At 52.1% G+C, this 70386-nt stretch overlaps 1 protein-coding gene across 3 annotated transcripts; it reads right to left on the reverse strand.

Moving 5' to 3' along the window:
• Positions 1 to 595: 595 nt before the first annotated feature.
• SIPA1L3 (signal induced proliferation associated 1 like 3) lies at positions 596 to 51692 on the reverse strand. Of its 3 annotated transcripts, none has more exons than XM_053401729.1 (20): positions 49959 to 51692; positions 47407 to 47537; positions 39720 to 39908; positions 37416 to 37590; positions 37106 to 37209; positions 35258 to 35415; positions 33318 to 33894; positions 32094 to 32368; positions 23916 to 24146; positions 23369 to 23530; positions 21754 to 21905; positions 21376 to 21485; positions 20897 to 21285; positions 18646 to 18861; positions 14592 to 14754; positions 12056 to 12251; positions 10539 to 10682; positions 4302 to 4434; positions 3120 to 3201; positions 596 to 1301 (listed from the first exon to the last, which is right to left on the reverse strand). In XM_053401729.1, the coding sequence occupies exons 1-20, from the start codon at positions 51352 to 51354 to the stop codon at positions 1152 to 1154; spliced, it is 5133 nt and encodes a 1710-aa protein (XP_053257704.1). In that variant the 5' UTR covers positions 51355 to 51692; the 3' UTR covers positions 596 to 1151. The 3 variants fall into 3 exon arrangements, with proteins under 3 accessions (XP_053257704.1, XP_053257703.1, XP_053257705.1); XM_053401728.1 differs by having other exon boundaries at positions 18646 to 18864; XM_053401730.1 differs by lacking the exon at positions 23916 to 24146 and having other exon boundaries at positions 18646 to 18864.
• Between the last annotated feature and the right edge of the window lie 18694 nt (positions 51693 to 70386).

The following is a 70386-nucleotide window of genomic DNA, read 5'->3' on the forward strand; positions in this document are numbered from 1 at the left end:
CCCCCCTCAGGCTTCCCTTTCTCAGCCCTGCTGGCCCCCGCCAGGCCTCCAGGACACCCCCCGCCCCAAGCCCAGCCGGAAAAGGGGTCTTGTTCCTCCTGCAATGGACCCCTCCTGCTCAAAAACACCCCCAAAATGGCTCTGCTGGTCCAGACCATGTGCTTTTAACACACAACACCCTGCAAACAAAGAGAAGCCGCAAAGGTCTGCGTTTCACAACCACAACGTACCAACTGCCCACACGCACTTCCTTATTGCCAAAGAGTCACTCAGGCACAGGGGTGCCCGGGGTGTGTGTGTGTGTGTGTGGCGGCAACATAGGTCGGGAAATGCGAGAGGCACTGATTCCCAGGAGGAGCTGGAGGGAAGGGTGGCCCCCAATAATGGCAGGACCGTCTGTTGCCACACATGAAAGGCAAGGCCCCCCCACCGCAGGCCAGTGGGGCAGGGGCACCACTCCTGCCCCGATGCCCAGGACTGTCCAGGTCCCACGGCTCCCAACTTCTGCTGCCGCTGTGCAACTGTTTGTGTGTGTGTGTCTGTGTGTGTGCTGAGTTCTGAGGCATGCACAGAGATCTCCAGAGGGGCGGGTGGGTGAAGTTACAAACAGTACCATTTATACAAATATAGTGTTTTATAAAGAACATATACATTTAAACTTCTTTTTTTTTAACTTCCTGAGCCACTCCCATCCTTGCGTTCTCTAGAAAATAATTTAGTCGTGAGAAAGTGCTCTTTTGAGATTCTCGGTGGTCTCGCTCGAAGGCCCCCCCCCAACACCCCGAGTCTGTCGAGCGCCAAGGTGCCCCCTGGTGGCGAGCCAGGATGGGCTGAGGCGGCGAGGGCAGCGGCGGCCCCCTACCCTGCTCAGGGTGGGTGAGCCCAGGTGCCCATATCACAGTTCTCTTGGCAAACGCCCAAGGAAGCACCTGAGAGTACACCTGTGGCAAGAGGTGCCCTGGGCCCCGGGCCCCACGCCTGGCGCCAGGCTGGGAAGTGGGCACGCAGGAGGGCAGGAGGAGAGGGGGCCCTGCTCCCCAAGGAAGAAGGAGGGAGGCTGGCCTGGGCGTTGTTGGGGTCCCGCGCCAGAGGAGCCACCACCAGCAAGCCCCTCATCTCTCGCTTCCAAGCAGCCCTGCTCTCCGGCAAGCTCACAGCTCCTTCTTCTCCACAGCGCTGGAGAAGATCTCGGCAAACTTCCGCAGCTGCTCGTTGGCCGTCTGGGACTCCTCCTGCAGGCGCTGGTTGTTGTGGCGCAAGTTGGCCACCTCCGCCTGCAGGACCACCTTGTCCTGCTTCTCCTGGGAAAAGAGAGAGGGAGGTGGGAATCGGGGCAGTTGGAAGGGTGTGTGTGCAGCGGATACTCATCCAGTATCCTCTTCTCAACAGGGGCCAAATACCCCCGAGAACTTAGGAATGCAGATAGACTCCCTCTGCAGCTGGAGGCCCCATAATAGCCGAAGAAGAGCCTGGCTGCCGGATCGGGCCAAAGGGGGCCCATCGAGTCCGGCATCCTGTTCTCACAGTGGCCAAAGAGATAAGCATGATGGGAAACCCGCAAGCGTACCTGAAGGAGCGTCTCCACCCCCATCGTTCAGCCCGGACACTGAGGTCCAGCTCCAAGGGCCTTCTGGCGGTTCCCTCATTGTGAGAAGCCAAGTTACAGGGAACCAGGCAGAGGGCCTTCTCAGTGGTGGCACCTGCCCTGTGGAACGCCCTCCCACCAGATGTCAAAGAGAAGAACAACTACCAGACTTTTAGAAGACATCTGAAGGCAGCCCTGTTTAGGGAAGTTTTTAATATTTAATGCTGTATTGTTTTTAACACTCGATTGGGAGCCGCCCAGAGTGGCTGGGGAAACTCAGCCAGATGGGCGGGGTATAAATAATAAATTATTATTATTATTATTAAGCAGAATCGGAGCACAAGAGCAACTCTGCCCTCCTCTTTTAAAGCCACTCCTGCAGCAGGGAGTTCCACAGTGTAACTAAACACGGTGTGAATTAGTATTTCGTTGCGTCCTGGATCTTCTGCACAGAGATCAGAAGCCACAAGAGGCTCCCTCGGACAGTGGAGGCCTCTCCATTGCTGGAGGTTGGACGGCCGTCTGTCGTGGACGCTTTGGCTGCGATGCCTGCATTCCAGGGGGTCAGACTAGATGACCCCTGGGTGCATCCCAACTCTATTCAGTGAAGCAGAAGGCAGGTACGGCGGCTCAGAGGCAAGCCGCACCACCGGATGAGAAGAGAACCCAGGAGTCCAGGCTCCCTTCTTGCCCCTTGTCTGTCAACCTTCTGGGGGTTCTTCTGTCGTCCCTCCCCACTCCAAAGTAAGTATCCCAACCAAACATCCCTTTAACATCACTCTACGTGGGGCTGCCCTTGAGACTGACCCAGAAACTCCAGCGGGTGCAGAATGCCACGGCGAGACTCCTTACGGGGTCCTTGCCGCGGGATCACATTCACCCGGTGCTATACCAGCTGCACTGGCTCCCGGTGGAGTACAGGATCAGGTTCAAGGTGCTGGTTTTAACCTTTAAAGCCCTATACGGCCTAGGACCCTTGTACCTACGGGACTGCCTCTCCTGGTATGTCCCATGGAGGACCTTACGGTCTTCAAACAAAAGCATCTTGGAGGTCCCAGGCCAGAGAGAGGTTAGGCTGGCCTCAACTAGAGCCAGGGCTTTTTTGGCTGTGGCCCCGATCTGGTGGAACGCTCTGTCACAAGAGACCAGGGCCCTGCAGGACTTGACATCTTTCCGCAGGGCCTGCAAGACAGAGCTGTTCTACCAGGCCTTTAGCCAAGGCACAGTCTGACCCCCTCCTTTGGTAATCCTCACAGAACTCTAGCCCAATGGTTGCCGTTAATTTGATTCTGAATTGATTTTAGAATGAATTGATTTTAGAACGCTGTGTTGCTTTTATTGCTGTTAGCTGCTCTGAGCCCGGCTTCAGCTGGGGAGGGCAGGATATAAATAAAATTTTATTATTATTAAATGAGGAGGGCATTTCAGGAGGGGTGGCTTCGCCCTAGGTGGTCCCAGGGCCTGGTGGGAAAAGAGCGCCCTCCCCTCACTTTGAGCCATCCCCCCTGGGGGGGGGGGATGACGACAATCTTACTTTCTGCAGGTCGCTGTGGAGCTGCTTCAACATGGCCTCCAGCTGGTAGACTTTGCCCGTCAGGTCCACAGAGGGCTCCTCACTGCGGAGGGAGGGGAGAGCAGAGCGTCAAGAGGCAGCATGGCGCAGTGGTTAGAGCATCGTACCAGGGGCCTGGGAGAAACCAGGCTCCAAATCTCGCCTACTCGGCCATCGCCAAACTCATGGTGTGGTTCCTTGGGCCCAGTCTAAACCTTTTATCAGCCTAGCCTACCTTGCAGAGTTGGTTGTTGTTGTTTGGGGGGGGGGGTTAAATGAGAAGGGGGGGTTAAATGAGAAGCGGGGGGGGGGGGGAGCCATGTTGGAGGTCACCTTGAGCTCCTTGGAGGAGAAGGCAGGATATAAACGGAGCAAATGAATGTATGAGATACCGTATTTTTCACTCTATAAGACACACCAGACCACAAGACACACCTGGTTTTTGGAGGAGGAAAACAAGAAAAAAATTATTCTGAATCTCAGAAGCCAGAACAGCAAGAGGGATCACTGCGCAGCGAAAGCAGCAATCCCTCTTGCTGTTCTGGCTTCTGGGACAGCTGCGCAGCCTGCATTCGCTCCATAAGACGAACACACATTTCCCCTTACTTTTTAGGAGGGAAAAAGTGAGTCTTAGAGAGCAAAAAATACGGTAATTGGAGAAAACGAGGGCCTAGATCCCTCCTCGGAAAAGATGGAAGATGGCAAGCGAGTGAAGGCAGATTAGCGCTTGCATCTCAGCCCCCCCTCCCCGTATGAGAACAGAGCCCCCCTGCCAAGACCCCCAGCCGGTGCCCTGACCCCAAAATGCCCAGAAGCAGGTTGAGATGGAAGCGCCCCCCAACCCCCCCCCCAGAGCTGTGCAAAAAGGGCAGCCCATTATTTTGGGTCGATTCCCCTCCACCCAGGGCATCCAGAGAATGTGTACCTGCAGCTCCCCCCCACACATTTTTTGCCCCCCCACCAGAGACCTTGCTCCCCCAGGGAGAAGAAGGAGAGGAAGCCCAGTGTGCCCCCCTTGCCCCCCCAGACCTCCAAAGGGCCCACGTTCAGTGCTAGAAACACGCTCCCGGCTGGGCAGTCGGAGTTGGGGGTCCGCCTTCCCCAAACATAAAAGTGAAGGGTTGGAGGAAGGGGCTTCCGCTGGGAGAGGGGGGTCTCTCTCACCTCATGGTGGGTGTCGTGCGGGGCGTCAGCTGCCTCTCCAGGCTCAGGTGCCCCAGGACAGGGCTGTGGGCGGAGGGGACGTCCGGGCTCAGCGTGGCGTCATGGAGGGAGAAGAGGGAGACGGCTCTTTGCACTGAAAGGGGAGCAGGAAGAGGAGGGTTTTGCAGCGCGGCCATCCACACCAGGCAAAATAACAGCCCCCCACCATCCCTTTCTGGCAGAACCCATCACCCCTTTTTTCTTCACGTTTCCAAGCACAATTCAAAGTGTTGGTGCTGACCTTGAAAGCCCTAAACGGCCTCGGTCCAGTATATCTGAAGGAGCATCTCCATCCCCATCGTTCAGCCCGGACACTGAGGTCCAGCGCCGAGGGCCTTCTGGTGGTTCCCTCCCTGCGAGAAGTGAGTTTACAGGGAACCAGGCAGAGGGCCTTCTCGGTAGTGGCACCCGCCCTGTGGAACGCCTACCCACCAGATGTCAAAGAGAAGAACAACTACGAGATTTTTAGAAGACATCTGAAGGCAGCCCTGTTTAGGGAAGCTTTTAATGTTTAATAGGTTATTGTATTTTAATATTCCGCTGGAAGCCGCCCAGAGTGGCTGGGGAAACCCAGCCAGATGGGTGGAGTATAAATAAATAATAATTAAAAAATATTTATTTATTAATTTATTTTTATTCTGCAGGAAATGGGGCTGCCAGGGCTGTGAGGCAGGGAGTCGTCCCCCCGGCCCCTGCCTGCCTGAGGGGGGCAGAGGGTGTGTGCCCTTCTTTGTGCGCCGCAAACAGCGGAACTCCCTCCCACAAGAGGCAGCGGAATGGGCAAACTCATGGGGCAGAATGCTGTCGACAGGGAGGAGCCCCAGGGGCCCTGCTCTGGCCTCCGGGAAATGGCAGGTGGGGAGTGGGCTCTTGCGTGCAAATCCTGCTTGCAAGTTCCCCACAGGCACTGGGAGAACGGGATGGAGGATGAAACGGACCACTGGCCTGATCCAGCCGGGCTAATCTTATGGACCGATGGAACCTCCACGTCCAGAGGCAGTCTATCTAGAATAGCATTTGAAACTTTCTTATGTTTTTATGTGTGTTGGAAGCTGCCCAGAGTGCCCAGATGGGTGTGGTATAATTAATAATAATAATAATAATAATAATAATAATAATAATAATGCGCTATACGGCCTAGGACCCTTGTACCTACGGGACCGCCTCTCCTGGTATGCCCTGCGGAGGACCTTACGGTCTTCAAACAAAAACATCTTGGAGGTCCCAGGCCACAGAGAGGTTAGGCTGGCCTCAACCAGAGCCAGGGCTTTTTCGGTTGTGGCCCCAATCTGGTGGAACGCTCTGTCCCAAGAGACCAGGGCCCTGCGGGACTTGACATCTTTCCGCAGGACCTGCAAGACGGAGCTGTTCCACCAGGACTTTGGCCAAGGCACAGTCTAACGCCTTCCTTCCGTAATCCTCATAGCACTCTAGCCCAATGGTTGCCATCAATTTGATTCTGAATTGATTTTAGAGTGAATTGATTGTAGAATGTATTTCAATTAATCTATGGTGATTTTATGTAAACTGTGTTATTTTTATTGTTGTTAGCTGCTCTGAGCCCGGCTTCGGCTGGGGAGGGCGGGATATAAATAAATGATTATGATTATGATTATTATTATTCACAGGTTCTTAGGACCAGGTGATAACCCACCTGGTTCCACTGCCAGAGCCTGCAGAAGCAGAGAATGGAGTCTTAGCCCATTTTCCGAGGCTGCAGCGCTGGGGCTGCAGGTGCAGCTGGCCCAGCGCTGTGGGGCTCAAACCGGCCGGGCAACACACTGGGCCCAGCCCTTCCCTGGCAGGCAGCCACTGGGATTTGCTGCTGCCGCTTTCACGGGCGACTTGGGATTCGGGTTCTGCAACAGCGCTGGGCCTGGAGGAGTCAGGGCGTTTGCTCCCTCCGAGCTCAGGGCAAAGGCCGAGGCTCCGGTGCCCTGGTGATCTCAGCGCTGTCTGCTTGAAACCTGCTGCCACCGCCATTGAGCATCAAAGAGGCTTGTGGGGGGGGGCTCTCCCCCCCGGCGCTTGCCCTCCCCTCTCACCCAGTTAGCCACTTCTCCAGCAAAGCCTCTCACCTCCCCATTCAACACGCCCCCCCAGCAACTGCTGAGCTCTTCCACTCCCCCCAGCGCTATGATCAACCCCTCCCTTCTGCCTTTCCCTCAATTAAAACAGCCAAGTGCTAATTAAGGCAGGGACGCTGAACTTCCAAGGCACAGGAGCCTAAATATAGAGCGCCTGAAATGTCAAGAGGCAGGGAGTTGCCGGGGTGCGTGGTTTGGCGGCCGTCGGCCAGGGAAGCCTCAGCTGAGATTCCTGGGCTGGACTAGATGGCTCTTGGGGTCCCTTCGAACTCTGGTTCCAGGAGGAAAGAGGGGGGAATGCTGGGGGAGGCAGGGGGGTCCCTGCTCCCCCAAAGCACCAGAAGATGCTGGGAAGAACATAGCACTCTTTGGTGGCACTTGGACAGCTTTAAAACCCCTCTCCCCACGGCCTTTGTATGACCCACATCCATGGGTGCTGTGCGTTGCCAAGCCAGGGACTCTGCCCTGCCGGGGAACAGGGGCAGATGCCACCAGCTCTGTGCCCGCAGAGTCCTGGGCTTTTGGCCCAAAACGCTTTCAGCTCCCGTCTCCTGCCAGCCCCTGGATTGGTGGGTAACCTGCCTCTCCATCTTCCGAGCCACAGGGCAGAAGGGCAAGGGGCTGCTGCAACGGGCAACAAGAGAAAGGGCCCCTCTCTCCCCCTCCGTGGCCGCAGGGCACCCGAGGGAGACCCGGGTGCTTCCTGGAGGGCGTTTGCCTGCTCCTACCTTTCCCCGCTGGGCTCCCGGGCACCAGAGCAAAGCTGGAGGCACAGGTGAGCTGAGCAGTGTGCGACCGACAACGGGATCCGATAGCCCGTCTCCTTCCTCTGTGCTCGGCCGAGTGACTGCTCTGCTCGGGAGTCGGGAGGCAGGCAGGGAGGGTGGCGCCGGCGTCGTGACGCAGATGGCAGGCCTGAGCAGATTGCCGAACCTCCTCCCCGCCCCCCCTGGCAGGGAGGCGGCTGCTCCTCCTTGCTGCGAAGGGAGATCCCTGCCGGAGCCGGGCCTTGCCTGGACACGCAACCGCTCTCCACCCCCCTGCCCTACTTTCGGCTCAGCAACGAGAGCCGAGCCGCTGCTCCTCCTCCAGCCCAAAGGAAAGCAGGTCACGGAGGCAGGCGGCTCCCCCAGGGGCAGAAACCGCAGCCAGGTCCTCATTAGCTCGCCTGCCTGGAAATGAAAGCGGCCGTGCGGGGGGGGGGCAGAGAGGGAGTGGGGAGGGGGCTCAGGGGGCCCCCAACCTGCTCAGGGGCTCACCCGGGTCACTCGCAACCCACGGTGGCATTTTAACTTATTGTGACACGGCTGTTGCTCCTCTACCGATTATCAAATTTCTGATGTCTGGGTTTTCGAAAGGGTTGTGGAATCTTGCTCCGTTTGATGTTGTTCATTCGAAAATCATTTAAAAAATGAATTGTGACTTTATGTGCACCAGATCGGATGCTACAAGGCATGCAAACCTCGACGTTTTATTGCGTTTTCCGGCTTGTGCATTATGGAGAGGCAGGGTGCAAATTAAATCTGAAATGGAAGCGCTGGGGCAGAAGGGGGCTGGGGCTTTGCTGACAAGAGGCTCAGCTGAGAGGCCAGCAGGGGTGGGGGGGCTAATCCAGGGGTGGGGGCTAATCCAGGATGCTGGCGACCAGGAAGAAGGAGGGGGGAGTGTCTGGGGAGGCTAAGCCCACAGCAGACGGCAAACGGAGTGCCTGGGATTTTGCTTTCATTTTTTCAAGGAGGAAACTCACTCCCCTACCCCCAAATCCAAATCCAGTGCCTCTTTCACAGATCCAACCACATTTATTCATTCGGGATTTTTTTCATTTCAGGAAATTTACACACGGCTTGACCGCAAAACAAAAACCCTCAAAGAAAAGAAAAGAAAAGATAAAAGCATAAAATTTTATGTTTCTGTTTAATATAAACAGAAAGATGAAATAGACTAAAAACAGGTCAAAACTCAGGCCAGGTTTCTAAGCATCTGGGTGAGGCTTGTCTAAACAAGGATGTGTTTTAAATGGGCACCCAAAAGGAAGGGAGACTGCATGGTATCAAGAGGCAGGGAGTTCCAAAGTGCAGGTGTGGCCAGACTAGGAACGACCGAGCTCTTACACAGGTGGAGCAGGCATTACCTGGCACCTGCAGCAGAGGTTGTTCTGCTGATCCAAGTGGTTGAGTGGGCATGGATGGGTGAAGGCCACCTTGCAGGTAAACTGGTCCCAATTTGTTGAGGGGTTTCTCTATACGGATAGTAACACCTTGAAGTTGATCCCGCTGCAGCGTTTTGCAGTGACGGTTCCGGGAATCCAGCCTTGAACTCAGCAACACATGACTTAAGACAAAGGTGTCCAACTTCCAAGAGACTGTGATCTACTCCCTCTATAAATAAACTGGCGGTGATCTACCCATTGGACTGACCAGAGTTGTTGAGATTTCTTGGGGGGGGGGATTGGGGTCACGCGATCGACTAGGGACGCCCCGCGATCGACTGGTAGATTGCGATCAACCTGTTGGGCACCCCTGACTTAAGAGATCCCTAGAGCTGCCCTGGCAGGCCCTGAGGGGTCTGGAGATCTCAGTCTCCACCTTGGTCCTCCGCCTGACTTTGCAGGCAAGACACCTTCTCCATGCAATGGCTTCAGGTCTGCACCACCAAGAAGGCAGCAAGGGCACCAGGAGAGCGGGGAGGAAACTCCCCATTAAGCAAAACAGGAGTGGTATGCCCTGTGGAGGACCTTAAGGTCCATAAATAGCAACACCTTCGAGGTCCCGGGCCCTAAGGAAGTCAGATTAGCATCAACCAGAGCCAGGGCCTTTTCAACACTGGCTCCGGCCTGGTGGAACGCTCTGTCTCATGAGACCAGGGCCCTGTGGGATCTGATTTATTTCTGCAGGGCCTGTAAGACAGAGTTGTTCCGCCTGGCCTTTGGCTTGGAATCAATTTGATCCCCTTTCCCTCTATCCTTCTTCCTTTCTCCTTCTGTGATGGAACTCCTATTTGGGGACTTCCCTGGCTTTTTTTCTGGCCCACGTAGGACCAGTCTGGATAGTTGGCTTTGGTGAAGATTTGATGTTTTCATCCCCAAAAAGTTTTTGATTTGAGTTTCTACTGAAATGAGGCTGCATTTTAATGTTGTATTTTAATCTTGTTTTTTTAAGTGTATTTTAATCAATTGTTTTTATACCTGGTGTTAGCCGCCCTGAGCCCGGTCTTGGCTGGGGAGGGCGGTGTATAAATAAATTTATTATTATTATTATTATTATTATTATTATTATTATTATTATTATTTCCTGGGACTCGGGGACACCCCTTCTTCCCCTCCCAGGCTCTCAAAATGATGTGAGAGAGGCGCCCAGAAAGAGCCACAAGCCTCCTAGTTCAGCTGGTGGAATCACAGAATTGAAGATTTGGAAGGGACCCCAAAGGCCATCTAGTCCAACCCCCTGCAAGGCAGGAATAATGCATCTGTTCACACTTAACAACGTGGGTCCAGTTGAGCTGCGAGATCTTCCTCGCCCGCTGTGCGCCCACTCGACCGCTTCCACGGGTGCAACTGGCCCTGTGACAGGGGCCACGTAATTCATCCCCAAACCTCACTGGTAAGAAATCAACCTTATAGAGTGGTGGTGCCCACACTTCGGAAATCCCTGCCTTTTGACGTCACTGCACTGCTTTCAGTTAAAACCATATTCCTGCTTAGCCCAGTCTGCTTGGGAAGTTTTTGTGCGACTTTTAGTCTGTTGTCATTCAAACTTTTTGAAAGTCTTAAATCACTGCTCTTAGCTTTTCTCAAGTGACAATCTTACGCTTTCATCTTTTCTGTAAATGGCTCTCATAAAACAATCAAGCAGCACATAAATTTCAGGAAATAAAAGTAATTCACGAAACAAGGTGCTCAGCTGCAGCCAGGAGCCTCGCAAGGCCCCATGCCGCTCCCGGAAGAGAACCCAGGAGCCGGCATCCTTTAGGACTAGAAACCCTAAGCCAGCCAAGCACAGGCCCCGGGGAGCCTCTGGCCCAGTGCGAGGAGGGTCAAGCCCCCCAGAGACCCCCAGGCAACCACTTCCACATGCTGGCATCTGGCAACGCTGCCCAGGGAGGCCTTCCCTACCTTCGTAGGCCTTGGCTGCGTTGACCAAGCTGGACCACTCCAGGCCGGCGGCCGTGTCCGGAAGGGGCATCAGGCCCGGGTCAATGCGCCGCAGAGGCTTTTCCCGCACATCCGTCAAGGAGAGCTCAGAGGCCGAAATGGCACCTGCAGGGAGAGCAACGGCCTCGTCAGGCGGCTGCCAACGTCTCCCCAGACAAGACCACCCTCCATGCCAAGCGCGCCCGGTTTGGAGGGCCCCCACCAGGTGGAACCAGAGCCAAGACACAGCCTATCCTCTGAGCAGATTCTGGGGCGCCAGTGGTTGTGGGGCAGTGTCAACTAGGCCCTGGGAGAGACCAGGGTTCAAATCCTGCCACATGGCCACAAAGCTCATTGGGGGGGGTGCTTTGGGGCCAGTCGCTGCCTCTCCTGTTGTTGTTATGGGGATTAGAGGAGGGGTGAACCACGTACACCACCTTGCCTCGGGGGGGGGGGTTCCCCTCTTTGGCTCACAATAGACGGGGGAGGCTTAAAAGAATGATTGGCCTGGAGAAAGCGAACAGAGAAGAGCTTTTCTCCCTCTCCCAGAGCTCAATATCCAAAGGAAGATGGACGTTGGAAGATTCAGGATGGATAAAAGGAAACCCTCCTTTATACAGCAGTATACAAATTTAATAAAATAATAATAATAATAATAATAATAATAATAATAATAATAATAGGAAATCCTCCTTCACGTAGCACAGAGTTGAACTGTGGAACTCCCTGCCACAGGAGGAAATGAAGACACCTGGACGTCTTTAAAAAAAGAGGGTTGGGCAAATTCACGGAGGAGGAGAGGCCTTTGGAGGGCTCCCAGTCAGGATGGCTCCGCTCTGCCCTCCACAATCGGAGGCAGTGAATGCTCCTGAAACCCTGGGAGGGAAGCGTTGCTAATTCTCCCCTGGCCTCCTCGCTGGCCCAAGTAGGACTAATTCAGCCAGCTAGCCCTGGTGACTATCTAATGCTTATTAAATGTAAAAAGTAAAGGTAAAGGGACCGCTGACCATTAGATCCAGTCGTGGCCGACTCTGGGGTTGCGGCGCTCATCTCGCTTTATTGGTCGAGGGAGCCGGCGTACAGCTTCCGGGTCATGTGGCCAGCATGACTAAGCCGCTTCTGGCGAAACCGCCGGAGTGGTACCTATTCATCTACTTACGCTTTGACGTGCTTTCGAACTGCTAGGTTGGCAAGAGCAGGGACCGAGCAACGGGAGCTCACCCCGTCGTGGGGATTTGAACCGCCAACCTTCTGATCGGCAAGTCCTAGGCTCTGTGGTTTCCCCAAATTGATTTCTGAATTTTATTGTTATTCATGTTTTTATTCTGTATTTTTGCTGCTTCTACAATTGTTTTAAATTTGTTGTTAGCAGCCCTGAGCCTGGTTTTCTGAACCGGGAAGGGCGGGATAGAAATAAAAAGTTGTTGTTGTTGTTGTTGTTGTTGTTGTTGTTGTTGTTATTATTATTATTATTATGCTCCCCCCAAAGCAGAACTCACCCTTCCTCTCCGAGAGGCCCCCGTTGCTGGGGGCGGGGTGCTGCTTCCGCACAGGGAGGGTGCTGAAGGTGCTGGTGAAGAGCACGTCCCCCGGCAGGGGCTGCTCAAAGCCGTAGGCGCTGGCGTAGCTGGGGTCTCGCCTCCCGCTGCACAGGCTCTCGTCCGACAGCGTCCTCTGCAGGGTCTTCTGGGGGGACTGAGGACAGGAAGAGAGACACGGTCAGAGGAGACTCAAGAGAGGAAAGACCCGCTGAGACCAGGGACTCTGAGGCCCATGAGCAAAGAGGATGGAGAGCGCATCACCTGGAATCATAGAGCGGAAAGGGAACCCTGGGGGCCATCTAGTCCAGCCCCCTGAAATAACGCAGGAATTACAGTGGACAACAGGCTTAGAAAGGAGAGTCCTGCACAATTCCAAGGGAGTCCATTCCACTGTCAAAACGGCTCAGAAAAGCCTTCCCAAAGTTTCGGCAAAGAATTCCCTTTGCTGTCATTGGAACCCCTTGGTTCAGATCCCAGCCTCTGGAGCCACGAAAACAAGCTTGTTCCCTCTTCTATGGGACAGCCCTTCAGGTACAGTCATACCTCGGGTTACAGATGCTTCACGTTGCGTTTTTTCGGGTCATGGACCGCCAAAATCCAGAAGTACCGGAACAGGTTACTTCCAAGTTTTGGCGGTCTCGCGTGTGCAGAAGCTCTAAATCGCGCTTTGCGCATACGCAGAAGCGCCAAATCACAACCCGCACGTGCGCAGACGTGCTGCTGTGGGTTGCGAACGTGCATCCCGCACAGATCACGTTCGCAAGCGTCCACTGTATTTGAAGAGGGCTGTCACCTCTCTGTAATCTCTTTCCCGGGCCAAACAGCCCCAACTCCTGCAACCATTCACAGAAGCGTAGAATCAGAGATTTGGAAGTGACCTCTTGGGTCATTTAATCCAACCCCCTGCAACACAGGAATCTCAGCTAAAGCATCTGTGCCAGGTGGCCATTCCTCATGAGGCTTAAGTTTCCAGTCCCTTGATCATCTTGGTCACCCTCCTCTGCACACCTTCCAGTTGCCAACATCCTCCTTAAATTGCGGTGCCCAGAACTGGACACAGTATTCCAGGTGTGGTCTGACCAAGGCCAAATAGAGAGGGACTATGACTTCCCTTGATCTGGACACCAGACTTCTGTGGGTGCAGCCTGGAATAGCATTTGCTTGTTTTGCTGCTGCATCACGCGGGTGACTCACGCCAAGAGCTTCCTAATCGCTCCGCCTTGCTTCCTGGGCTCTGGGAAGGTGGCACGAAATAGAGGCTGGGCCCTCCCGCTTCCTGCCCCCACCAGCTCTCCATTTATTCATTTCCCTGCCACCTCCGTGCAATTCTGCAGGCGCTCTAAGTACATTCACACCGTGGGATGTATATGGTTCAGGTTGAGTGTTTTCGGGTTGCGCTCCACAGCGACCCGAAAGTAACGGAACATGTTACTTCCAGGTTTCGCCGCTTGTGCATGCTCAGACGCTAAAAATACTGTCACACGAATGCGCGGAAGCAGTGAAACGCAACCTGCGCACACGCAGTCGTGTTACGTTCATGTCAGGATGCGAACGGGACTCCCGTTCACATGCAGAGGTACCACTGTACAGTCATACCTCGAGTTGAATGTGCTTCAGGTTGAGCGCTTTTGGGTTGCACTCCGCGGCAACCCGGAAGTAACGGAGCATGTTACTTCTGGGTTTCACAGCTTGCGCATGTGCTGACGCTCAAAATGATGTCATGCGCATGCACCGAAGCGGCAAAACGTGACACGCACACGCGCCGTCGCATCTTACATTCCATTCAGGATGCGAACGGGGCTCCGGAACGGATCCCGTTCGCAACCCAAGGTACCACTGTACTGTATTTTTCGCTCCATAAGACACACATTTTCCTCCTAAAAAGTTAAGGGAAATGTCTGTGCGTCTTATGGAGCAAATGTGTGGTCCATCGCTGGCTCCCTTTCCAGCCCCTTGCCCAGGTCTCCATTGTTGAATGTTCTGCAGACAGAGACTGTTTGTTTCCCCAGCGACGTGTGACTGGCTGATTAGATTATCAGTCTGGAAATTGTAGAAACGGCTCCCTTTCCTTTCCTAAAGAAGCTGCAGAACTGTGAGTTGAACCCCATAAAAACAGGATATTTTTCCCTTTGAAAAGTAAGCTCAACAACTCTGAGCTGATCCTCAAAAAAGGGGGCTTTTCCCCTTTGCAAAAGAAGCTCCACAACTGTGAGCTGATCCTCAAAAAATGGAGGCTTTTCCCCTTTGCAAAAGAAGCTCCACAACTTTGAGCTGATCCTCAAAAAAGGGGGCTTTTCCCCTTTGCAAAAGAAGCTACACAACTGTGAGTTGATCCCCCAAAAAACAGGGCTTTCCCCCTTTCCTCCTCTAAAAACTAGGTGCATCTTATAGTCAGGAGCGTCTTATGAAGCGAAAAATACAGCAAATCACGCAGTGAGTTGCGTGTCTGCTGGGCTCTGCGTGCTGCCAGCCCCCCTCTTCCTCCCAAACTCACCAAATCCCTCTCCTGCTCGGTGGAGCCGCCGTCCATGATGATCAGCTTCTTCAGGTCGTCTTCAATGGTGGACTTGTAGGTCTTGCGTGGGGAGCGGAGGTCACGCAGGGAGGCCCTTAGCCGCGGCTGCCCAAAGACGTTCTTGGTGTTCAGGTCCACTTGCCTGGGGGGAGAGAAAAGGGGGTGATGCAAAATTTGGGGCTTTTTCACTTAGGGGAGAGGCAGCAGTGCAGGAGGCAAGTTTTTCTCCTAGCAGTAGAACTCAGGGAATGTTGGGAGACTTAGCACAGGTGAAAGGAAGTCCTCCTTCAAGCGGAGTTAATCTGTGGAACTCCCTCCCACAGGAGACAGCGATGGTCACCGACTTGGGTGACTTTAAAAGAGGAAGGGACAGAGGGCTTGCGGTTTCCGGCGATGGGAAATGGCTGACTCCCATATGATCGGATCCCAACTGTGCTGGTAATTCAGGGCTGATATGGGGGTAATTAGCCCTAGCAGACTCCCCATGGTAGGGGAGGACTGTCTCGTAGATTGTCCGAGATTGTCAGCTTGCATCAAGGTGCAAGCGGCAGGACACTGGGTCCCAGAGCACGACAAGGCTGGCACTATCTGAAGTCACTCTCATAGCCAGAAATATCTGTTTGATAAAATAATTGGATTTGGACAACAAACAGACATAGTCTGGACCGAAGAAGACTAAGAAAAAACCTGCAGAACTGTAGAGTCCCTGGTGTTTAAGCTTGGACTTCAAAGAGATTCTCATGATGGCGTTTGGCTTACAGAGGTGTTTGGTACGTCCTTTTTCTATTCTTAATATCTACAATTGGTTTTCAATGCCAAACCTCATCAAGAAACTTAATTTCTTAAAAAAAAGAGTACAGATGGACTTCTATTTATAATTAAGTATTCAACTGCGCAGCTTTACTCAGACTTGAAAGACTTGATAAAGATAAAAGAAGAAACAAAATGGCACTTGTTAATATGACGCAGCACGGAAAAATGAGAATTCCTCCCTTTTTTGAGGGAAGAAGGAAGTTTTTGCTGGCTGACTTTGTAATGACTTGAGATAACAATTTGGGACAATGTACAGTGCAGCTGTTTGCAGAAGTTTTTCATTATGAGCAAGAGAGAAGGCTGAATGGATGTTTTAGCAGCCCCCCTTCTAGGGCCCGGAGGGGGTAATTGTGTGGTCTCCAAGAAGGCTGATCGATCGCCAAATGACTTATATCTGTGGATTATAGTTCCTTTACATTGCAATATTGCAAACAGTCTGCCCAATAATCTATAGTAACAACTCAACAACGTGGAAGGTACTGCGTCATTAAATCTCAAAAGAAAGTGTCAGGGAACTGTCATCAGTACTGGAGGGGGAGAGCAAAAGCCAGAGGGATTCCAGAGAGCGTCACGGGATCGGGAGGAGCAGCCCATCTTCTGGGGAAGAGAATCAGCGTAGCACCAGTGGAGAAGGGGGGCAGATGGGGGAAGCGGCGAGGCGGTCCCATGACTCCTTGCCTGGGACCAGCAGGGAGAGTAGGGGTCCTCCGTTGCCCACGCCCTCCTTGCGCAGAAGGCTTTCGCGCAGAGAGGGTAGGCGGAGACTAGGCGTCAAAGAACTTCTTTGCTGGAAGAAGTTTAAGAAACGCCCACTCACGGATTCTGCCAGCGATTGAGTCAGCCACGGGTGAGTGGCTGTCCGGACAGAAAAAGGTTCACTTTGGCAACCCAGCCAGGTGTTTGCACCCAGCCGGGGAGATAGGTACCTGCTCACGCACGAGCAACCCCCTAGAACCGTTACAGAAAGTTTTGGACAATTGGAGTGATTTAACAACTTGGGAGTTGCTGCATTGTTAAACATTAAATGATAAACTTAGACAACAGCCCAGATTGGAAGATTGGAATGAAGTCAGGAAAAGCTGCGCTGGTAAATAAGACAGTTGAAAAAAAAAATATATTTACAAATAAAGCTGTATTCGATGGATGAAAGGATATATGATTTTTTGACATGACTGAGAATTGCACAGCCAGGGACAGAGAACTTTAAAGCGTTAAGATCAGAAGGCGGAAAACATGAAAACAACGAGAAGAGGCAGGAACGAAGATCTGGAGATATGCTTCAGAGGTCCAGACTATGGGGAGCCTGGAAAAATTAATAATTACAATTTGGACTACAATTTGGTCGTTTGGTTTTTTTTAAGTTTAGTTTATTGTTTTTAATTATGATGTGGATATGTTGATTGGCTGTTTTTGTTGGAAAATCAAGAAAAATGATTTTTTAAAAAAAGAGAGGAAGGGACAGATTCAAGAAGGAAGAAGGGCCAGGATGGCTCTGCTGTTCCTCCACAGTCGGAGGCAGTCAAGCTCCCAAACTCCAGTTGCTGGAAACCAGAGGAGAGGAGCGTTTCTGTTGTGCTCAGATCCTGCTTGAGGGTTTCTCCAAATAGGCAACTGGTTGGCCCCTGTGAGAACAGAATGCTGGCCCAGATGGGCCCCATTTGGCTTGATCCAGCACTTCCTCATCCGCAAAGGCTTCCTCTCCCTGACTTCATTGGCCTTAGAATAGAATTTTATTTTATTATTATGGTCACTGACCAGTTCTGGCTCACTTACAATATCGGAAAAACCATAAAACACAACAGGAATACATTGAATTGCAATTGGGTATAACAAAGGCAATTCAGATATAGCGGCAGTTAAAAATATACTGTATATTAAATCTTGATCACTAAAATATAACCTAAAATTGTCATTTAAAACCTTAATCATTTTGGTAGTGTTAACGGAGAACTCTGAGGGCTCCCTTGGACAAAAAACAAGGACACCAGCCAGGAAGACCAGAGCAAAACAGCAGCCAGTAGGCTTGGTCTTGATTGAAGACTGTCGCCACAGGACTCCCACCTGCCACAAGGTGGAACAAGATGGAAGCCCCGAACAAAAGAGAACCCAAACTTTTTATTAGCTGCTAATCCCCATGTTGTTGTTGTTGTTGTTTAGTCATGTCCGACTCTTCATGACCAGAGCACGCCAGGCACTCCTATCTTCCATTGCCTCCCCCAGTTTGGTCAAAATCCCCATGTTACACACCCCCCCAACTACATCATGGTTACATCATGAAAGGGGAGGTCTGGTGGCAGTAATCTGAGCATCCTGGACCCTGCCCCATGGTTCCCCTTGCCCTCCACCAAACACCCATCAAGTGTAGCAAAAGACATATTTACATTTCCCTGTTTCCCAGCCAAGTCAATCACACCCTTTGGTTTTCATCTGAGTTTGTTATTTCTGGAATGGCTACCTGTCTGGCACTCAGGTATCAGGATGCCAGGGATTATCCCTCAGGCAGAGGGGCTGCTGAGGAGCTGAGCTCACATGTCTATATGAATTTCTGAAGTTTTCCCAGTGAGCCAGTACATAGGTATGTTTATCAGTGAATTCTTCCATTTGGTATCATGCAGCAGAGGCCCTTTGAATAGATAGGAAGAAACTGTGATGAAATGTTTTGTGGGGGCAAATCACAAAAGTCACAAAAGCGATTGTGCTGGTTTTGGTAGTGGGCTGCATGTGCATGATATCTGCTGGAGGGGCAACCCCCCCCAACCAATAAATTCCTGCAACAGTAGTACAACTTGTTCCCTAAGTTTTATGGCAGTCGCACAGACTTCATTGGCCTTCCAGAAGCAAAACGTCAGGAGCCACCTAGTTGGCTATGGTGGGGTGGGCTCCTTGACCCCAGCAGCCCACCCCCCCCATGCCCCAGATGCAGGCCAAGCCACTGAGCAGCAAGACCGCCTTCATCCATCCAGCGGGAGCTGATCCGTTCAAGGGCTGCTGTGGCTGATCTGTCTGTCTGCCCCCCCAGCCCCCAACCCCAGGCAGGAGGGCTGGCGAGGGGGATGCACATGCTCAGAGACCCTCTCCTCTTTGCTTCTGCCTTGCACGCTCCAGGGGGCGAGTCCTAAACAGACCTCAAAAATCAAGCCCAGCCAAAACAGCTTCGGATGCGCCTCCCTCTTTCCACACACACCCCCAGGAGAAGGAGAAGGCCAGGTCCCCTACTCACTTCTTGGGGTCTGCAAAGGCCGTGGGCCTGGCGGGGGTCTCCTCGCCCCTCTTCCACCCGGCCGGGAGGTGCTTGTTCCTGCTGCCCTGCTTGGAGAAGAAGGATTTGGGCACGGAGGCCGAGAGCTGGAAGGAGCTGGACTGCGGCATGTGGGGGCCCCGTGTGGCGTCAGCCGGGGGCGCCTTGTACGCCTGGGCGGGGTATGTGGCCCTGCCGCTGCTGAAAAACAGAGAGGAGGCTCAGTTCGCTATGGGGAGGGTGTTGGGACACTGGCAGGGATCCCCAGACATGCAGCTCCCTTGCAAGGGGGCAGGAGTTCTGTGGGGAGAGGCCGCCTGACCAAAGGGGTCTTGTTCATTCAGCTGCTACCTGGGACCTGGAAAAAAAGACAGTCACGGAACCAAGAAACTGCCGTATTTTTTGCTCTCTAAGACTCACTTTTCCCCTCCTGAAAAGTAAGGGGAAATGTGTGTGCGTCTTATGGAGCGAATGTGGGCTGCGCAGCTATCCCAGAAGCCAGAACAGCAAGAGGGATTGCTGCTTTCGCTTCTTGTTGTTCTGGCTTCTGAGATTCAGAATATTTTTTTTCTTGTTTTCCTCCTCTAAAAACTAGGTGTGTCTTGTGGTCTGGTGCGTCTTATAGAGCGAAAAATACGGTACACAAAACAAAAGAATTTCCATGAAAATCCCTGAAATGATAGGTAATCGAATAACAGAAATCAAAAAATGTAAGGAAATATTAACCAAAGACTTAACGAGATGCCGGCTACAAAACTCGTTTCACTGAACTAATCAGTTTCCTCAGAAGGAAATAAAGAATTTTAATCCTTAAATGATTTTAAGCGATATCAGACAAACTCAAGAGCAGGGCTGAGAAGCTTCCTCGAATTTACAAAAACGGTATAAAAACCTCAATGCCAAGTTTTAAACATAGCCCTATTTAAGAGAACATTGTAAACCTTAAATGGTTTTCAATGATTTCCAGCAAACTCAAGAGCAGGGCTGAAACGCTTCCCTCAGTTTACAAAAAGAAAAACTTACAAAGGAATATGAGATAAGCTGTTTAAGTTTTAAACAAACTCAAAAACAGGGCTAAGCACTCCTGACTACTGATGTTAAAGACTGCTACCTGGTGTGCTTATGGGGGATGGCCACCAGGGGGCAGGAGGGGCTGCTGTTTTAGGGCGCCCATTTGGGGGTGATTTGGGGGGAGGAGGTTGGGTGGCACAGGGTTAAAAACACGTTTTTCCACAGTGCATGTTTTAAGCATTGTCATTACTATATTTGTTCATATCCCACTGTTCTCCCCGCACGGGGACTTTAAGGAGGCTTACGGCTAAAGTAAGAACAGCCACAAACAGAAGGGGAAAAGCAATAGTTGAAAACAATTAAACATTAACAGAATAGCTGTATCTATAGAAAAACAGGCAGAATCGTGACAATGAAAACATCACAAACCCTGATTAATGCCCTCCCCTCAGATGTCAAGGGAATAAACAACTATTTGACTTTTGGGAGACACCTGCAAGGCAGTAGTGTAACTTCCTAATGATTGGTGCTTTCTTGTGCTTATAATATTTTGTTGGGAGCCGCCCAGAGCGGCTGGGGCAACCCAGTCGGATCGGAGGTATAAATAAATAAATAATTAATAATAATAATAATAATAATTAAAGGGGAGTAGGGAAGTCCAGGAGATTCTTTGGAATCCTGTTTCTGTGTTGTATGTTGGATATTTGACTTATGTAAAAGTTTGATCTGAAAAACCAAATAAATAAATACAATGGTACCTCGGGTTAAGAACTTAATTCGTTCCGGAGGTCCATTCTTAACCTGAAACTGTTCTTAACCTGAGGTACCACTTTAGCTAATGGGGCCGCAGAGTGATTTCTGTTCTCATCCTGAGGTAAAGTTCTTAATCCGAGGTACTACTTCCGGGTTAGCGGAGTCTGTAACCTGAAGCGTTTGTAAACTGAAGCATCTGTAACCCAAGGTATTACCCGAGGTAATAATAATAATAATAATAATAATAATAATAATAATATGATCATCAGGATTGTATAAATAATAGTAATAATATTATGATGATGATTATCATCATCATCACAGCACTAGCCTTTCCGTTATCCAAGAGGGCCAGGGAGGAGCAAGAAGGCCTTGCAGAGCCCTGGGTTCCCTTCCAACTTTACAATTCTATGGTTCTGGCAGGGGCACCTGGGAGAGAGGGGGCCAGCCCCAGAAAGGCCCCACTCACCTTGGCTGCTTGAAGTGGTGGTTCCCGCTGCCGCCCCGGGCAGCCCCTCCGGAGCCCACCCCAAAGGCCTTGGGGCCGTGGTAGCCCCAGCTCTGCCCGCCAGAGCCGACGGCCGGAGCCGCGTCCCTGCGCTTGCCGCCGGCCGCAGCCTCGTGCAGGGCGCCGCCGAAGGGTGGCGGGGCCTTGGTGGCAGGCTTGTCCCTGCGCGAGGAGGACTTGGCGCTGGTGGCATCGATGCCGCTGTCGCTGGAGCCCCCCTTGGCCAGGGGGTCCGGGTCGGCCTCGGCCGGGTCGGGCGTGTCGAACCAGCGCTCGTCGCTGTGGCTGCTGGAGGCGTTGCTGGAGAGCGTGTTGCTGCTGGAATGGCTGCTGGAGTACTGCCCCTCGCCCTGGAAGCGGGGAGAGCAAGGGCGTCAGGCCTACGGAGGGGGAGGCCTCTGCGGGGAGGGGTCCCCCCGCCAGCGCCCACCCCAGCTTACCTTGGAGTGCCGGTTGGGAGAGTCCTTGCCCGCCAGCTCCTGCCTGCTCGGCCGCTTGCTGCCAGACGGTGCCGACGCCCTGGGCTGTGCCGGCACGTGCCAAAGAGGCTCTGCCAAGGTCAAAGGACGCCGGGAGTCACACCTTCAGAAAGAACCCCTTGTACACACACACACACACACACACACACACACACACACACACCAGCCTGCCACATGCTCCAGAACGGATTTCTGGCTGCCCAGGGGAAGCCTAAGGGGAAGTCCGCAAGCAGAATTCGCACACAAAACCCTCTGCCCTCCTGCAGCCTCTGCAAGGCCCTGGCTGAGCCCAACTCAGTCCCACAACCCGCCCCCCCCGGAAACCCCGCTCCCCCTTACCAGGCTTGGGTCTCTCCATGGTGCTCTCCTGGCTGGCCACCCCCCCGGAGGAAGAGCAGGAGTCGCCGTTGGAAGCCGCCTCGTGGGCATAGAGGGGATCGAAGGGCATCAGGGGCCGCTGTGCTTGTGGGGCTGCATACCTGTGTGTGGAACTGGGAGAGAGAGAAAGGAGAGAAGGAATGAGGCAGGCGGCAGCTCAAGAAGGCAAACTGAGGCTGGGGGGGGGGGCGAATAACACCACCCAGCCTGCCTCCCGTTCATTAGCAGGTTTTAAAAATACCAAATTTGTGGCGGGGGGGAGGAGAGGGAAGGAGGGGAATGAAGATGCGCAGCGCTCCTCAGTTCGGTGGCCCAGGCAACGGAGGAACAGCCCAGAAAGAGAAGAGCAGAAGGGACGAGTGGGGGCTCAGCACACAGCCCCCCAACCACCGTTCTCCAGCACACCCCCCCCCCAGAGCAGCAACGCTTCACGACCAGACCTCTCGGGACAAGAGCTCCAGCGGAAGACTCAAGTCAAGTCCCAGGCCAGAGGAAGAAGATGCCCTCTTCCCCTGTCAGGTGGGCAGGGGGCAGCAAGGGCAACCCACCCCCCAGACCCTCCTGCTCTCTCCAGCTTCAGAGGGCGAGAGAGCAAGGAGAGGTTGCAGCAGGGCCCGGGTGCTGAGGGCCTGACTGGTGCCCTGCGAGGGTCCCCATTGCACCAGGCGTGCCAGCCGACGGCTGATGCCAACCAGGCCCCATGAAGTGGCAACAGCCCCCTGGGGAAAGGTAGAGGACGCTTGTCTCGGGCACCATGCCACGATGCCAGCCAGAGCCTCAAGCTCAGCCTGCTGCCTCTTCCTGGCTCAACCCTTTCACTGCCCTCTCCGAAGTGGCCCAGCGCATGCCAGGCCGACCCGTCGCTCCTCCACACGCCAAGCGCTGACCGTCTGGCTAATGCCTCCCACCTGGGCAGGAGCTGTGTCCCTTGTGCTCAGGGTGGGGCCTGGCACTGAAGCGTCCCGAGCGTTTTGCAGCGGGCACCGTTTGCACGGAGTTGCCGTGAAGGAGAATAAAAAAAGAAAAAAAGGAGAAGAAGAGAGCAAAATGCCCTTTCTCAAGCTCCGGGAGTGATGGCGAGGTTGCACAACCTCGCCTTCGCTCCCGGACCCCCAGCCCCAGGCTAAAAACGAAGCCAGGACAGTGAGCGGGATCCATCCCGCTCGCTGTCCTGGCTTCTCTGCTCTTTGGGGCTCGGGGGAGGGAATAATTTTTCCCCTTTATTTCCCACCCCCCAAAAAATAAGTGTGCCCTATGGGCCGGTGCACCCTATAGGGCGAAAAATACGGTACTTCTTGTCCTGATTTCGTTCGCAGCTGCTTGCCATGCGGAATGATGGGTGAAGCCCCCTGCCCTGCTGCCCCCCAACCCACCTGGCAAGATGGGGGGGGGGAGAGAATCTTCTGCTGCCTGGGAACGAAGGCCAGAGCTCCCAGGGCTGGGGCCCTAAACTCTCTCTGCGCTGAGAATCGAACCCTCTGCCCTTCTTCCCCCCTCGCTGCAGGGCCTTGCCGGGTTGCCACCTGAGAAACGGATGTGCAGAGACCCCCTTGGGGTTGCCCCCCCCGGTGCCTACCTTTCCGGAGATGGCTTGTAGCGGGCGTAGGCTGCACCCGCCGCTGCCCCCGAAGAGCCTGGCATGGAGAAGCTGCCTGAGGGCTGGCGACAGGACAGGATCCTCTCTGCCCCAGGCTGCGAGGAAGAGAGCGCTGGGGGGGTCTCTGGGAAGCTCACTGGCCTGGCAGGGGGGAGGCAGAGAGAGAGAGAGATCAGGAGGAGGAAGAGGAACTTCAGCGCTCTCCCCGGTGCCCAGCAGTGCCTTGGCAGGCAGCTCCGCACATGTGCCTGACGCCAGAGCCTCTTCTGAACATCCTCAGCAGAGAGAGATAATGGAGCAATTAGTCAAAGGGGGGGGGGAGGCAATGGGAGAAGGAAAGAGCTTGAGTCATGACCCACAGGGCACATGCGCTCTGCGGCAGGACCGTCCAAAGGGCACCGGCAGGCAGGGAGCGCCGCCAGGAAGCTCCAAAGATGTCGGATGCAGCAACAGGAGGGCGAGGCTACCAGGAGGGGAGAAAATGAGCATGCCAAGCGCCCCCACGCCCGACCATCCTCCTCCTCACCTCTTGCCATGCAGGGGCTGGGGCTCTCGGTAAGGGGCCACGGCGCTCTGCTTCGGGGTCCTGGTCAAGGACTGGGACTGGCCGTGGCTGGGCTGCGAGGAGCCGTGGGTGGCAGAGCTGCTCCACTGCCAGGCGGAGTTGCTGCGGTAGGGGGGCCGGTAGCCCACCGGCAGGCTCTCCTGCTCCCCCTTGGCCTCCAGGGTGCTCATCTTGAAGGACTCGGCCCAGCCCCTGCAGAGGGAGAGAGAGCAGAGGCGCACTGAGAAAAGCTCTCCACTGCCCACACGGCACGGGGTTGGGCTGGATGACCCTCTGCACCCCTTCTGACTCTTCCTTAAGAGCAGCGGTTCTCAACTTGTGGGTCCCCAGATGTTGCTAGCTAGGGGTGATGGGAGTTGTAGTTCAACAACTTCTGGGGACCCAGAGGTTGAGAAAGGCTGCTAGCGCCATCGAAGTTGGCCCTCATGGCCTCCACCAGGCCAGAGGAAACGTAAGCAGATCCTAACCCTAAGAACCCAGGAATCGTGATAGACTGCCTCTGGACCTGGAGGCTCCACAATAACAAGTAAGAAGAGCTCGGCTGCTGGATCAGGCCCAGACTCCTGTTTTCACAGGGGCCAACCGGATAACAGCAAGGTAAACCCACAAGCGGGTTATGAGCACAAGAGCCCTCTCCCCATCTCCTGTGACTTCCAGTAATTAGCAATCAGGAGCGTCGCTGCCTCCAACTGTGAAGGCACAGCATAGTCATCCTGGCTAAGAGCCATTAACAGCCCTCCCCATCTCCTCCATGGATTTCTCACATCCTCTTTTAAAGCCATCCCTTGCTCCTGTGGGAGGGAGTTCCACAGTCCAACGCTGAGCTGCATGAGGAAGGACTTTCGGTTACCTGAGTCATGCACACAGCAGGGGCTGCCAAGATGTGCAGCTTATGAAACAAGGAGAGAGACATGTGCTCAGAGAGACGGTGGGGAGCTGTGCTCATTGACACCCCTCAAAAAAAACACACACACACTTTGCAGCTCCAATTCTCCAATGGCCTGATGTAAGAACTTCCATGCAATTCTCGGAAGCAAAGAATCACGCTGAGTCAACCTTTGCAAAGACTTCTTGCCATGACTCACGCTCCACTTCATTCCCCATCCAGCACGTGTCTCTGGGCTGCCCCTCAACTCCAAAAGGAGCCCCTCTTTTCTGGCTCTCCCTTGGGAGACCCCAGGTGGGTTCAAGGCCAGGGGCCACCTCTGAACCAAACCAGAACTTCCAGCGCAGAGGGGAGGCTGGATTTCAGAACGGGAGGGACAGGCTCCATGGGATTGATGGAGACACCCTCCCGCCTCGTGGTGGGCTTCCCCTGGCCAGGTGGGTCTGCACCCATTCCTCTGGGGTGCTACTGTTTGCTCGTGGGCGGGGGGCACAGCACACTGAGCTGCAAATTTCACTCACCCAGGCAAGTCTCTAGCAAAAGCGAGCATCTGATTCCTCCCTCCGCCAGCTGGATCTCCAAAAAGCAGAGCTGGGAAGGATGAAGTCATTGGCAACAAGCCTTGGCAGGGGGAGGACGCCCCCCTGGAAACACCTAGCGCCGGCTTCCAGGGCCCAACAGCACCACCCCACTCAAATTTCAAGGCCGCCAATAACTGCCTCTACTTGGGGAGCCCCACTGCCCACCCGCTTGGCTCCGTGGTGAGCAAGGACAAGCAGCCGCCTCAGTGTCAGTTCAGCCATTGTGCTCGTGTGCTCCATTCGGCACCGGTAATTTGGTTGGGGGGGCGGGAGGAGGGCGGACGTGCCGGCAAGCCGAGGGGTGCCTCAACTTGCTCTCCCAACCACACCTGGCGAATCAGGCAGGAAGCTGGAGAGGCCAAGGGCACAGCTGGGGCTCGCGAGGATGCTACTTAACTCTTTGCAGGCTCCTCGCATCCGCCTCCTCTAGAGGAGATGAGTAAGAGCAGCCCACTCGCAGGCGGGAGCGGAAAGGGGCCGCGCAGGGTGGAGAACTTCCCAAAAAGGGGAGTCTGGGAAAAGCCAGCATGAAACGCTCGCTCTCGCTGTCCTCACCCCGGCAAACGCAGCTTTTCGCATCCAAAGTGCTTAAAAAACAGGAACCGCAAAGCTCGCCTTCACCCCTTGCTGTGGAATTCCCTCCCCGCAGCTTCCGGCCGGATGCTGAAGTCACACCTGAGATGCGTGTCTGCGGGACGCACCCTCTTCCCATGGCCATTATTTGTTCTGGCTGCTTTTAATTCTGGGTTTTAAAGCGCCATGAGCTGCCCTCGGGACGTGCCGGTGAAGGGCAGGTAATAAACCTCTGAACAACCACAACAATGACAACACTAATGTTTACAGATGGGAGACTGAGCCGGTGACCTGACTGTGGTCAGCTGTGGCATGCAAACCCAGAAGCCCCCCCACCCTCACCCCCACAAAGGGCCCATGTGTAAAACTCTTCCCCACCGCTTGGCCATGCTGCCTTCTGGCAAGAAGCGTTCGGATGCTGTTTAGCTCAGGATCAATGTCAAGAGGACAATGGCTTAAGAACCAGAAATACCGTATTTTTCGCTCCATAAGACACACTTTTTTCTTCCTAAAAAGTAAGGGGAAATGTCTATGCGTCTTATGGAGCGAATGCGTGGTCCGTGGAGCCGAATTGCCCAGGGGCAAAAAGCAGGTCATGCAATGGCGCAAAAACGTGGTTACAAAGCACAGATCCACATGGATTCTCAGGATTTTTGCATTGGGCTACCCCAAACTCACTGCCAAATCGCATGTTAGTGGCCACAGCATGAACCACAAAAATCATACATCCACTGTTTCATTCTGAATATTTTTTTCTTGTTTTCCTCCTCTAAAAACTAGTTGCGTCTTATGGTCAAGTGCGTCTTATGGAGCGAAAAATACGGTAACTCCATCTCTGCCACCTCCGATGTCTCGCTCACCAGAATAAGAGTTTGCTCAGTAAGAAACAGGACATCTACCACCGGTCTTGCAATGACTCCCCCCAAGCACCCACTGACTACAACCTGGGAGGGATGATGCACAGGGGTTGGCTCTGTGCTGCCCTCCCCGCCAGACCCTGCGCTTGAGCCGGGGACTGTTCCCTCCTGCTCTGGCGACAGGGAGGCCAGGAGCGGACCTGAACCCTGAACATCTGAAACGGCTCCTCGCTCTCCTCCCCCAGACGCCTCAGGCGCAAAACAGCTGTACGCCGGCATGGTTACGTTCCAGCAATGCAGGGCGCGGCCCTGATTCCCCCCCCCCCAGGGAGCCCTCATTCCTGAGCAATGCAGTCAGTCCTGAGTAGGGTGTCAGCACACCCGTCCTCACTCTCTGTTAGCCTCTGCTCCCGGGAAACGGGCGGAAAGCATCGTCCCAAGACAGAACAGCCAAGCCTTTGGAAGAACAAGTTTTGTTGGAGGAGGGCCAGCAAGGCTTCTTCAGGGTCAAGTCAAAGAATTCTAGAACTGTAGAGTTGGAAGGGAACCCTACAGTCATCTAGTTAAACCCCCTGCAGTGGCTAATATGAAGGAGCGTCTCCACCCCCATCATTCAGCCTGGACACTGAGGTCCAGCTCCGAAGGCCTTCTGGCAGTCCCCTCTCTGCGAGAAGTGAGGTTACAGGGAACCAGGCACAGGGCCTTCTCGGTGGTGGCTCCTGCCCTGTGGAACGCCCTCCCATCAGATGTCAAGGAAATAAACAACTATCTGACTTTGAGAAGACATCTGAAGGCACCCCTGTACAGGGAATTCTTAATATTTGATGTTTTATTCTGTTTTTAATCTGTTGGGAGCAGCCCAGAGTGGCTGGGGAAACTCAGCCAGATGGGCAGGGTATAAATAAATAAATTATGATGATGATGATGATGATGATGATGATGATGATGTTCTATTAGCAAAGGGACGCGGGTGGTGCTGTGGGTTAAACCACAGAGCCTAGGGCTTGCTGATCGGAAGGTCGGTGGTTCGAATCCCCATGACGGGGTGAGCTCCCGTTGCTTGGTCCCTGCTCCTGCCAACCTAGCAGTTCGAAAGCATGTCAAAGTGCAAGTAGATAAATAGGTACTGCTCTGGGGGGAAGCTAAACGGCGTTTCCGTGTGCTGTGCTGGTTTGCCAGAAGCGGCTTAGTCATGCTGGCCACATGACCCGGAAGCTGTACGCTGGCTCCCGTGGCCAGTAAAGCGAGATGAGCGCCGCAACCCCAGAGTCGTCCGTGACTGGACTTAACCATCAGGTGTCCTTTACCTTTATAAGCATATGGAAAGGAGTGATGCAGGAAGTACTGTTACTTAAGACACGCCAAACGCCACTGATCAAGTCCCTCACCAAAGACTCTTGAGTAAGCGTAGCAGACACAGATTAACAGGAGAGGCCCTGTCACGGGACTCAGCTCTACAGCTGCAAATAAAACGTTGTGAGTGTGTTGTAAAGTATGCTACCACTCAGTGGATTTGTAACTGGCTGACTGACCGAACCCAAAGGGTGCTCATCAATGGTTCCGCTTCATCCTGGAGAAGAGTGACTAGTGGGGTGCCACAGGGTTCTGTCTTGGGCCCGGTCTTATTCAACATCTTTATCAACGACTTGGATGATGGACTCAAGGGCATCCTGATCAAATTTGCAGATGACACCAAACTGAGAGGGGTGGCTAACACCCCAGAGGACAGGATCACACTTCAAAACGACCTTGACAGATTAGAGAACTGGGCCAAAACAAACAAGATGAATTTTAACAGGGAGAAATGTAAAGTATTGCACTTGGGCAAAAAAAATAATGAGAGGCACAAATACAAGATGGGTGACACCTGGCTTGAGAGCAGTACATGTGAAAAGGATCTAGTAGTCTTGGTTGACCACAAACTTGACATGAGCCAACAGTATGACGCGGCAGCTAAAAAAGCCAATGCAATTCTGGGCTGCATCAATAGGAGTATAGCATCTAGATCAAGGGAAGTAATAGTGCCACTGTATTCTGCTCTGGTCAGACCTCACCTGGAGTACTGTGTCCAGTTCTGGGCACCACAGTTCAAGAAGGACACTGACAAACTGGAACGTGTCCAGAGGAGGGCAAGCAAAATGGTCAAAGGCCTGGAAACGATGCCTTATGAGGAACGGCTAAGGGAGCTGGGCATGTTCACCTAAGCATTAGGAAGAACTTCCTGACAGTAAGAGCTGTTCGACAGTGGAATTTGCTGCCAAGGAGTGTGGTGGAGTCTCCTTCTTTGGAGGTCTTTAAGCAGAGGCTTGACAACCATATGTCAGGAGTGCTCTGATGGTGTTTCCTGCTTGGCAGGGGGTTGGACTCGATGGCCCTTGTGGTCTCTTCCAGCTCTATAATTCTATGATTCTATATTTAGCCTGGAGAAGAGGAGGTTAAGGGGTGATATGATAGCCATGTTCAAATATATAAAAGCATGTCATATAGAGGAGGAAGGTTGTTTTCTGCTGCTCCAGAGAAGCGGACACGGAGCAATGGATCCAAACTACAAGAAAGAAGATTCCACCTAAACATTAGGAAGAACTTCCTGACAGTAAGAGCTGTTCGACAGTGGAATTTGCTGCCAAGGAGTGTGGTGGAGTCTCCTTCTTTGGAGGTCTTTAAGAGGAGGCTTGACAACCATATGTCAGGAGTGCTCTGATGGTGTTTCCTGCTTGGCAGGGGGTTGGACTCGATGGCCCTTGTGGTCTCTTCCAACTCTATGATTCTATGATTCTAAGTGCAATAAACAAACGTAACACTAGATGTCGATTGTTAGCCTTATGGCGAATTCAATACATTTTTCAATATGGAAAAAAAAAGCATTTATGTGTGTCTAGATTCCACCATGGACTGGTAACTGGTTAAGGAACAGGAGAACCAGAGAACAGGATGGAGGTATGTGGAAAGTCCCTCAAGCATCGCTTGGGCCTCTGCTTGCTAACTTGTTCACAAATGACCTGGAGTTGGAGGAGAGCAGAAGGGGGCCAAATTTACAGATCACATACAGGAGCAAAAAGGGATCGTGAGGAATTGAAACTAGAGTAATGTGAAGCCCATTGGCTCAAAATATTTCCTCACTTGGCATGTGTTTAGGGGGAGCTGAAACTGGCAGTGACTGACCGGGAACGATATCGCGGGGTTGTACTGAATTAGCAAAATCCAAATGTTGTCCCAGCCATTCTGACTTCTGTGCACCAAGCTTATTTCAGAGATTAGATAGTATTCTTTATTGAATCTTTATCTATACTGAGCATTTGCTCTGGTTTATGGGGCGCTTAGACAACACTGGGGGGACGTGGGTGGCGCTGTGGTCTAAACCACAGAGCCTAGGGCTTGCCGATCAGAAGGTCAGCGGTTCGAATCCCCATGCCAGGGTGAGCTCCCGTTGCTCGGTCCCTGCTCCTGCCAACCTAGCAGTTTGAAAGCACGTCAAAGTGCAAGTAGATAAATAGGTACCACTCCAGCAGGAAGGTAAACGGCATTTCCGTGCGCTGCTCTGGTTCCCCAGAAGTGGCTTAGTCATGCTGGCCACATGACCCGGAAGCTGTTTGCGGACAAATGTCGGCTCCCTCGGCCTATAGAGTGAAATGAGCACGCAACCCCAGAGTTGTCCACGACTGGACCTTATGGTCAGGGGTACCTTTAGACAACACTGAGGCTCCATCCTGCCTCTTTCCTGATTTCTAGGCTTCCCCTCATCGTTCATCCCCCCACCCCACATTTCTCAATGCATTTCTCTGCCACTTTCCAAACTGCAAGAAGTCTCTTTTGAAACATGGATCTGTTGCGCTAGGGAGACAAAGGCCACAAGACACCCAAACCCCCTTCTCCCTGCTGCTCCACCACTTGGGGCAAGGGGTGAGCTTGAGCGACCACCTCCCCACACACCCTGAAACCTCCTGGGCCTGCAGCAACTGGGACCTTAGGGTGAAGGTTGGGCAATTAATAAAAACCCTAACAGCAAACAGTTAAAGGTAAAGGGACCCCTGACCATTAGGTCCAGTCGTGACCGACTCTGGGGTTGCAGCGCTCATCTCGCTTTATTGGTCAAGGGAGCTGGCCTACAGCTTCTGGGTCATGTGGCCAGCATGACTAAGCCGCTGCTGGCGAACCAAAGCAGCGCATGGAAACACCGTTTCCCGCCGGAGCGGTACCTATTTATCTACTTGCACTTTGAGGGGCTTTCGAACTGCTAGGTTGGCAGGAGCAGGGACCGAGCAATGAGAGCTCACCCCGTCACGGGGATTCGAACCGCCGACCTTCCGATCAGCAAGTCCTAGGCTCTGTGGTTTAACCCACAGAGCCCAGGCCTAAATGGATATGTTGCTTGAGGCAGAACTGAGCGTCCACTGCAACATCAGCCACAAGCCTTGCCCATCACTCACGGGGACAGTAATGGAGACCCAGGCGCCACCCAAATGATGCTGGGACTCCAACTCCCATCAGTCCCAGCCGCCATGGCCAATATGGGAGCTGTAGTCTAACTGATTGCTGAAGAATTGATGCTTTTGAATTCTGGTGCTGGAGGAGACTCTTGAGAGTCCCATGGACTGCAAGAAGATCAAACCTCTCCATTCTGAAGGAAATCAGCCCTGAGTGCTCACTGGAAGGACAGATCCTGAAGCTGAGGCTCCAAGCCTTTGGCCACCTCAGGAGAAGACAAGACTCCCTGGAAAAGACCCAGATGCTGGGAAAGATGGAGGGCACAAGGAGAAGGGGACGACAGAGGATGAGATGGTGGGACAGTGTTCTCGAAGCTACAAACATGAGTTTGACCAAGCTGCGGGAGGCAGTGGAAGACAGGAGTGCCTGGCGTGCTCTGGTCCAGGGGGTCACGAAGAGTCGGACACGACTAAACAACAGTCTAACTGAACTTCAGGACGGCCCTTCCTCAGGAGCAGGCGGGATCTCCTCCACCAGAGGCTGCACAAGCTGTTTGCCAAGGACCCCGAACAAGCCTCCTGCCTTGCACATCAGACACTGACAACACTGCTTCCACAGCCCTTGCCAGCTCTGCGATGAGCAGCGGGAACAAAAGCGTGCAAAAGGGGTCCATGCGAGGCCACTCAATGGGCACAGCTGCGTCCTCTTGGCACAGCACAATGGTTTGGTGCAGAACAGACAAGTGTGTGGAGCCACAGGAGTCCTTTTGCTGTTGCCAGCCTGCCAGGCGTTAAATGCAAAGCAAGGCCGACATTACCTGCGAGGGACGCCGTCCTCGTGCGGAGGGACGATGACCACCTTCACCGTCACAGAGGTGCGCAGCCAGTCGATCATCTGGTCGTGGCTGAGCGTGACCACGGCCACCTTGCAGATCTCCACCAGCCGGCTGCCCTGGCGCAGCCCCGCCTGCCAGGCAAAGCCGTAGTCCTCCACCTCGGCCACCGTCCCGTCAAACTTCACGTGGAAGCCCAGCTGCCCCAGCCCGTTCCTCCGCAGCGTCATCTCCACCGTCTCGCAGCCAGAGGTCATGACCTAGGGAAAGAGTCGGAAGGGGCAAAGAAGAGTGGAACCGTAAGGGACCGCAAGGGTCATCTGGTCAGACCCCCCCCCCAAATTGCAGGGATCACCGCTCAACCTCTGCTTAAGCAACTCCAATGAAGGATTGCACCCCATCTTCCAGTGGCAGGCGGTGAAATTTTTCGTAGGGGAACAGTTACGGCCAGAGGCGCTGGTTTGCCAGGACACGTGTGTGATGACGTCCCAATGTTCCACATGTGAGCATCATGCCTCTCTCCCTAAGCCGGGCAGAAGCTTTCCAGGCTCTGGGAAGGAGGCACCGGGCTTTAACACTTTATTAATTTACTGGGAGGGACGCAGGTGGCGCTGTGGGTTAAACCACAGAGCCTAGGACTTGCCGATCAGAAGGTCGGCGGTTCAAGTCCCTGCGACGGGGTAAGCTCCCGTTGCTCGGTCCCTGCTCCTGCCAAACTAGCAGTTCAAAAGCACGTCAAAGTGCAAGTAGATAAATAGGTACTGCTCCAGCAGGAAGGTAAACAGCGTTTCCATGCGCTGCTCTGGTTCACCAGAAGCGGCTTAGTCCTGCTGGCCACATGACCCGGAAGCTGTACACCGGCTCCCTCACCCAGTAAAGCGAGATGAGCGCCACAACCCCAGAGTTGGCCATGACTGGACCTAATGGTCAGGGGTCCCTTTACCTTTACCTTAATTTACTGGGAACATTTAGGGGACCAATCTACCCCCCCCCAGTCCACCAACTGCATGCAACTGCCACCTTCTGAAGGAGACCGTTCCGCTCTGTAGCGGCTCTGACCATTACAAAGTTATTCCTAAGCTTTAGTTGCAATCTGCTCCCCTCCCCCATAATTTTTATAAACTTGGTTTCAAACCCCCATCCGCTCCACGCATGCAAGCAAAGGGTCCAAGGATCCAAGGGTCCTGACTTAATGTGGCTGTCACTGACCTTCAGCCGCTGCACAATCTCCTTGATGTCCTCTGGGTTGCTCTCCAGGGCCCGGATGAAAATGTGGTCCCCACGCCCGTAGAAGATCTTGATGCTGAACGTGTCCGGCGTCCACCCGATCACGTCCGCGCAGAAGCAGTTGAAGACCACCTCCTTGGTGCCCAGGTCCAAGAGGACGACAAACTCGTTGGAGATGCCCAAGATGCACTCGATCTCCAGCCCCTGGGTGTAATCTTGCGCCTGCACGTGCCACGCAATGGCTCCGGCGCTGTGCTGCTCGGCCCCCGGCCGGGCTTTCGTCTTCTCCTTCTTCTTGGAGGCCAGCGAGATCAGGTTGAACTTTCCCGTGGAGTCAATGGGCGTGTTGGTGACGCAGTTCTCCGCCAGGTCCTTCAGGTACTCCTGCCGTGTCCGCGTGGCCATGGTGTGGAACTTGTCCGACTTGTGGGCTGCGTTCTCGGCGTTGATCACCTTGGCCAGCAGGAAGTCCCGGAAGACGTCGGATTTGTGGAAGGCGGCTCGGCTGGGGATGGCTGGCCCAAAGGGAGGGACGTCTTTGGAGCGGGTCACCGCCACGCTGGGGACACGGAAGGAGAGAGGGGGGAAGCACAGCTTGGACCAAGCAGAAGGCAGAAGCCAGCCGGCAGTAAATCACACCATGGGAGTTAACTCGTTATTAGCCAAAACACACACAGGCTTGTGATTTCTGGGCTGGATGAGCCTTGGGGTCCCTTCCAAGGTGACCCGGAAACTGCAATTAATCCAGAATGCGGCAGCCAGACTGGTGACTGTGAGTTGCCACTGGGACCACATAAACTGGTCCTGAGAGATCTGCATTGGCTCCCAGTACGTTTCCGAGCACAATTCAAAGTGTTGGTGCTGACCTTTAAAGCCCTAAACGGCCTCGGTCCTGTATACCTGAAGGAGCGTCTCCACCCCCATCGTTCAGCACCGACACTGAGATCCAGCACCGAGGGCCTTCTGGCAGTTCCCTCATTGTGAGAAGTGAGGTTACAAGGAACCAGGCAGAGGGCCTTCTCGGTAGTGGCGCCCGCCCTGTGGAACGCCCTCCCTTCAGATGTCAAAGAGATAAACGACTACCTGACATTCAGAAGACATCTTAAGGCAGCCCTGTTCAGGGAAGTTTTTAATGTGTGACATTTTAGTGTATTTTTGGTCTCTGTGGCTGGGGAAACCCAGCCAGATGGGCGGGGTACAAATAAATAATAATAATAATAATAATAATAATAATAATAATAATAATAATAATTATTATTATTATTATTATTATTATTATTATTATTATTATTATTATTCCAAGTCTATGACTTAGCTGAGGGTCAGGCCTTATCCCTGGTAGGTCTTGCCCCACGGATCAGTTGCCCAGACTGCAAGTTCCCACCTCCCCTCCGCACTCTCATTCTCCACCTCTCCAGGTTTCCCCCCCAAGCAATCAAGAGCCTTAGCCTGCGTGAAGCCAAGCTCCCCTCCACACTTTTCATGCCTCTCCTGGTTCTGGGAGACCAGGGAGGAGGGGAGCTGGTCACAGCAGGAGGGGACCACTTCAGCAGCTGAACTCATCTCTGCATCTTGGCTTGCCTCTTCTCCTGCCTCTGAATCTGGACCTCTTGCTGCCTCCTGTTTCAGCTGAATGATGTCATGATGATCTCATGTGATGGGCGGAAGGGTGGCCCCGCCCACTCGTCAAATTTGCCCCTGGTCACCTCAAAAGCTCACTTGGCCCACAGGATAAGCATTCCTCCTGACTGGCGTCAGCTCTGCCTGGGGGGCTTCCTCCCTCCTGCTAGACCCTTCTAGAACGACTATTGCAGGGGGTTGGACTAGATGACCCTGGGACCCATTCCAAATGCATCATTTGATGATTCTGCCAGAGAGTCTGTGGGATGAGCCTGGGGCCCCTTTCAGGGAGGGGGTGTTACCTGTAGCAAACGTTCTCTGTGCAGGGATTCTGGGCCCGGACGATGATGAAGACATGCTGGAAATGGGAGCGGATGTTCTGGGGGGTAAAGGGCAGAGCCCCCGGCTCCTGGAAGATGATGGTGACAATGTCGTTCCCAATGTGCCTCTTCCTGAGCAGCTGGAGGAGGAAGGAGGAGACGGACAGACAGAGGGGGTCTCAGTTATTCATCTGAAGTGTTCCTCAAAAGCATTTTCATCCAGATCCAGGGCCACGTGTGCAAACAATACAATCCGATCGCATCCTGCATGGGGCTTTGGGCCCAAGGGCTCCACATATGCGCAAGAATGCACATATTCAAACTACTCCTGTGCCAGCGTCTCTGAGCTTCTATCTGCAGCAGGCCTTGCCCCCCAAAGCAAGGCAGAGAGCTTAGAACAGGGGTAGGCAACCTAAGGCCTGGGGGCCGGATGCAGCCCAATCGCCTTTTAATCTGGCCCGCGGACGGTCTGGGAATCAGCATGTTTTTACATAAATAGAATGTGTCCTTTTATTTAAAATGCATCTCTGGGTTCTTTGTGGGGCATAGGAATTCATTCATATATTTTTTTTCAAAATATATTCCGGCCCACCACATGCTCTGAGGGACGGTGGACCGGCCCCCTGCTGAAAAAGGTTGCTGACCCCTGGCTTAAAAGCTCGCCTTGCACCATGTGCTCCAAGCACAAACTCTCTGCCTTGCTTGCATTCAACCCACTGGCCGTCATCCGCGTAAGGTTGAGATTGCACAAGCTTCCAACGAAATATTTAAAATACAATATAACATCAGACATTAAAAACTTCCCTAGACACATAAGGTTTAGGGCAGTATTAGGACAGTAAGAAAGCAACACTGTCGAAGAACAACCTCCCCAAATCTCAATAGACCTCTGCATCCAGATGTGCCGGTGGGAGGAAAGAAGAGAGCAGAAAAGCTCAAGAGGTCCAGGTGGTGGCAGGGCAGTGCCACTGAGGGCATCCCTGAACGCAGGAACACATTTGGACACCCAGCCAAGGGGCGCTGGATATGTGACAAAGGAGGTGGGATTGCCAGGACCCCCCAGAAGGCCACAGCTGTTCCCTCAAAACATGTCCGGCATTCCTTGCTCTCTGGGGTCAGGGGGACCCAACATTTTCATTCCATTTTCCATTTTCATAGAATCATAGAATCATAGAGTTGGAAGAGACCACAAGGGCCATCGAGTCCAACCCCCTGCCAAGCAGGAAACACCATCAGAGCACTCCTGACATATGGTTGTCAAGCCTCTGCTTAAAGACCTCCAAAGAAGGAGACTCCACCACACTCCTTGGCAGCAAATTCCACTGTCAAACAGCTCTTACTGTCAGGAAGTTCTTCCTAATGTTTAGGTGGAATCTTCTTTCCTGCAGTTTGGATCCATTGCTCCGTGTCCGCTTCTCTGGAGCAGCAGAAAACAACCTTTCTCCCTCCTCTATGTGACATCCTTTTATATATTTGAACATGGCTATCATATCACCCCTTAACCTCCTCTTCTCCAGGCTAAACATGCCCAGCTCCCTTAGCCGTTCCTCATAAGGCATCGTTTCCAGGCCTTTGACCATTTTGGTTGCCCTCCTCCTTTGGTTGCCCGTTTGACGTTCCAGTTTGTCAGTGTCCTTCTTGAACTGTGGCAAATCAATCATTTTGATTTGCACACTGCTTTTCTTCTATGTTGCTAGAGCACAAGGCTGTTTTGCAAGCTGCAGGACCAACAAAATAGGCAGCGAAGATCCCACATCTTATAATCTGATCAAATAAGTCGTTTTCTTTTTAAAAAATGCAACCCCCCCTTGCGTGGGGCCCACCCCTTACCTGTTGCCTATTGTTGGGTGTGTAAGGAAGCATTGTGGAGACGTGGAACATGATCTCGTAGCCCTGGTAGGTGGTGTAGAGAGAGTGGGTGCCCGTGGAGTCGGCTGGAAGGCAAAAGCAAGCAGGAGGGATGCTCAGGAGGGACTGGCAGCAGAGACTAGTGGGTGGAGAGGAGGGATGGGCTGGGTGGCTCCTCCCCCCCCCCGAGCAGCCAGAGAGATGGGGAAAGGGAGGTTTCGGGGGAACAGAAAGCAGCCGGCTGACCTGCCAGCCTTCTGCCTGCCCCCAGCAAATGGCCGGAGGGACCTACTTTTGGTGTCCAGCTGGGCGGCATACTTGTCGAAGCCCCTGAGGCACACCTTCTCCCCCAGCAGCGCCAGGAACTCCTCAAAGGCAGGCCCAGCCTCTTCGTTGTTGTACATCTCCTCCTCGGAGCTCTGGTCGGCTTTGCAGTACAGGACGCCCACCTTGTGCTTGCGGCAGAGCTGAGGGGGCAGAAGAGAGAGGGGCACACAGCCAGGTGAGAAGTGCCAAGCAGGGGGAGCCCACTGGGCAGAGGCCTCGCGAGAGACACTTCCCGTGCCACACGTCGCAGGATCTGGCCACGATGGGGCCAGACTCCTTCTTCCCAGATTGGCAGAAGGGCACGAGCAGGGAAGGGAGGCAAGGGCGTCCTCAGAGGAACGCCGCAAGGTGTTCACCTGAATCTACCTGTGCATGTTCAGAGCACTGAGACCGTAGCTGGAACAGGCCACAAAGGGGAGTCCAGCACCCCGCTTCTCTTTTTTTAAAAAATATTTTTTATTGATTTTAACGTATAAATTATAAAATGTACTACAAAACATATCACTCATATAATCTTTTTAGACTTCCATCAGCACCTCTGATGATCCACCGTTTTAACCACTTCTTATGCATTTCTTAACTTTATATTGCCTTTACATCTCTTAACAAATTATCCTTCCCCTTCTCCATTTTTGCAATTCTTCCAATAATACTCCTCTCAAAACTTCTTGCAAACCTACAAACGTCGTCTGATCTACGGCACCCCGCTTCTCAAAGTGGCCAGCCAGCGGCCCGAATGCGAATCCTGCAAGCGGTGGAGGGAGAACAAGGCCCCTGCGGCCCACAGCCCTCGACAGCCGTCTCCTCTGCCATCGATTTGTCTATCTTTGCCACCCAGGTTGAGGCCACCCCTGGCTCCCAGGGAAATGAGTTTCAGAGTCTGTGTCTGCTGCCTAAAGAATGACTTTCTTTTGGATCTTCCCACACTCAGCTTTTCCCATGGGGGTCAAGCATGACCATCATCTCTCCTCTTTCTCCACAACAAACGTCACCATCGTCTGCATCTCGGCCATGTCTTCTCTTGCTCATCTTTTTCCGAAACCGCAAAGTCCCAAATGTCGCAACCTTCCCTCGCCGGGGATCCCCTGATCTCGCCGGCTGCCCTTTCATCTCAACCTTTCCCAGATCTACTGCAGTCGTACCTTGGTTCTCAAACAGAGTCCGTTTGACTCCCGGGACTGTTTGAAAACCAAGCCGCGGCTTCCGATTGGCTGCAGGAGTTTCCTGCAGCCAATCAGAAGTCGCGCTGGATGTTCGGCTTCCAAAAACTGCTCAAAAACCGGAACACTCGCTTCCGGGTTTCGATCGTTCAGGAGCCGATTTGTTCAGCAGCCAAGGCGTTTGAGATCCAAGGTATGACTGTACATCCTTTTGGAGGCGAGGCAAGCGGAGCGGCAGGCAGTAGGATGGCTGCTCCCGAATCTGGTGGATCTCTCCTGCTCCTGGAACCTGCCTCATCCCCTTTCAGAACCCTCAATGCCCATCCCATTTTGCATACCTCTCCTGGTATGCCCCACGGAGGACCTTAACATCCATAAATAGCAACACTCTAGAGGTCCTGGGCCCTAAGGAAGTCAGATTAGCCTCAACCAGAGCCAGGGCCTTTTCAGTGATGGCTCCAGCCTGGTGGAACACTCTGTCTCATAGAATCATAGAGTTGGAAGAGACCACTAGGGCCATCGAGTCCAACCCCCTGCCAAGCAGGAAACACCATCAGAGCACTCCTGACATATGGTTGTCAAGCCTCTGCTTAAAGACCTCCAAAGAAGGAGACTCCACCACACTCCTTGGCAGCAAATTCCACTGTCTCATGAGACCAGGGCCCTGCAGGATCTGATTTATTTCCGCAGGGCCTGTAAGACAGAGTTGTTCCGCCTGGCCTTTGGCTTGGAATCAACTTGATTCCCTCCCCCTCATTCTTTTTCCCTTTCTTTCCTTCTGTGTTGGAACTCCTGTTTGGGGACTTCATGTTTTATATTTGCTGTTAGCCGCCCTGAGCCGGTCTTGGCTGGGGAGGGCAGGGTATAAATAAGATTTTATTATTATTATTATTATTATTATTATTATTATTATTATTATTATTATATCCCACAAATTGCTGACATGTCTTTTCTTCTGTCTTATACCCCCAAGTTCTAATCTTATTTGGCATGAGCGTGTTTCTCTCCACTCCATCTCTTGCCCTTCACCCCACTGACCAGGGAGCAAGGATTGAAGAGGGGTCAATGCCCACCCCCCCGGCCATCCCGCCCCTCACCGGCTCGCTCACCCCTTGCTCGTCCAGCTTCCGCAGCTGCTCCGTGACTTTGGGGACGCTGAGGGCCAGGCGGAGGCAGTGGATGTTCAGCTCGGGAACCACGTTCTCCAGCACATCCTTGAGGGGGAGCCCGCGGACAGTGCCATGCTTGGTGGAGGTGGGCGTGGCATCCTCCAGGATGGAGCCCCGGAGGGTGGTCAGCTGCAAGGAGAGAGAGTCTGGTCAGAGGAGCCTTCCCGGCATTTCCTGTCCGGACCTGCCACGTGGGTGGAGCTAACCAACACGGATCGCTTTGTGGTGGCTCCCGCCCCCAGCGGAGCGGAAAGCCAGCAGCTGAAACCAGCCCAACAGGGCAGGCTGCCTGCTGGGCACCCGGGAAGAGAGGCTGCCCACATGGTTCGGGAACAGGGTGCCCTGGAGACGGTGCTTTCCTCCATTTTGGTCTCAGAGTGTTGGAAGAGAGGGATAATACAGTGGTGCCTCGCAAGACGAAATTAATTCGTTCCGCAAGTTTTTTCTTCTTGCGAGTTTTTGGTCTTGCGAAGGAAAATCAATCAATGCGTTCCTATGGAAACCGCCTTCAGACCAGGTCCGGGGACAGTCTGTCCCCCGACCTCTTCTGAAGGCTGGGGGGGGGGACAAGGGCTTTTCTTCCCACCGCCAGCCTTCAGAAGGTTGTTCTGAAGGCTGGCGGTGGGAAGAAAAGCCCTTCTCCCCACCTCCCACCCCGCAAGCTCCGGGGACAGGAGGGCTTTCCTCCCGACCGCCAGCATTTTAAAAGCCCCGGGACAGCGGAGACTTCTCCGCTGTCCCGGGGCGATCTTAAAATGCTGGCGGGCGGCAGCGAAGCCTTCGCTGCCGACCTCCAGCATTTTAAAAGCCCCCGGTACAGCGGAGACTTTTCCGCTGTCCCGGGGCGATCTTAAAATGCTGGCGGGCGGCAGCGAAGCCTCCGTTGTCCCGGGGGCTTTTAAAATGCTGGGGGTCGGCAGCGAAGTCTCCGCTGTCCCGGGGCTTTTAAAATGCTGGGGGTCGGCAGCGAAGTCTTCGCTGCCCCCCGCCAGCATTTTAAGATCACCCCGGGACAGCAGAGAAGTCTCCGCTGTCCCGGGGGCTTTTAAAATGCTGGGGGTCGGCAGCGAAGGCTTCGCTGCCGCCCGCCAGCATTTTAAGATCGCCCCAGGACAGCGGAGAAGTCTCCGCTGTCCCGGGAAGGCAGGCAGGGGGGAGCAAAGCCTTTTGCCCCCCGCCGGCCTTCAGAAGAGGTCCAGGACCTCTTCTGAAGGCCGGCAGTGGGCGAAAGTCTTTGCTCCCGATGGCCAGCATTTTAAAAGCGGTCCGGGATAGCGGGAAAGCCCTGCTATCCCGGACCGCTTTTAAAATGCTGGCGGTGGGGAGCAAAGCCTTTCGGCCCCCGCCGGCCTTCCTGGACCTCTTCTGAAGGCCGGCGGGGGCGAAAGGCTTTGCTCCCCACCGCCAGCATTTAAAAGAGGTCCCCGGAGATTTTCCTATGGGCTTTCTTCTTGCGAAGCAAGCCCATAGGGAAATTCGTCTTGCGGAACGACTCAAAAACGGAAAACTCTTTCGTCTTGCGAGTTTTTCGTTTTGCGAGGCGTTCGTCTTGCGAGGCAGCACTGTAAACTGTTTTCATATGCAATAACGGCAGCAAGAATATTACTGGCACAGAAATGGAAACAAGAACTACCGACGAAAGAAGAATGGCAGACGAAATTAATGGACCATGCAGAATTAGACAAGATGACAGGAAGGATCCGAAACCTGCGGGACCAGAGATTCTCAGAGGACTAGAATATCTGAACTATTTGAAAAGCAATTGTACTAAACAGATTACGCCAGAAGGACTTCAAGAAGTTTTGTAAGGAGGACTATGCGAAGTATTGCAGAGAAGATTATGAAGAGTTATTAGTTAAGGATAACTGAAAGTAATAGAGAAATTAAGAAATGTAGATTAAGTGATAAAGATTGAAAAATCTTCAGATGTGGTTGATGGAAGTCCAAAACATTGTATAAGAAAGTATGTGATATGATTTTTGGAAATTATTTGGAAAAATCTATATATCTATTTATCTATATCTATATCTCTAATCTATATCTATATCTATAAAGGTAAAAGTAAAGGGACCCCTGACCATTAGGTCCAGTCATGGCCGACTCTGGGGTTGTGGTGCTCATCTCACTTTGCTGGCCGAGGGAGCCGGCGTACAGCTTCCGGGTCTTGTGGCCAGCATGACTAAGCTGCTTCTGGCGAACCAGAGCAGCGCACGGAAACGCCGTTTACCTTCCTGCCGGAGCGGTACCTATTTATCTACTTGCACTTTGACGTGCTTTCGAACTGCTAGGTTGGCAGGAGCAGGGACCGAGCAACGGGAGCTAACTCCGTCGTGGGGATTCGAACCGCCAACCTTTTGATCGGCAAGTCCTGGGCTCTGTGGTTTAACCCACAGCGCCACTCGTGTCCCATATCTATCTATATCTATATCTATCTATCTATCTATCTATCTATCATCTATCTATCATCTATCTATCGGAGTGTTGGAAGAGAGAGGCAACCTTGAGACACACCTCAGGGTCCCATTCTGAACATTTAAAGGTTTGTCTCCAATTCACTTTGCAAATTTCAAAGCTTTGCGAACAGAGATTGAGAAACAGGATAGCTGGAAGAGGGGATGTTTGGGCTCCGGTTTTCAAATAGCAAGGTGGCTTCTTGTAGGGAAGACCGTTCACTTCCCCTAGATAATGGAAATATGTATCATGAAAAGGGCAGTCAATTCAAACAAAGAGTTGGAAGCTCTCGCAGATAAGCAGTCTGCAGAGCTGCAGAACGGATTCGGAAGAGCATCTTGGAATCCACGCTTTTGCTCTGAGGTTGCAATCCAGAGCAAAGAACCCCTGGGAAGGCGGGGGGCCAGCCTCTGAGCCCCACGGAGACCTCAGCCTCAGAGCAGTCAAGGCCTGCTCCCTCTCCCCACAGCCCTTTTATTCCCCACCAGCGCTGCTGGTGTGCTCCTCCTCTGACTGAAGCAGCAAATGCAAGCCCTGCGCTGAGTTGCAATGCCCTCTGCTGGGCTCTGGGGAGCTCCTCACAGCTCAGAGACAGGAGGCGAGAGCAATGGCTGCTTAGAACCCCAGGCCACACTTTTCAGAGCACAGCAGCACGTGGGGTTGGGGAGCGGCAACTGCTTTCCACAGGAAGCTGCCTTATATCAATTCTCCCTTAGAAGACGCGGGACTTGCCTTCATCAGAGGTTTTTAAGCAGAGGTCGGATGGCCCTCTGTCAGGGATGCTTTGGCGGTGATGCCTGCAGCGCAGGGGGGTGGACTAGATGACTCTCTGGGTTCCCTTCTGTTGCAGGAATTTATGTATAGGTTGGGGGAGTTGCCCCTCCAGCAGATATCATGCACATGCAGCCCACTACCAAAATCAGCACAATCACTTTTGTGACTTTTGTGATTTGTCCTCGCAAAACACTTCATCACACTTTCTTCCTGCCTATTCAAAGGGCCTTTGCTGCACAATACCAAATGTAAGAATTCACTGATAAATGTATCTATGTACTGGCTCCCTGGGAAAACTTCAGAAATTCATATAGACATGCGAGCTCAGCTCCTCAGCAGCTCCTCTACCTGAGTGATAATTCCTGGCATCCTGATACCTGAGTGCCAGACAGGTAGCCATTCCAGAACTTACAAACCCAGATGAAGATAAAAGGGTGTGGTTAACTTGGCTGGGAAACAGGGAAATGTAAATACAGTGGTACCTCCGGTTAAGTACTTAATTTGTTCCAGAGGTCTGTTCTTAACCTGAAACTGTTCTTAACCTGAAGCACCACTTTAGCTAATGGGGCCTCCTGCTGCCGCCGCGCCGCCGGACCATGATTTCTGTTCTCATCCTGAAGCAAAGTTCTTAACCCGAGGTAATATTTCTGGGTTAGCGGAGTCTGTAACCTGAAGCGTATGTAATCTGAATTACCACTGTATCTCTTTTTTTACACTTGATGGGTGTTTGGTGGAGGGCAAGGGGAACCATGGGGCAGGGTCCAGGATTCTCAGATTACTGCCACCAGACCTCTCCTTTCATGATGTAACCATGATGTATGAGTGATATAGTTTGGGGGGGGGTTAACATGGGGATTAGCAGCTAATAAAAGTTTGGGTTCTCTCTTGTTCGGGGCTTCCATCTTGTTCCACCTGGTGGCAGGTGGGAGTCCTGTCGTGACAGTCTTCAATCAAGAGCAAGCCTACTGGCTGCTGTTTTGCTCTGGTATTCCTGGCTGGTGTCCTTGTTTTTTGTCCAAGGGAGCCCATCCTTCCTGTTCTGGCCACAGCAGCTGGCATGGCAACGGCTCATTGGGGCGGTGTGTGCCCTGGATTAGACCAGGAGCACCTGAGAACATGCAGGCACCGCCCGAAACTTTCCCCGAGTCAAGCAAAGCACTGCTTTTGAGCAGAAGACAGTAAGAAAGGATTCAGTTACACAAGATCCAGGTTTCAAATGGAAGTGATTGAAGGGAAAATGAAACTACTGAAGGCTGCTTATAGCATACTGCTAGAATGGGAGACGAAAGATGAAGAGGTAAAATCAGTCATGATTAAATGGGCACAAGATATAGGTCATAACATTATGTTGGAAGATTGGGAAAGGTTATGGAAAATTGGCTTAAAATTTATAGATTGTTCTCTGTTGAAAGAAAACTATATGAAGATGATGTATAGATGGTATACAACTCCAGTGCAGTTAGGAAAAATGTATAAAACCAGTTCAAATATGTGTTGGAAGTGTAAGGAAAAGGAGGGGATATTTTATCATATGTGGTGGGAATGTAATGAAATTAAAAAGTTTTGGGAAATGAGATACAATGAATTGAAGAAAATGTTCCATTTAGCATTTGTTAAGAAACCTGAAGCATTTTTTTTAAGGATTGTAGGAAAAGACCTCCCAAGGAAACTGAAAAATATCTTCATGTATGCAACAAGGGCGGTGAGAGTCTTAATAGCACAGGGATGGAAGAATGAGGAAACCCTGGCTAAAGAACTATGGCGAGAGAAGCTGATGGACTAGGCAGAATTGGCAAAATTGACTTATAAACTACGGGACAAGGATAACTGTGACTTCAAAGATGAATGGGAACCTTTTGCAAAGTACTTAAAGAAACAACAAAGTGAACTGGACTCCTTGGCAGGTTTTGAATAAACAATAAACAATATTGACAATAACCAGTCAGATTTATATAATTTTGTAAAATGCGGAGAACAGCATCTGTAGAGAAACCAGAGATTGGAGCGGAGGGAAGTCAAGGGAGGAAGGGGAGGGTGGGTTATTTTATGGGAGGGAGGGGGGAATCAAGGATGATATGTATTAAGACAATATGTTTTGTTTAGATTCTTAATAAAAAAAAAATTTTTAGAATGGCAGATGAAACTGATTGACTGTATGGGACTGGCAGAAATGACGAGCAGAATCCGTGACCAGGGAGAAGAGTCGGCAGAAGAAGATTGGAAAAAATTTAAGGATTATTTACAGAAATATTGCAAAATTAAGGAAACTTAAATGGTGTTGGATTGAAACTGAGGGGTTTCTAGCTGTAATGATATAAAGGAACATAGATGGGAAAAAAGGGTTTGAAAAATAAGGTAATGTTATAAGCTGTAATGCTTTAAATGAAGGATTTGCTGAACAAATAATCTTAATTGGGATACAAGGAGGAGAAGTATGAGGAGGTCTGAGAAATTCGTTATTTAAAAGTATGATTTATGAACTTTATGTCTTTTTTAAATGTTTTTGTTTGTTCTGTTTTTGTTTGTTTGTTTAAAAAATTGGAAAATTTAATAAATATTCTTTAAAAAAAAATTTTTTTAAAAAAGCCCTGCTTTTGAGAAGGAGGTGCCGTTATCCGACACAAACACACGTAGGGCTCAAGCCAAAGTGCAAAACCAGCCTTGGGCTTCTGAGGACCAGGCGCACAGCTCAGAGAGATGTTGGGGGGGGCAGAGATTTGGGAGGTGGGGAGAAAGCAGCAAGGTGCCCTGCGGCCCAGCAGTGAGGGGTCTGTTCCCAGTAACCGAGAGGCAAACTGGCCATCCCCTTCGGCACACAACTTCTGTGGGACAGGGAGCCATACGTTCCCCCCCCTTGGTGATTCTGTGGCTTCTTCCAAAGCCCTCCCCAAGCTCAGTATCCCCCCCCCACTGTCAGGTTAGACTCTCTCTGCAGATATTTATGGAGGAAGCAGATGCTCTGCATGAACCCTGGGAACTCGGTGGGACAGGACAAAGGCCAGCGGGGAAGGAGCTAAAAAGCCTGGGAAGGAAGTGGACCCAAGAAGAGGCCGGCTGATGGATCAGACCAGAGAGCCCTCAAGCCCAGTGTCCTGCTCTCACAGCAGCCAGCCAGAGGAAAAATCAAGAAAATTAAGAGGAGGGTACTAGGGAAATTGAGAACACAACACCTCCAGAAGCTCTGGGGAAGTCAATGCCAGGCAGGAACTCAAGAACTGCAGAACTGTCGAGGTGGAAGGGTCATCCAGTCCAACCCCCTGGAACGCAGGAGTCACAGCTAAAGAATCTCTGACAGAGGACCAACTTCTGCTTAGAAACCTCCAGGTGGTTGGAGGATGGATGGCGGCTAATGGATTGAGGTTGAATCCTGACAAGACAGAAGTACTGTTCTTAGGGGACAGGGGGCAGGCAGGTGTGGAGGACTCCTGGGTCCTGAATGGGGTAACTGTGCCCCTGAAGTACCAGGTGCACAGCCTGGGAGTCATTTTGGACTCACAGCTGTCCATGGAGGCGCAGGTCAATTCTGTACCCAGGGCAGCCGCCTACCAGCTCCACCTGGTACACAGGATGAGACCCTACCTGCCTCGCTCGAGTGGTGCATGCTCTAGTTATCTCCCGCTTGGACTACTGCAATGTGCTCTACGTTGGGCTACCTTTGAAAGTGACCCGGAAACTACAACTAATCCAGAATGCGGCAGCTAGACTGGTGACTGGGGGCGGCCACCGAGACCATATAACACCAGTCCTGAGAGACCTACATTGGCTCCCAGTACGTTTCTGACCACAATTCAAAGTGTTGGTGCTGACCTTTAAAGCCCTAAACAGCCTCGACCCAGTATACCTAAAGGAGCGTCTCCACCCCCATCATTCTGCCCAGACACTGAGATCCAGCTCCGAGGGCCTTCTGGCGGTTCCCTCCCTGCAAGAAGTAAAGCTACAGGGAACCAGGCAGAGGGCCTTTTTGGTAGTGGAACCCGCCCTCGGCGCTGTACCTCAAGTGTCCGGGCAGAACGATCCAGAGGTCCGTTTGTAAACCAAAACAGCTTTCGCCAATGGGGCCTCCCAAAAAAAAAATTTGTTCGTAATTCCCCCCCCCCAAAATGGGTTGTAATCCAAAGAAAAGTTGCAAACTGGGACACGCACTTCCGGATTTGACTTGTTTGTATTCCAAAACGTATGCAAACCAAGGTACCACTGTATAATTGTCTCAACAAGCTTTTCCAGTTGGGTGAAAAGGCCTTGGCCACAGGTTTCATAACAATGCCGGTTTTTTTAAAGCCCTTATCGTTAGATGTTTTTGTTTTCTAAACTATCTGTAAGTTGCTCTTCTGCGAACTGCCTTGAGACGCACGCGGAAGGCGATCCGTAGATGAACAAAGCAGTGCCCATAGCAGCAACCTACCTCGCTGGTTCGGAAGATGATCCTGTACTGGTACTGAGGCCCGTGCTCTCGGTGGTCCTCCAGCTTCTCTCGCCGGATGCTGACGGCCACCGGGCCCAGCTTCTCATCCACCCCAAAGTAGTTGGCGTGCTCTGCAGAGAGAAAGAGAGGGAGGGAGGGGGGTATTCATCCAAAACAGCAGCAAAGGCTCCCTGCCTCAAGACACACACACACACACCATGCTGGAAACATGGGAGGTAAACTTTGTGTGAGCCCAGCAGTGCCCAAATTGGGGAGTACCACCGCCTGGGGTGCTTTGGGATTACCTAGTGGGGTGCTAAGAGGCAGGGAGGTGATCAAGGGGAAGCACGGGAGGCTGAACCCGCCATGTGCATGGATCACTTGCTCCTGCCTTGCAGTGGGCTGGACTAGAAGACCTCTGGGTTCCCCTCCAACTTTGCAATTCTAGGACGAAACACCTGCCTCGCTTCATATTTGAAGTTCTCTTGCTCTCGTTGCTTTCAAACCTATTTCTTTTGTACTTGCGATGCCGAGTTCTCACAAGAGAGCAGTCACTGGTAATAGCGGTTGATTAACGTATTAATTAGAGGGACGCGGGTGGCGCTGTGGGTTAAACCACAGAGCCTAGGACTTGCCGATCAGAAGGTTGGCGGTTCGAATCCCCGCGACGGGGTGAGCTCCCGTTGCTCGGTCCCTGCTCCTGCCAACCTAGCAGTTCGAAAGCACGTCAAAGTGCAAGCAGATAAATAGGTACCGCTCCGGCGGGAAGGTAAACGGCGTTTCCATGCGCTGCTCGGTGGCTTAGTCATGCTGGCCACATGACCCGGAAGCTGTACGCCGGCTCCCTCGGCCAGTAAAGCGAGATGAGCGCCACAACCCCAGAGTCGGTCACGACTGGACCTAATGGTCAGGGGTCCCTTTACCTTACCTAACTTATTAATTAGTTATTGTACATATGTGTCAGGTGAAGTTTTATGTTTGGCAAGTAGCTTTATATCTAGATTTCACGCTATGAATTTTTTCCCCACCCTTATGCTTTTTGTAGGAATGCCTAACAATATTTTTCATGCAATACTCTTTAGCTAAGAATATCAGATCAGATCATAGTTTAAAAACGTCTGCCATAGTCCAAAGTTAATTCCATTTTCACTGCGTGTGTTTCTCCTTCTTGCATACTGGGCCAAGTGAATTGTTGCGAGAGCAAGCTACAGTCCTGCAATGTCGTTGAGATCATAGAACTGTAGCTTTGGAAGGCAGCCCAGGGGTCATCTAGACCAACCCCCTGGCAAAGAGACATTCCATTGTGGAATGGAACCTAGATTTAAGGTGCCCGGTTGCCACGTAGCTTATATATCTGAATTTCTAACACTGCTGTCAGGGATTCTTAAAGAGAGCCATCCAAACCTTGCTTAAAAACCTCTAAGGAAGGAGAGTGCCCTGCCTTCCAAGGTCACAGATCTCTAGAGCTGTCGAGGAAATAAACAACTATCTGACTTTTATAAGACATCCGAAGGCAAGCTTGTATTGGGAAGTTTTTCCATGTTTGACTGTGCTTATAGTTTTTAATCTGTTGGAAGCTGCTCAGAGAGGCTGGGATAACCCACCCAGATGGGCAGCATATCAATAAACAATTATTATTATTATTATTATTATTATTATTATTATTATTATTATTAACCCCAAGGGTCATCTAGTCCAACCCTCTGGAAAAGAGACATTCCATTGTGCCTGGCTTCTATATCTGCCTTTCCAACACTGCGCATAAATACATCATAAATCCACTTTTAGAAGACATTTTTCTTTTTTCCTTTCTCCTCCTGTGATGAGGCTGCATTTTAATTTTAATGTTTCAATGTTTTAATGTTGTATTTTAATCCTGTTTTTAAGTTGTATCCATTCAACTTGTTTTTATTATTGCTTGTTAGCCGCCCTGAGCCCGGCCTTAGCTGTGGAGGGCAGGGTATAAATAAAATTTATTATTATTATTATGAAGGCCACCCTGTATAGGGAAATCTTTAATGTCTAATGTTTTACAATTTTTAATGTGCTGGAAGCCACCCAGAGTGGCTGGGGAAACCCAGCAGGATGGACAGGGTATAAATAATAATAATAATAATAATAATAATAATAATAATAATAATAATAATAATAATTCCAACTAAGCCCAAGGAAGAACTTCCTTGTGGCAAGAGCTGTTTGAGAGTGGGAAGGACTGCCTCGGAAGCTAGTGGGCTCCCCACACTGGCGGTTTTCCAAGCAGAGGTTGGCTGGCCATCCATCAGGGATTCTTTCGCTGAGATTCTTGCATTGCAAGGGGTTGGACTAGATGGCCCCTGGGTGCCCCTTCCAGCCCTACAATTCTGTGCTCCACCTACTGAGCAATTGGTTGCCTTTTGCCAGGAGTTATTATCATCAAATAAAGAAGCTCATCATCATCATCATCAAATAAAGAAGCTAAGCAAATTCCTGAGCAATGTCCGGTTGCCACAGGGGCAGTGCAAGACCCTCCCGCCTGGCCCACCCTGCCAGGGCAACCCCGGAGCGGTGCCCACCTTTGCCGCAGAAGTGCTCCTGGTAGTAGCGGGCGCCCAGGTCGACGTGCTCGATGCTGTAGTGCTTCAGCCGTGCCACATTGCGCTGCAGCTCCTTGGGCACCTCCAGGACGGAGACGCTGGCATTGGTGCAGCACGGGGCGGGAGACGCCTCCGCCAGGCCACCCCCTGCGGCCTCCCCGCCAGGCGAGCCAAGGGAGGCAGGTGAGGCCCGCGAGAAGCTGACGTCGCGCTCCCGCTCCCCGCCCACCTCGTTGCGGAAGTGCGGGCAGCTGAGCAGGAGCCCGTTGCTGCGGCTGTCCCCGGGGTCGTGCCCCAGGTGCTCCTTGAAGTTCGGGTCCTCAGAGCCGAGGAAGGGGGCCGCCGCAGGCTCCGGGGGGCCGCAGGCCCGCGAGGCGGAGGAGACGGCTGAAGCGGCCGAAGCCCCCGTGGCGGTGTTCCTCCTTTGCGCCACGTAGGCCCGCCGCGCCACAACCTCGTTGAGGTCAAAGAGCATGCTCTGGACGTCGTAGTGCGCGAATCTCTTCTGGCACAGCCAGGGCCGCCCGCCTGCGTCCTCGGGGTCCGGAGGTCCGCCCTTGCCGCCTTCGGGATCCCCCCGGCCGCTCCGCAGCTTCCGGAAGATGGAGTCCCCACCGCCCGCATCGCCCCGGGGTCCCTTCTTGCGGGACTTCTCCTTGGGCTGCAGGGGGAACTCGTCCGCGCCCAGGAGGGAGAGCGCCTGCTGCTCGCTCCGGGCCTCGGCTTTGCTGCTGCCCCGCGCCGCGCGGAAAGACCCCGACTGCACCTTCTGCTGCGCCGTCTTCCCACTGCGGAACTCATCAAGCATTTCGTAGAAGCTTTGTTCCGAGACGCCCTGGACGTCGATGGAGGAGGTGCTCCCGTACTCCCGGAAAATGGGCAGCTTGGCACCAGCCCCCCGGGGCTCAAACGTCTCCTGTGGGTCACACTCACTGAGCGTGACCTCGCTGCTGCTCCGGTTCCGCAGAGGCAGGAAGCCCCGGGCCGGGGACCGCGGCCAGCCGTCAGGGAACTCCGCGTCCTTAGAGCGCCGCCGGGCCAGGCGCTGGAAGCCCCGCGACGTGCCGGCAAAGGCGGCCCCATTCTGGAAGCCGCGGAAGCCTGTGGTTGGCGTCTCCAGGTCTCTCGAAGTGCTGCTGGCGGCAGTGGCGGGATCTTTCAGCCCTTCTCTCTTTGGGGGCCAGTCGGCGATCCTGGCCCGCACGCCCATTTTGGGCATGGCCGGGGTGGCCGTTGCCGGCCGCGAGGAAACGGGCGCCTCCGCTTGCGCGGCACAGCCATTCTGGGCCCAGAACCCCGGGGAGTAATAGTCGCCGCCTTTCAATCCGGGGCCCCCCACGTCGCCGCTCTCGTGAACAGGCCGGTACGATGTCATAGTCCAAGGGAAGCGAGGACTGCAACTCCCTGTTCGAAGGGGCCACTCATCCCCATCGGGGAACGCAGACGTCAGCCGTGACTGGGGGGCACGGCGCCACGGGACGCCAGCCCGCGAGAGCCCCCCTCGGGGCTCCCTGCTGGGGGACCGGCCCCTGCGGCCATCGCACTGGCGAGCAATCCTCAAGACGCCCCGGCATTTGCAGGAGGAGGCAGCTGGGGAGGAGGGCTGTCAGAGCTTCTTTCGGCAAACCCCAGGCTAATCCGGTGACGTTAACCGTGGGAACGTTTCACTCTGGGCCATCCCTGCGGGAGAGGGGGGAAGGAAAGAAAGAGAGGTTAGCGAGGGAGCCCCTGCTCATGTCACCGGCAGCTTCAGATTCACAGAAAGATAGAATTGTGGGGTTGGAAGGGCCCCCTAAGGGCCATCTAGCCAAACCCCATACATTGCAGGAAACACAGGTCAAGAATCCCTGACAGGCAGCCATCCAACCTCTGTGTAAAAGCCTCCGGTGAAGGAAAGTCCGCCACCTTCCAATAATAATAATAATAATAATAATAATAATAATAATAATAATTTATACCCCGCCCATCTGGCTGGGCTTCCTCAGCCACTCTGGGTGGCTTCCAACAAAATATTAAAATACCATAATGCACCAAACAGTAAAAACTTCCCTAAACAGGGCTGCCTTCAGATGTCTTCTAAAAGTCAGGTAGTTGTTCTTCTCTTTGACATCTGGTGGGAGGGCATTCCATAGGGTGGGAGCCACCACCAAGAAGGCCCTCTGCCTGGTTCCCTGTAACTTGGCTTCTCACAGGGAGGGAACCACCAGAAGGCCCTCGGCGCTGGACCTCAGTGTCCGGGCAGAACGATGGTGGTGGAGATGCTCCTTCAGATATACTGGACGGAGGCCGTTCAGAGCTTTAAAGGTCAGCATCAACACTTTGAATTGTGCTTGGAAACACAAGGATGTCCGCCCTTCCGTCAAACAGCTCCTATCCTGAGAAAGTTCCTCCTCATGTTTAGTTGGAGTCACATGCTGGCAAGCTCAAACTCCACGACCACGAGGGACTCGCAACTCCACCCCACCCCTTCACTGTTCCCAGCAACACAGACTCAGGAGAAGTCCAGACAGAGTGTGGGCGGCCGCAGCTCCAAAGGACATTTGAGCATTTTCCTGCTCTTTGCAGTTGAGTCAGTAGATGCCATTGTCCACAGATGCCGGATGAATCCAGCAGCATCACGCCATCTCAGAAACCCTACTGGGGCACCTGAAATACGTCCCAACCATTTCACGCACTCTCCTAAGAATGTAAGACAAGGATTTGCTGGATTGGGCCCAAGGGGGCCCATTGAGTCCAGCACCCTGTTCTCACAGCAGCCAACCAGATGCCCCACTATCCACGTGGATAGATAAAACTTTATTCGCATTAGCCAATGGCCATAGCAACAGTAAAACATTACAGTATACGCAAAAAAGGGAATTTGATGTAAGAGCACAATTTAAAGTCCTGCATCAGCCGTCAGTTAGTGGCCCTTATTCTGATCGCCCCTGCCATGAACCTAGCAACCTTTGCTGTTATCTGCTCATTTTGATCTGATAGAAGAAAGGACATTGTGGCAGTGCTTGAGCGCCCTGGGATGGTCAGGACGAGTGGGGTGATGATCTCGTTCCTCAGGTCTTTGTAGAGAGCGCAAGACAGGAGGACGTGTGCCGCTGTTACGGTGCTACCGTCTCCACATGGGCAAGGACGTTTCTCAGGCAGGATCTTTTGGAATCGACCCTCAAGTACCGCAAGATGGCAAAACATCCAGTCTTGCAAGTGTAAAAGCACGTTTGCATTTTGGGATAATAAGTTTGTGCAGATATGGGGCCAGAGAATCAAAATGGAGAGATGGAAAATGAACATACCAAGGGCAGAATTTCCTTATAGTGGCCAGGTTGTTCTGATGCGCGAAATCTTTTAGACGTTGACCGATTAGACTGTTTGCTTTAGTAGGGCCCATAGTGAGCAGGTGTTGTGGGGCTTATTCCCGTGGATCTAGGGGCGGTTCACAACATAAAAAGCCCTCTCCTCCGTGAATGTGCCTGGGAGAGTCTGTGGGGCTGGCAGCATCAGGGGCTGGAGTCCCCTGCAAAGCCTTGGACTGAAACCACAAGCCCAGCCTGCACAGGAAAGCAGTAAGTTGGCACTTCACACAGAGTCAGGCTTTTGGTCCTCTAAGCTCAGGGTAGCCTACACTGGCTGACATCGATAGTCCTCCTGGGCCTCACGCAGGGAATCTTCCCCCCACCTAGAGATGCTGTCACCAAACACCGCCCCTTCCCCATGAGCAAGAAGATAAAGGAAAGGATAAATTCACGCAGTGCCAAGTTAAACTGTGGAACTCCCTCCCACAGGAACATGGATGGCTTTGGAAAAGTACTAGGCAAATTCACAGGGGAGAAGAGGGCTGCTACTACTACTACTAATAATAAATAAATTTTAATTTATACCCCGCCCTTCCCGGTTCAGAAAACCGGGCTCAGGGCGGCTAACAACAAATTTAAAACACTTAATTGGTGCAAGAGCATAAAATACAGTATAAAACAATAAATTCATAATTAAAAATCAATTTAGGGGGGAAATCCATCCAATAAACATTAGATGATCACCAGGGCTAGCTGGCTAAATTAGTCCTATTTGGGCCGGCGAGGAGACCAGGGGAAAATTAGCTGTGGGATCCCAGAGCGGGTAATCTTCATAAAAAGGGGAGGGGGAGGGAAGGAAGGGGAATAAAAGATCAGGCTAAGTTCAAGTTGAAAGCCAGGCGAAATAGCTCTGTCTTACAGGCCCGGTGGAAGGAGGTTAAATCCTGCAGGGCCCTGGTCTCATGGGACAGAGCATTCCACCAGGTCGGAGCCATCACTGAGAAGGCCCTGGCCCTGGCGGAGGATAATCTGACTTCCCTAGGGCCTGGGACCTCTAAACTATGGTTATTCATGGACCTTAAGGTCCTCTGCGGGGCAGACCAGGAGAGGCGGTCCTGTAAATACTAGCCACGAGGGCTAGGCTCTGCCTCACATCCTTCTGAATCCCTGCTGCTGGAAACCGCAGAAGGGGAGAGAGCTCTCACACTCAGATCTTCCTTGCATGTTTCCCCACAAGAGGCAACTGTTCAGCCCCTGTGAGAACAGGAGCCTGTGCTAGATGGGCCATTGGGCTGAGGGGTGTGTGGAGCTACATCCTTTGCCCGTGTCCTGCCTGCGAGCCTCGAGGACACCTTTCCCACAAAGCAAATCCTCAACTGCGCCCCTTCCGCACCCCTGCCTCCCTTTCCCGTACAGACACAAGCTGCTCTTTAGAAATGTCAGGCTGGGGGTGTGCAGCCCACGTTCCTCAGCCCAGCAGGTGGTGAAAGAGGCTCCTACCCAGAGGATGGCAGCAGATCTGTACTTTCACAGCCTGCCACCAACCTGCTGGGGGGGGGATGGCAGGAGGCCTCACAGAGCCAAACCCCCAGCCCTGTGCTGGGGTGTGTGTGTGCTCCTCTTAATTCTATTTCCCCAGCCCCCCTCAAATGCCCCCCACCCAGGTACTGAAGTATTGTATTGATCTTTATTACGACCATTGGCCCATCACACGACAGTTTCCCATACCAACATTAATGTACTTAAACCTCCAATTTTAAAACCGCCAAAACTTACAAAAAACAGACAAGAACCAAAGCAAAACAAAAACAAAAGACCAACATCATACATTACAATAAATTTGTAACATAAACATCGCCCTCTACTCATAAATTAGTAGAAGACATCAATGGTGTTATCACCTAATTACATCCTAAAACATAGATCATAGTTTAAAGGGATTATCCGAGCCGCTCAGGAGTCCGTTTCTCTTCTTTAGGGATAAGACGCTGATCAAGAATCTGGCAACCATGAGTGATCTTAGGGGGTCATCATCATTTAATAGATATCTCAGTTTGGCTTCATTCGTGTCATCGGCAATTCCCTTTAGATATTGAGCAAGAAACTTGCTCCTGGCCGATGAGTGAAAAGCACAATCAAGAATTATGTGATGCAACGATTCCGGTGCCCCACAATTACAATCACATAAGAGCGATATCTGTCCATTGGAGAATCTATTTCTCAGCACGTTCGATGGGAAGGTGTTGAATCTTGCCTTTACAAAGGCATATCTATGAGCCGAAGAAGTTAAGGAATTCAAATAGTTTGGGAGTCTTAAGAGGGGTAATAAACCAAGGTTTAGAGGTGAGCAGGTACCATTGCCCAAGACCACCCCCCACCCAGGTGGTGTCTCCGGTGATGGCAGCAGCCTCCTCTTAGAGGGCAGGGCTGGCAAGGAGGCTCCCCACCCCACAAAAGCCCATTTGTCTGGCTCTGGGAACAGGGCACCGCTACCCTCCTTGACAACCTCACCATGTCTTCCTTGGCTCGGGCGCCCAGGGCCCTGCGAAGCGGAGGCAGCTTGGGTGACGTCACCCTCGCAGGTGGGGAGTTTCCTTCCGTGGCACAGGGATGCCCCGAGCCACGTAGAGGCAGCCTTCAACCAGCTTCCCTCTCGGCCTGCTGGGGCTTGCTGGGTTCAACGAGGGCAGAGGAAGCAGCATCATAAGTAGAGCCTGCAGGATGAGGCCACATCTAGTCCAGCGGCTCTCCAAGGGGCCAAACAGTTGCCTGTGATCAGAAACATTGTTCTGCTTCTGCAGCTGTAGGCATCAGAGTTATTATCATGGCTAGCAGACATTGATAGACTTGTCTTCCATAAATTGGTCTAGTCCTGTTCTATAGTGACCTATGTTGGTGGCGGGACGCGGGTTAAACCACAGAGCCTAGGACTTGCTGATCAAAAGGTCGGTGGTTCGAATCCCCATGACGGGGTGAGCTCCTGTTGCTCGGTCCCTGCTCCTGCCAACCTAGCAGTTCGAAAGCACGTCAAAGTGCAAGTTGATAAATAGGTACCGCTCCGGCGGGAAGGTAAACAGTGTTTCCGTGCACTGCTTTGGTTCACCAGAAGTGGCTTAGTCATGCTGGCCACATGACCCAGAAGCTGTACGCCGGCTCCCTCGGCCAATAAATAGAGTCGGTCACGACTGGGCCTAATGGTCAGGGGTCCCTTTACCTTTTATGTTGGTGGCCTTATCTTGGCTGGCAGCCATCAGCAGCCCTCTCCTCCGTGAACATGTCTGATCTTCTTTTCAAGTTATCCAAGTTAGTGGTCATTGCTGCCTCCTGTGGCAGGGAGTTCCAGAGTCTGCACTGCGTACATATGCTCTTTATTTAATCCGTCCTGACTCTCCCAACATTCAGCTTTGTGGGATGCCCATGGGTTATGAGAGACGGAAAACACCTTTCCCCTCTCTGCACCCTTTTATAATGTCACCTCTTCCTCGCCTCTTTTCCGAAGGCCAGAGAGGGTCAAATGTCCACAAGGAAGGGGAAGTTCACTGCCTAAGCAGGAAGCGCACTTGGAGTTCCAGAGAGGCTGCCTCTACTCCACAACGGCCCCGCCTGCCTCTTTGGAGAAAACCTGACCAGCTTCCAAGCTGCATATGTGTCACGGGCACAGTGCTCTGAGCGAACAACCCTGGGCTGCCGGAAGTTCAGGTCCCACAAGCCACTTCAGTCCAACTCAATAGCTTTATTGTTCTAGCCCAAGGCCATGACAACTTCGTAGCAATAGTATTGATGAAATAATGCAGAACAGACATCCAGGAGACAAACCAACATCCGGGCAGGAGAGAAAGAAGATACCAGAAGCAGAAGCGAGTTTAAATTACAAATTAGACCTCCAGAGCACCAAAACAGCTTACAGAGATTTTATCTAACTCATTTTTCCTGGGCTTTTTCTTGCGGTCAATGTATGTACCACAAAGCTATTATCATCCTTCAGAAGGAAGTGAACTGTTTCAGCAGGGTAAACCTGCTTTCCTTTGCGAGCAGAGGTTCCCGAAAGCGATCTCTTGGGTCTCCATATAAGGGGCAGGCGAACAGATGGCAAGAGGTGTCTTCCACCTGAGGCTGACCACAAACTCAAAAGCCTGCCTTAGCGCGGGACTGTGTTGCAGGGGCCAACACAAGCCGCGTGCGAAGGCTCTGCACAAACCTGGGAGCCACGAGGTCTTGGCGCTCTGTTGAAAGGAGAGCCTCCCTGCTTGAGAGACACAGCAGGAGCCTGTAGGCCAGCGGTTCCCGGCATGGTGCGCTGCAGATATGCTCTGGCAACAAGTCCCATCAGCCCCTGCCTGCAGGACAAGATGCTCAGGGATGATGGAAACTGAAGCATAGCGACATCTGCAGGGCAATGCCTTCATGATAAAGTTCTAATTCTGGTAGGGTAAAGCCACCCCCCCCCCGGTCTATAATTATTTGATGTTTGATTCTTGGTTTCCTTCCATTCCAAATAAATCTAGCGATGTCTTTCCTCCAGCTTTTAAAGCATTGCATTCCTCCCAATATTGGAATGGTTTGGAACAGGAAAATCATTTTTGGTAGAATGTTCATTTTGACTACCTCGGGTTGCAGACACTTCAGGTTGCCGACCACCGAAACCTGGAAGTACCGGAACGGTTTACTTCCGGGTTTCAGCAGTTCTGCATGCGCAGAAGCACTAAAAACATGTTCCGCTTCCTGTTGAGTCTGTCGGCTGTTGAGTCCCGAGCACCCGCGCAACACTTTGGGTGCAGTTCATGGTGGGAAAGCAGCGTCTAAGGAAACTCAATCCATCATAGTTAGAGGGTAGTGCTAATAACACCAAGGTTGCAGGTTCAACCCCATATTCCTGCATTGCAGGGGTTGGACTAGATGACCCATGAGGTCCCTTCCAAGGATTCTATGATTGTATGTGGTGCCACAGATGCCCATCAGGCAAGCAGCCACTCAAGACACCCACACCCACACGAAGCCTTCGCAGGACCCTTTTCTGGGGACAAGGGAAATGGCTTGCTAGGAGGCCAGTGGCACCCTGGAAAACAGCTTTAACCGAAGCGACCGTGGCGGAAGGGAGAGAGGGAGGCGGGCAGCCGAGATAATTCAAGACGACAACCTTCATGCAGAATCATCCCCGGCTGCTGATCCGTTTGCGGCCGCCCCACAAAGAAAATTGCAGTGTCTGATTTCATTTGAGGGAATCGCGGGAGTTGTCAACCCCAAAGCCTCCTCAGGCACGGCAGGACTCGGCAGGAAAGCACATCTGCTCTCTCTCCCCCCTCCCCCCCGCCACCCCCCAAAAATACAGCAACGGGAGGATTCCTCAGCCTGCCTCTGCCGGGAGGGAGCAAGCAGCCCAGCTCCAGGCCTCGCTCTGTGGCCTGCATGCCTCATCTTGCACCTGGCCATCGGCCACCTGCGACCAGTTGAAGATGCTCAGGTCCCAGGTTGTCGCCTGACGTCTCCACCATCTGGAGGTGCATCCTGGGAATCTTTGGACCTGGACTGTTTTCTCACACTCAGACCACATCCTGCGGAATTCTATCTGTTGAATTTCAGGGACCAAAAGTCGTACTGAAAAATACGGTTTTCAAGCCGTCTGGCCCAAAAATAGCAACTAGGTGCTCCATTTTGGCGAAGGTAACCCTGATTTGGCGGACGGTAACCATTTGGTTACGCGGGTGGCACTGTGGGTTAAACCACAGAGCCTAGGACTTGCCGATCAGAAGGTCGGCGGTTCGAATCCCCGCAACGGGGTGAGCTCCCGTTGCTCGGTCCCTGCTCCTGCCAACCTAGCAGTTCGAAAGCACGTCAAAGTGCAAGTAGATAAATAGGTACCACTCCGGTGGGAAGGTAAACGGCGTTTCCGTGCACTGCTCTGGTTCGCCAGAAGCGGCTTAGTCATGCTGGCCACATGACCCGGAAGCTGTACGCCGGCTCCCTCGGCCAATAAAGTGAGATGAGCGCCGCAACCCCAGAGTCGGCCACGACTGGACCTAATGGTCAGGGGTCCCTTTACCTTTAACCATTTGGTGTCGTACATCCAAGCTTCTAGCACTGCTTTCCCCCCATCCCTGAAATCTGCCTTAGACAGCTTCCGCTGCATGCTGAAGCCATAATAATAATAATAATAATAATAATAAATTTTATTTATATCCCGCCCTCCCCAGCCGAAGCCGGGCTCAGGGCGGCTAACAACAATAAAACAATACAAAAATACAACACAAACAACACTCTAAAATCATTCATTATGAAATTAATTAAATTCAAGCCACTGGCCACCATTGGGCCAGAGCTCCGCGAAGATTGCCGAGGGAGGGAGTCAGGCTGTGCCCTGGCTAAAGGCCTGGCGGAACAGCTCCGTCTTGCAGGCCCTGCGGAAAGATGTCAAGTCCCGCAGGGCCCTAGTCTCTTGTGACAGAGTGTTCCACTAGGTCGGAGCCACAGCCGAAAAAGCCCTGGCTCTAGTTGAGGCCAGCCTAACTTCTCTGTGGCCTGGGACCTTCAAGATGTTTTTATTTGAAGACCGTAAGTTTCTCTGTGGGGCATACCAGGAGAGGCGGTCCCGTAGGTACGAGGGTCCTAGGCCGTATAGGGCTTTAAAGGTTAAAACCAGCACCTTAAACCTGATCCTGTACTCCACCGGGAGCCAGTGCAGTTGATATAGCACTGGATGAATGTGATCTCGCAGCGAAGACCCCGTAAGGAGTCTCGCGGCAGCATTCTGCACCCGCTGGAGTTTCTGGGTCAGTCTTGAGGGCAGCCCCACGTAGAGCGAGTTTACAATAATCCAGTCTGGAGGTGACCGTCGCGTGGATCACAGTGGCTAGGTCAGGGCGAGAGAGGTAAGGAGCCAACTGCTTAGCTTGGCGGAGATGGAAAAATGCTGCCTTTGTTATAGCTGCAATCTGCGCCTCCATGGAAAGGCCATGCCTCAAGACCCCTCTGACCACGGACAGCGAAGGCTTTTCCTTTTTTAGGGTTAGTCGATTACGTGCTGCTTCTGCCCAGAAGCACTTTACCTGCTTTTACAGTTGCATGCAAACGGTTCTGCTTCTTTAATTTGCTTATAATTGCACGGCCACAATGCCGTCACCCGCTCTGGGACCTTCCAGAGACGGGCGGGTAAGAAACCCTGCAAATAATAAACCATTCAGCAAGAGTCATGCCGGGACGACACGGTTGTTGTGGAGACGTCCTTAGCTTTGCATAGCAATGCCGCAGGCCACACCCCTCGCATTCCAGATTTTGGGCCAGGGCTTGCATTTTCCCCCACAGTTATGTGCACCGAAATGTGCATGCTGGGGTGGGGTGGAGGTGGGGAGAAGAGAGTGAGATGACAAAGCCTTGTGCCCCCACGACAAATCTGCCAAGTCTTCTCAAGGTGCCACAACAGGACGGTTTGATGATCTCAAAAAAGGCACCTGCTTCACAGGCCCAGGCCTAACTCCTTTGGCCAGCCAGTCGCTGGGAGCTCAGCCAGCTTTGGGGAAATTCAATCACAGTCGCTTCTGGTCTCTGACATACGTTAAGGAGCGCAAGAGCGCATGTCAGCGCACCAACAAGGTGGCACCAGCAATTCAAAAGCTGGCAACCACCACGTAGCTTAGGGCTGACTCACAGAACTGCCTGACCTCTGCTTAAAAACCCTCAGCAAAGGCACCCTTTGCAAGCCAAACCACCTGTGCTAGTTGCCATCCTCAGATTAAAGGCACGCCGCAAGAATAATGGGGCTCTTGGGATCTCCCTTCTCTTTTGGCATGGCTTGGGAGAACGCACACAACAAGGTCCATTTGAAGCACACCCCAGGAGGAAATAACAAGAACAAGAACAATAATTTATTATTTCCCCAGTGGTTTCCCCAGCCACTCTGGGTGGCTTCCAACAAAATATTAAGAATACAGTGGTACCTCAGATGAAGTACTTAATTCATTCTGGAGGTCCGTACTTAACCTGAAACTGTTCTTAACCTGAAGCACCACTTTAGTTAATGGGGCCTCCTGCTGCTGCCGTGCCACCGGAGCACAATTTCTGTTCTCATCCTGAAGCAAAGTTCTTAACCCGAGGTAATATTTCTGGGTTAGCGGAGTCTGTAACCTGAAGCGTATGTAACCCAAGGTACCACTGTACAATAAAACATCAGACATTAAAAACTTCCCTAAACAGGGCTCCCTGCCTTACACCCCGCCCCGGAGATCTGCCCAGGAAAAAATAGGGGAGTGGGCTTATCCAGAGGCCTTGAGCAAGGAGAAGTGGGGGCTGCAAAGATGCCCATGGAGGACTCGGGCATGGATGGATCACCTATTGAAAATGCTCGCCAGGGTCGATTTTTCTGGCAGAACGAAAGGAGGGAGGGAGCATCCATTTAAGCAATTCTTCAAACGATGACCCTTGCAGGGGAAGGCAGAGAACAGGTGCCCCCCCCCCCAGCCACGGAGTCAGATGGCCAAGAAGCAGCAGCAGCAATGCCTGGAACCAGAACACGGAAATATGTAAGCTTTCTCCACAGGCAATTAAAACAGGCTGAATTAATCAGGAAAGTGTAGTAAATGGCTCTGTCTTTCAGAGAGGGACTCACAGGCAGGCCAGGCTCAAGGAATGGGACTCAAGGAATGGACAAATATACAATGGCCTCTCCAAGTCAAAAGTTCACAGTCCAGAAGCCAAAGGCCCTGAAATAAGGGCTGGGTGAGCATTTTGGCTTCATTAGCCCAAAGGCAGCGGCTGCCCCCTTGCAAGCCGGACACAGCCGGACAACCAGGGGGCTTGAAGGTATACAGTGGTACCTCAGGTTATAGACGCTTCAGGTTACAGATGCTTCAGGTTACAGATGCTTCAGGTTACAGACTCCACTAACCCAGAAATAGTACCCTGGGTTAAGAACTTTGCTTCAGGATGAGAACAGAAATTGTGCCGCAGCAGCGGGAGGCCCCATTAGCTAAAGTGGTGCTTCAGGTTAAGAACAGTTTCAGGTTAAGAACGGACCTCCGGAACAAATTAAGTTCTTAACCTGAGGTACCACTGTATCTGGAATTTTCTGAAATATAGTGGACGCTCATGATCTGTGCAGGAGGCACGTTCGCAACCTGCAGCACCACGTCTGTGCACGTGCAGGTTGCGATTTGGCACTTCTGCGCATGTGCAAAGCGTGATTTAGCGTTTCTGCACATGTGCGAGCCCCAAAACCCAGAAGTAACCCGTTCCGGTACTTCCAGGTTCGGCACGGTGCGCAATCCGAAAACGCGCAACCTGAAGCATCTGTAACCCGAGGTATGACTGTACAGGCATGCATTGCAATACGTTGGACATGCTGTTTTTTGACAAGCACCATGAGACGAGGGCTTTCAAAGGCTTCCCCTGCAGCAAGGTCTCCTGGCTTGCTGGAACGATTTGCAAAACAACAACACCACCCCGATTCCACAGCCACTGCAGTTTCCTCGCACCCCACTATATTGAGATGAAGATGATTTATTGCTTGCACTTCACCCAAGGGTCCCCAGACGGGGCCGCCAAGATTTAAAATAAAACATTAATTGCTTTTAAAAAAAAACAACTTTGCAATTGCAATAAAAACCAAAACCCCACAGTAACACCCAATAAGAAGCTACAAGAGCTCGTTCCATTGCTTATATTAGATTTAGATTTCCAATCTTTCTGTGTTAGAAGCCTTCAAGTTTGTTTTCTCAAAGGAGATTACTCTCCCCCGCCACCCACACAAGTATGCTGCATTTAGGCTCACAAATGCAACTTGCTTGCAGACCTGCATTTTATTCCTCATTGCAGGGGGTCAGGCTAGATGGCCCCTGGGGTCCCTTCCGACACTTGTGATTCTACCTTCTAGGTAAGAAGCAACGAATAAAGCAGCGATGGCCACCGACCTGGCTGCCTATTAAAGAAGTTGATGGCTGTCAATGTCTACTAGCTAGGAAGGCTGAGCCACAGCCTCCCAGTTGAATCCCAGTTGCGGGAAACCAGAGGAAGGGAGAGTGTTGCTCTCGCACTCGGACCCCGCTTGCAGATTTCCCATAATGGGCATCGGGTCTGCCACTGTGAGAACAGGATGCTGGACTTGATGGTCCCCTGGCTGGACCAAGCAGGCTCTTCTTTTGCTCTTAATAAATCCTCCTGCCCTCTTATGGACCATTTTCACGAAAGGGGAAATGAGCTTGGTAAATCTGGATTTGAAAATTGGGGGGGGGGGGGGAGAATGGCTTACAGAATGTTGTGTCCGACTCTTCGTGACCCCCTGGACCAGAGCACGCCAGGCACTCCTGTCTTCCACTGCCTCCCACAGTTTGGTCATACTCATGCTGGTAGCTTCGAGAACACTGTCCCACCATCTCGTCCTCTGCTGTCCCCTTCTCCTTGTGCCCTCCATCTTTCCCAACATCAGGGTCTTTTCCAGGGGGTCTTCTCTTCTCCTGAGGTGGCCAAAGTCTTGGAGCCTCAGCTTCAGGATCTGTCCTTCCAGTGAGCACTCAGGGCTGATTTCCTTCAGAATGGAGAGGTTTGATCTTCTTGCAGTCCATGGGACTCTCAAGAGTCTCCTCCAGCAGCAGAATTCAAAAGCATCCATTCTTCGGCAATCAGCCTTCTTTATGGTCCAGCTCTCACTTCCATACATCACTACTGGGCTTATAGAATAGCTGGATGTTAATGAGTGAATACTATATTTAGCTAACAGAGAACTGGAACAGATAGGTAGCCGTGTTGGTCTGCCATAGTCAAAACAAAAAATTTTTTTCCTTCCAGTAGCACCTTAAAGACCAACTAAGTTAGTTCTTGGTATGAGCTTTCGTGTGCATGCACACTTCTTCAGAGAACCGGAAGTCTTCTTATCTCCCCCCCCCCCCGTTTTCTTTTCACCCTCTTTTTCCTTTCTTTACCTTTTCCCTTCTGTTGCTTTTCAGATTAGACTTTTAAAACATTTTATTATTATTATTCTGGTGCATTAGAAAAAGCTTTGCATTGGGTGTGGAGTTTTGCATATCCTTGGGCAAGTATCAATGAAAACAGGTATGAAAAATAAAATGAAAATAAATTCTCCTCCCTCCAAGGGGTGCAGGACCACAGCAAACCTACTCTGGCCACCATATTCCTTGGCAGACATGCCTTTCCAAACAGTTTCTTTGCTTCTCCCTGCTCTGCCCACCATCGGGACCCCGGCACCCATCTGATTCTAGGCGCCACCCCTGTCCCAGGAGACTGTTAGCCAGAACTGTGTTAATAATAATAATAATAATAATAATAATAATAATAATAATAATAATATATTATTATTATTATTTATACCCCACCCATCTGGCTGAGCTTCCCCAGCCACTCTGGGCAGCTCCCAATCGAGTGTTAAAAACAATACAGCATTAAATATTAAAAACTTCCCTGAACAGGGCTGCCCTTAGATGTCTTTTAAAAATGGGACATCTGCTTATTTCCTTGACATCTGATGGGAGGGTGTTCCACAGGGCGGGTGCCACTACCGAGAAGGCCCTCTTGAGAGCCAGTGTGGTGTAGTGGTTAAGAGCGGTAGTCTCGTAATCTGGGGAACCGGGTTCGCGTCTCCGCTCCTCCACATGCAGCTGCTGGGTGACCTTGGGCCAGTCACACTTCTCTGAAGTCTCTCAGCCCCACTCACCTCACAGAGTGTTTGTTGTGGGGGAGGAAGGGAAAGGAGAATGTTAGCCGCTTTGAGACTCCTGAAGGGGAGTGAAAGGCGGGATATCAAATCCAAACTCCTCTTCTTCTTCTCTGTCTGGTTCCCTGTAACTTCGCTTCTCGCAATGAGGAAACTGCCAGAAGGCCCTCAGCACTGGACCTCAGTGTCTTGGCCATGTTGCCTTAGCCAGTGCATATTCCCGTATGGCATGAGGTTCGACTAGATGGCAGTCAAGGTCCCTTCCAACTCCTTTGATTCTAAATTCATGCTTCGGGTCATTTTACATTCAATGGACTATTTAATTTTTTAAAATAAAACTTTCTTTTTAAGAGTGACCTGCCGTTGGAAATGAAAATATATTCCATGTTACAAGCTGGACAGAGGCAGTGACAGAGAGAGGGAGCACAGAATACAACAACCCTCCAGTGTAGTCTGATGATCATTTATGTGCACACAAGCACACACTAGTTGCAAGGGTGTGTGTGTGTGTGTGTGTGTGTGTGTGTGAAAAGTTTCTCAGAGGGGCAGCATTTTGGAGAGCATGCTTAACCCTTTCCCGCCAAGCACACCCTCCAATTCCTCACCCAAGGGAATCTCTCCTGTGGGCAAGAAAGCAGATGGGAGACAATTCTGATCTCAAGCAGCCTGCAGAAAAATGGTTAATTGCTCCTTCCCAAGGGTTTGGGGGGGGGGAGTGAGTAATTAACTGTTTAATTGCCAGGCACTTAAGACCCAAACTGTCCCCCATCTGCTTTCTTGCCCACAGGGGAGACTTCCATTTCCCGGAGTTCATCTGCTACGCACAATGACAGATGCAGTCCCTCTTTGGCTGCAGCTTTAAAACGCTGCAAAGGATATTAAGGTTTGGATTTCCGGCTCCAAACCCCCAACACACACACCTCCCACCCTCAAATTCAGCAGCTCAACAGCATGCAGAAGCTTCGTGCTCCTTTAAATCACAGAATCATTAGAGGGGACCCCGAGGATCATCTAGTCCAACCCACTGAAATGCAGGACAACGCAGCTGCCCCAGATGGGGATCGAACTCGCAACCTTGGCGTTCTCAGCACCACGCTCTAACCAACTGGGTGATGCCACCACCGCAGTTTAAAATCCTCCGAGGAAGAAGAACCCACCAATGTCCGAGGGGGTCCCTTGACTTGTGAGGACACGTGGCCATACTCCTGGCACTCATAAGGCGCCAAACTAACATTCCCAGCCCAGCTGGAAAGGGAAGGAGCTTCGCACCCAGGACAGAAATCCAGGCACCTGCAACAGCTGCTGCCTCTCTGGTCCAGGTGAGGGCAGCTGTGGCCACACCTGAGCACAGCCAGGTGCTCCTCAGTCCTGCTTCAGCCCTAAAGGGGCTTCAGAACCACCACCAAAGGAACACAAGCGAACAGCAAAGAGAACCTGCACAAATGATGCGGACGCAAAAACCCAAACATACATTAAGCAAAGTAGAAATATCGCCTCCTGACCCCACCCCCACGGCCCCCTCCCCCTCCATGGGGGGTGACTGCCGAGACCACATAACACCAGTCTTGCGAGACCTACATTGGCTCCCAGTACATTTCCGAGCAGAATTCAAAGTGTTGGGGCTGAAAGCCGTAAATGGCCTCAAAGGCCCAGTATACCTGAAGGAGCGTCTCCACCCCCATTGTTCTGCCCGGACCCCGAGGTCCAGCTCCGAGGGCCTTCTGGCAGTTCCCTCACTGCGAGAAGCAAAGCTACAGGGAACCAGGCAGAGGGCCTTCTCGGTGGTGGCGCCTGCCCTGTGAAATGCCCTCCCACCAGATGTCAAAGAGATAAACAGCTACCTGACATTTAGAAGGCATCTGAAGGCAGCCCTGTCTGGGGAAGTTTTTAATGTGTGACATTTTAATGTATTTTTAATCTTTGTTGGAAGCCGTCCAGAGTGGCTGGGGAAACCCAGCCAGATGGGCGGGGTACAAATAATAAATAATAATAATAATAATAATTATTATTATTATTATTCCCCCTTTTTTCTTCCTAATGTAACCCTAACGTCTCAACAAATGAAACTGACCTATGGAAAACGTAACTTGAAAAAAAGAGACATGGCGCAGACCTTTGTAAACCAAGAAAACTTTAATAAAAGATTTTAAAAGGAAGAAACGACTCGGCACCCGGGGCTTGCAAGCCAGGGCCAGTGCTGACCTCAGCCACGGAAAAGGGAACAGCCAAACCACTAACGCACCTCTGCTGCCCTGCAACCACCGAAGTCCTCTGTTACCATAGAAACCTGGAGCAGCCCAGCCAGACGGTTCAAAGTCCCGGCCTCCAAGGCTCTGATCCGATCGATTCCTCTTGCAACCTGCCTGCAACCGAGCGGTGATTTATGGCCGGGCTCTGGAGGGCTGTGCAGGTCAGAGCTCAGCTGTGTTTCGTGCCATGAGAACGCCGCCCCTGCGGTGGCCAAACACCTTGAGGCTTCTTTTCCACCTGCCTTCCAGGTCGCTTAACTCCCACCCATCGCTGTCAACTTTTCCCTTTTCTTGTGAGGAATCCTATTCGGAATAAGGGGATTTCCCTTAAAAAAAAGGGGAAACGTTGATAGCTATGCTCCCACCGTCAGCTTTATAAATGACGCAGCCTGGTAACTCCTGGGAAAAGGCAACCAATTGCTCAGTAGGTGGAGCACAGAATTGTAGGGCTGGAAGGGGCACCCAGGAACCATCTAGTCCAACCCCCTGCAATGCAGGAATCTCAGCTAACCTCTCTCACCACCAAAGGAACACAAGCGAACAGCAGAGAACCTGCACAAGCAACACTGACACCAAACCCTACATACATTAAGCAAAATAGAAACATCGCCAACCGACCCCACCACCATCTTCCCCCCCCTCCCCCTTTTCTTCCGAATGTCTCAACAAATGGAACTGATTTGTAAAAATGTTACATGGAAAAAATACGAGAGACATTACACATATTTCTGTAAATCAAGAAAATCTTTAATAAAAATGAAAAAACCACAAAAAACCCACATTCTACTCATGTAAGAACACACTGGTTCCCAGACCGTCCGCGGGCCGGATTTAGAAGGTGATTGGGCCGGATCCGGCCCCCGGGCCTTAGTTTGCCTACCCATGGACAAGAGGGAGGCGCACAGCAGCCACAGGTGCTGCTCCGTGCCGGCAGAGGGGCAGAGGGAGGGGGTCAAGAGCCTTGCAGGCCAGGAAGAGCAGTGGGATTCATCCCTTGCAGCAGCAGCTGAGCCCCGGCTGAGCTCCCTCAGCCAAGCCAACCTCCCTGGCAGGATGCATCCCCTGTGGCGGCCGTGGCAGCAGCAGCTTAGGGGAGAGCAGACAGAGAAACCCGTCTGCAGACAGCCCAAATCCCCTCTTCCTCCAAGTCAATCCCCAAGCCAGACTCCTTAAGCAGAAGCCCCCCAACCCTTGGGGAAAAAATAGCCATTTTTTTGCAAAGCACACAAGCTGAACAGGCTCTCCCGACTGCTGGGGGTGTGGACGTCATTCTCATGCCCAGGAACATCTGCCATAATAAATAATAATAATAATAATAATAATAATAATAATAATAATAATAATAATAATAATTTATTTATATCCCGCCCTCCCCAGCCGAAGCTGGGCTCAGAGCAGCTAACAGCAATAAAAGTAACACAGCATTCTAAAATCAATTCAAAATCACAGTGGAGGTGGCCCAGTAAAGGAGGACCTTGATATTATTTGTATTATTATTATTATTATTATTATTAATATTATTATTATTATTATTATTACTACTACTACTACTACTACTAAAGCTACCAGCATGAGTTTGACCAAACTGCGGGAGGCAGTGGAAGACAGGAGTACCTGGAGTACTCTGTTCCAGGGGGTCACGAAGACTCGGACACGACTAAATGACATCATCATCATCATCATTATTATTATTATTATTATTATTATTATTATTATTATTATAGCTTTGGAAGAAGCAGTCTGGGCCACGGATGACTCCTTGAGGTTTTTCAAGGAGCAGATCGACACTAGCCTGTCTCAGGGCACAGGACCGGGTCTCCAGTGTTAAAAACACAGATATATAAGCTAGTTGCCAAATGGCACCTTAAATCTAGGTTGCGGTGGCCACAACGGAATGCCTGTTCACCAGGGGGCTGGACTGGATGACCCTCGGGGTCCCTTCCAGCGTTACAGTCCTATGATGTCAATTGCTTGGCTGCAGCCTGCTCTTACGGCAATTCCCTTGTGCCAGTGTTCAAGAAGAGAAAACACACACCCTGGAAATGGAATTAACTATGGATTAAGGCGGAGGTTTTCAAAGTGTGGTTGCCAACATGGCTCCCAGAAACCTCCACGTAGTCACAGTCGGACCAAAATGCGCCTGGGGGGATTTCAAACACTGCTAGGCTCCAGATCCCACAGGTCCACTGCTGGTAACCTTATAAGCCTTCCTTCCGAAGGCTTGCACCAAGTCCCAGAATTCCTCAGGGTTTCTCCCCAAGGGCCAATGTAGTCTTGACACTGCGAGATGAGTGTGTGCAAGACGCCAGCCCTTTGGAGTAGCCCCGCAGGCGAAAACCTTGCTTGGGAGCCTGGTAAAAAGCAGCAACGGGGCACATGGCAGGCCCTCTTGCCTTTGGAAGGGGAATAATAATAATAATAATAATAATAATAATAATAATAATAATAATTTATTACCACTCTGGGCGGCTTCCAACAGAATATTAAAATACAATTAAACATTAAAAGCTTCCCTAAACAGGGCTGCCTTCAGACATCTTCTAAAAGTCTGGTACCGTAGTTGTTTTTCTCTTTGACATCCGGTGGGAGGGCGTTCCCCAGGGTGGGTGCCACCACCAAGAAGGCCCTCTGGTTCCCTGTAACTTGGCTTCTCGCAGTGAGGGAACTGCCAGAAGGCCCTCGAAGCTGGACCTCACTGTCCGGGTAGAACAATGGGGGTGGAGACGCTCCTTCAGGTATACTGGACTGAGGCCGTTTAGGGCTTTAAAGGTCAGCATCAAGACTATGAATTGTACTCAGACATGTACTGGGAGCCAGTGTAGGTCATTCAAGACTGATGTTATGTGGTCTCAGCGGCCGCTCCCAGTCACCAGTCTAGTTGCCGCATTCTGGATTAGTTGTAGTTTCCGGGTCACCTTCAAAGGGAGCCCCAGGTAGAGCACATTGCAGTAGTCCAAGAGAGAGATAACTAGAGCATGCACCACTCTGGCGAGACAGTCTGCGGGCAGGGAGGGTCTCATCCTGCGTACTAGATGGAGCTGGTAGACAGCTGCCCTGGACACACAATTGACCTGCGCCTCCATGGACAGCTCTGAGTCCAAAATGACTCCCAGGCTGCACACCTGGTCCTTCAGGGGCACAGTTACCCCATTCAGGACCAGGGAGTCCTCCACACCTGCCCGCCTCCTGTTCCCCCAAAACAGTACTTCTGTCCT

The sequence above is a fragment of the Podarcis raffonei genome, chromosome 8 (assembly GCF_027172205.1).
Source record: "Podarcis raffonei isolate rPodRaf1 chromosome 8, rPodRaf1.pri, whole genome shotgun sequence".
NCBI lineage: Eukaryota > Metazoa > Chordata > Lepidosauria > Squamata > Lacertidae > Podarcis > Podarcis raffonei.

Coding starts and splice junctions, on each gene's coding strand:
- SIPA1L3 (XM_053401728.1), bottom strand. CDS start 51,354: ATGACATCGTACCGGCCTGTTCACGAGAGCGGCGACGTGGGGGGCCCC. Junction 21,286..21,375: donor CTCCCAACCGGCACTCCAAG/GTAAGCTGGGGT, acceptor CCCCGCTTCCAG/GGCGAGGGGCAGTACTCCAG. Junction 12,252..14,591: donor CCGAGCAGGAGAGGGATTTG/GTGAGTTTGGGA, acceptor TCCTGTCCTCAG/TCCCCCCAGAAGACCCTGCA.